The 72,089-nt window shown below is 31.0% G+C and overlaps 4 protein-coding genes and 1 pseudogene across 6 annotated transcripts; 4 read left to right on the plus strand and 1 right to left on the minus strand.

Moving 5' to 3' along the window:
* The first annotated feature begins 17,261 nt into the window (after positions 1–17,261).
* On the plus strand, positions 17,262–17,991 carry LOC108347867 (60S ribosomal protein L27). The gene has a single exon (XM_017587318.2). The coding sequence runs from the start codon at positions 17,360–17,362 to the stop codon at positions 17,765–17,767; it is 408 nt and encodes a 135-aa protein (XP_017442807.1). The 5' UTR covers positions 17,262–17,359; the 3' UTR covers positions 17,768–17,991.
* A 1,445-nt stretch (positions 17,992–19,436) lies between these two features.
* On the minus strand, positions 19,437–25,445 carry LOC108347866 (thioredoxin O1, mitochondrial). Of its 2 annotated transcripts, XM_017587316.2 has the most exons (7): positions 25,167–25,445; positions 24,839–24,904; positions 24,609–24,659; positions 24,071–24,150; positions 23,179–23,223; positions 20,149–20,243; positions 19,437–19,776 (listed from the first exon to the last, which is right to left on the minus strand). In XM_017587316.2, exons 1-7 carry the CDS (start codon positions 25,363–25,365, stop codon positions 19,767–19,769), a joined length of 546 nt encoding a protein of 181 aa, XP_017442805.1. In that variant the 5' UTR covers positions 25,366–25,445; the 3' UTR covers positions 19,437–19,766. The 2 variants fall into 2 exon arrangements, with proteins under 2 accessions (XP_017442805.1, XP_017442806.1); XM_017587317.2 differs by lacking the exon at positions 19,437–19,776 and having other exon boundaries at positions 20,145–20,243.
* Positions 25,446–27,923: 2,478 nt separating this feature from the next.
* LOC108347853 (uncharacterized) lies at positions 27,924–29,667 on the plus strand. Its single transcript, XM_017587296.2, has 2 exons — positions 27,924–28,007; positions 28,795–29,667. The coding sequence occupies exon 2, from the start codon at positions 28,805–28,807 to the stop codon at positions 29,465–29,467; it is 663 nt and encodes a 220-aa protein (XP_017442785.1). The 5' UTR covers positions 27,924–28,007; positions 28,795–28,804; the 3' UTR covers positions 29,468–29,667.
* A 2,960-nt stretch (positions 29,668–32,627) lies between these two features.
* On the plus strand, positions 32,628–33,245 carry LOC128195052 (uncharacterized; annotated as a pseudogene).
* An 8,834-nt stretch (positions 33,246–42,079) lies between these two features.
* Positions 42,080–44,057, plus strand: LOC108347852 (60S ribosomal protein L35a-3). Of its 2 annotated transcripts, none has more exons than XM_017587295.2 (5): positions 42,080–42,235; positions 42,756–42,791; positions 42,879–43,107; positions 43,187–43,237; positions 43,848–44,057. In XM_017587295.2, the coding sequence occupies exons 1-4, from the start codon at positions 42,204–42,206 to the stop codon at positions 43,226–43,228; spliced, it is 339 nt and encodes a 112-aa protein (XP_017442784.1). In that variant the 5' UTR covers positions 42,080–42,203; the 3' UTR covers positions 43,229–43,237; positions 43,848–44,057. The 2 variants fall into 2 exon arrangements, with proteins under 2 accessions (XP_017442784.1, XP_017442783.1); XM_017587294.2 differs by having other exon boundaries at positions 43,187–43,229.
* Positions 44,058–72,089: the final 28,032 nt, after the last annotated feature.

The raw sequence follows: 72,089 nt of genomic DNA on the forward strand, positions 1-72,089 counted from the left end.
AAACTGTATGTTCATCTTCGTCTTCATATTAGCTCAACAAACAAAGCAAATTATAACATAAAGTAATTTTCTAATGTATTCCTTACACCTAAACCTGAGATCAAATTACTCTCTCACCCTCCAACTATTTGAGAATTTGTGTAGTACAATTGTACAGTTCAATGTTGACAAAACCTATCACAAATTTGACTTGTTGAAGCAATCTATTCCGTGGTTTCACATTTTCATACTCTATTCTTTCTCATATTCACATTGATCTTTTTTTTTTTCAGTCATATAATATTTTTGTGATAATTATTTATAAAGATATATTAATTGTTCCAAATTTATCATTATTTAATGTGCTTGAAAGTTTCAACGAAGAAGTATGAAAAAAATGTGAAGCAATTCTATTGACATTACGACACATTAATTGGCTGGTTTTGTGCCATCTGTTTAAGTTGCGCATTTTCTATGAGAAATCAAAATTTCAGAAATGCAAATATCTCAATTTTACTATTTGATGAATAAATGAACGCCGTATCAATTTTTTATTGGAACAGGAAACCCATCCCTTCTATCATTTGCCGTTAAAATTAGCGTAATTAAATGTTTTGAAAATCTTTATTTATTTAAAAATTCATTTTGTTAATCATATTTTAATATATATGTATATATATCAAAATTATATTTGATCTTATAAATATGTTTAAAAATTTTAATTGATTAATTAATATTTAATAAAATAAGTTAAAAAGTTATTACTTTTGTATGTCAATTTTTTTCTATTATAAATAATAATGAAAACTTAATTTATAAGTATTGCTTAATTAAAATTAAAATAATATTACATATTCACATTTTTAAATAAGATAACACCAAAATTTAATATATTAACATATTTTAATTTTAATTTTTGATAGATTACCAAGTCAATCTATTTGTATGTCTTTGATACACTGAATTAACAGATATAATTAGTTCAAAATACCAACTCAATCCATCAAATTATAACGAACTGGTAAATTAGATGTAACCTATTTTATTATCGTTACATTTTTTATATAATAATTTTGATTAGAAATAGACTTTATAGCATTTAACTTCCTATTAAAAGAATTGGTGGACATATTACATTAATTATATAATTTGGATTCCAGTTATAAAATAAAATTAAGTTAAATGTAATTAAAGTAGAAAAAGATTGGTAGTGTTTAGTCATTCACATATTTCTATTCAATGTGAATTTGACTTCCAATTAAATCTAAAAGAGTATCAAACATACCAAAAAAATGAGATGATAATTTAAAATCATTTAAATCCTGCAAGTGGAATTCAAACACATTTATATTTACCAGAACTGTTATTGTGTACTTTATATGGAAGACTTTTTTCTCCTTATCAATTTCTCCATGTTTGACTAAAGACTATTCTTGCTCATACGAACTTCATTAATTCCAGAAGCTTTTTTCGTTCACCGATTTTTCAGTATTTGAATCATTCCTACGACATGTTAATCGATAAGTAAATGTTAATTATACTACTAAATGCCAACACGATGTCAGTTATCTAGATTTATATTATTTTGGATTAACTATTTAAATATTATTTAATCACTATATTATTCGAATTACTCCATATTTATTTAGACAACTAATGAAAATGTTATCAATATGCATTGACATACCAACTATCTATATGTAGTTGTTTGACAAATAATACTTGGTTATTAGCCATGAGTGAATGCTACTCAAAGAAAACTTATATTTAAGTAAGGAGTAATTTGTTAAAAGAATACTTATTTAAATCAAAAGTGACTTGTGAAATAATACTTACTTAAATCAAAAGTGATTTGGTAAAAAAAAAAATACTTTAATGAGGTCAATTAGGAGTGACATATAGTTGAAAGAATACTCAAATTAAGTCTGAAATGACTTGTTTATGAATGCATATTTAGTCTTTAATCTTAATTGGTTTTTTTCCTTTAAAACTTTTTTAACCAAAATTTGTTATAATTGAGTTTATTAAGCATAAGATTCAAAAACATGTTAAAAGTAATTTTTTAGTTGCATAAATATTTTTTTTTGAATATTTTTAGGTGTATTAGGGTAATTTTCAGTTGCATAAATAATTTAAAAAATTTTGTGATAAAAGATAGTTTGAAAGTAAATATATGTTTAGAAATTTTATTTAATATTTTTAAATAATTATTTTGTTTAATTATATTTTCAAATATTATCTTTTATCATGAACAAAATAATGGAAACAGTTGATTATGGTATGATCTTGTTGATGCCCTTTCATAGACAAAATAATGGAAACTACATTTTCTTTGAATGGGAAGGTTGATTGCCTCCGTCCAAAAAGAAAACCTTTACCGATGCAAACTTGAAAGTTATTGACTCATCACAATCATAGATAAGAAGGAAGGAGAGGAAGTTTATTTGGTTTACATAAAAGTAAAATACCTTTATTTACATCCTATTTTATTATATATTTGAAATATTTATATGATTTTGTAACTTTATATGAGTGTTTGTCCTCATTTATGAAATAGCAAAAAAAGAGAAATCATTTGAAACTCTTATTCATTTCTTTCATTTTCTTTTCTAAAGGAAGAATACCGTTGTGTGGATGCAAATGAACATTAATGGTTGAAGCATTAATGTATCTGATATTGGAAAGTGTTTGGCCATTCTAAACATAAAAAGGAAAAAAAGAAAAGAATGGATTAGGTTATGGCATGGAAATAAGAGAGTAAGAAAAAGTTGGTTTTGTGGAAAGCACTTATAGCACACTGTTTTGGGTGGAAGATAAGGTATTGCAGAGTTTCCCTTTAGTAGTTTTGATTTTGGTTTAGGTTAGTGGAACGTGTATCTTCATACTACTATTTTTGTGATAAGAGCTAGTGGAGAAAAATGTCATCATTCCAACAAAATTTGTCACGTACAATGAGAAAAAAAGTGCTTTTTTTTTCTCTTCGTTTTTCACACTCAACCTTTTCGCGGGACCAATGTTTGGATGTTTATTTACCCATTTCGTCATTCTTTACTTTCGAGAGCACTCACAAAAAATGAGACGATGACCATTCACAAAAGATTGAGACAAACTTAGGTATGTTCTTATCTTTTTTTTTAAAATATTATTATTGTATAGGTTTTTGAGATTGAGTCTTACTAATGTAATTGTATTTTTTATACTTTAGACATTATATTTTTATAATTAAATCACAATGATTTCTTTCTTAAATAATGAATTCAATTCCTAAGTTACAAATTGAAATATTAATGATCGATTAAGCTAATGGCGTGTTTTATTATTGACTACATTACTTTTTGCATTTTTTTTATGTCCATTAAGGATGGTTGGTTGATTCCAATAATAAAATTCAAAATTCTTTCATATCATATATAATCTTTTATTCAATGTTTTTCAAGCATAGATAAACTAGCAATCAATTTAAGAAAATAAGTTAACTTTTTTTGAACAAAATGAAAATAAAAATCACACGAGTAAAAAGATGTAAAAATATATATTTACGTGTGGAAAATTTTAATTGTATTATATAAACATTAATTTTAAATTCATAAAAAAATAAATTGATCCAAATTAGACTAATTAAAAGACAGATATAAAACTTTTAAAAAATGATACTAAAAAATAAATATTAGAAATAAGGTTAAAAGACCCAAATTATAATTTGACGCTTTGTTATATTACGTTGTCTTCTATTTAAGAACTAAAATATATAATATAATTTTTTTAAACGAATATATAAGAAAATGTAACCATTTGAAAATTAAATTAATATTGTTACAACCTACTTAAGTGTACAATTTATTTTAATAATTGAATTGACGTTGCTTATTTTGCACAAATTAAATTGATTGTAATATAATACTTAAGTTAATTAGGGTGGTAATGTGTGACAGGTAAGACGGGTTGCCCTGTAATGAAAAATACGAAGTTGGTTGCAGTTCTATATTTGTTGGCCTGCATAAGTTCGACCCACATAATTCGTAACTTGTACAAGTCTTTGGTTTGCTCGCCTGCAAATAATTCAAACCTCTAGTTTTTTTTCTTCCAAAACGTGTCTCACTTACTTATTTTTTATTTTGCGTTTTTTCATTTCTCTTTTACTTTCTTTTTTCTTTCTCATGAAGAACATCACATAGCGCTTCATTCATCGTCTCTTTTCATCTTGCAGCTACGCACTCGCATCGCGGTTTCAGACACTTTAACCATGACTATTAAGTTTGATGGAAATCTAATAGTATATAATTTCAATCACTTTATTTTGCTAAAACTGTTCAACCATTATATACAGGTGAAAAAAATAAATTTCATAAAATATGAAATTTGTCATTAGTTGAGAAAAAAAAATTATTCAAGTCAAGTATGTGGACCAGCCTATGAACCCACTAGCCAATTTCAATGCATGGCAAGCTAGTATTTTCAGCCCACATATTTTACGCAGAGCAAGCCAACCTGACCCATATATTGTGAGCCAAGTGCGGGCTGGGCCTAAATAGGCTAGGTTGACTCGCATTGTCACCCGTAAAGTTAACACTTCTCTATTGTCTTCTCATCGAAGCCAACATCATTCATCCACATAGTATATAAATTATGAAAAATGAGTTTTAGTGACAAAAATATAATAGTTCCAACATCAAACTTTAGACATTATTTAAAATTTAAGAAATTAAATTATGTGGTTCATGAGAGTATAATATGTTGGTCTCAACCCATTTTAATATGTAGCCTCGTTATGACACCAATTGCAATACACATATCTTTTTATTCCTTTAAAACTGGTATCAAAGCTCCCATTAGGCCTGCTACATACGCCATTAACTTACTTATGAGGAAAGAACCTTATGAAGATAAACAACGACAAACTCTCTACAAAAATCCATTTCTTTGACGGTCATCATTATGACCATTTGAGTGAATTGATGGAGAATCTTCTATGTACCAAGGGTATATGGAATTTGATAAAAAAAAATGGTGTTAAGGAGCCTATGGAAGGTATTGTTCTGACTCGTACACAATTCGAGTAGTTGGAGAAATCCAGAACTAAAGATCACAAAGTCAAGAATAACCTTTTCAAGGCCATCGATAGATCATTTTTCGTACACATTTTGGATAGGAACACATCCCAAATTGTTTGGGATTCCCTGAAAAGAAACCTTGGAGGAAATGATCCTGTGAAGAAATTATGTTTAATGCATTAAGAATGGAGTTACAAGTTCTTGAAATGATAGAAACCGAAACCATCATAAAGTATTTTCCTAGAGTCATGGTAGTGACAAAAAAAAAACGAGAAGCAATAGAGAACTTATGCTTAACTCAAAGGTGGTTGAAAAAAATACTTCGAATGTTCATAACACAATTCACGTATGTTGTGGTTTCGATCAAAGAGTCAAAGACACAAAGGAAATGTCTATTGACAAATTTCAAAGATCTTTAGTGGTCCATGAGCAAAAGTTTAAAAAGGTCTCCCGAGATAATGAACAAGTACTCACATCGATTAGTAGTCTAGCTAGAGGTAGAGGAAAAGGAAAAGGAAAATATTGAGGCCGTGGATGGGGAAGAGGAAGACAATTTTCTTCAAAAGCCATTGTGGAATGCTTCAAGTGCCACAACTCGGGACATTTCTAGTATGAATGTCCTCAATGGAAGAAAGAAGAATCAAATTATGCGGAGTTAAATGAAACGAAAGAACGTCTTCTAATGGCTAATTTAGAAAAGGAATCTAAAAGGAATGACTCATGGTTTTTGGATTTAGGGTGTTCTAATCATATGTGTGGAAATAAAGGTATGTTTGTAGAAATGATATCTAGAGATCAACACTTTATCACATGTGAAAACAATCAGTAGTGCAAAAAAGGCTTTAGACGTCTATTCGGGTGACGTTGATGGGATGTCGGACCTAAAAACAGTGCAAAAGTGAGAAAACGAACCTGAAAAACTTAGCCCGTTAGCCCGTGAAGAGAAAACGCGTGGAAGATAATGAATAGCGAGTGCACATAACGGCTGCCTCGAGTTCGTGGTGTTTTAATGCAGATATTTAGAAGTCGGTTCCCCCCATAGCAGACGTCTAAATGGCTTTAGAAGTCGAAGTGGCAGGATCAGACGTCTATATGGAGTCAAAAAGTGACTTTTTAAATTTCTAGGCTGAGTATTTAGAAGTCGGTTCCCCCCATAACAAACGTCTAAATGGCTTTAGAAGTCAGAGTGACGGGATCAGACGCCTAAATGGAGTCCAAAAGTGACTTTTTAAATTTCTAGGCTGAGTATCTAGAAGTCGGTTCCCCTCATAACAGACGTCTAAATGGCTTTAGAGGTCGGAATGGCGGGATCATACGTCTAAATTAGAGGTTGGATGTGGAGACAAGTTCAATTAGTGGGGGCGTCGTGTCAAGTTGGCTTGAAGATAAGAAACCTGACGAAGTCAAGGAAGTAGCAGCTGGTCTGGAGGTAAATAACAAAAGATCTCAAAGGACTAGATTTCCTTCAACGAGGCTTGCAGATCACGAGGTGTTCAAGGATAATGAGATAGCTGAAACTGGTGATTTGGTTCACTCCGCACTCTTGGCTGACGCTGAAACACTGACGTGAGAACAAGCTATCAATATGGAAGATTGGAGAGAAGCAATGATAGAAGAGTTGAGAGCTATAGAGAAAAACAAAACGTGGGAAATTATGGAATTGCCTCGACAAAAACAAGCAATTGAGGTCAAGTGGGTATTCAAAACAAAGTATAAGTTAGATGGTAGCGTAGCTAAGCTGAAAGCTAGATTGGTTGCTAAGGGGTTCCTGCAAAAGCCTGTAGTTGATTTTACTGAGGTGTTTGCGCCAGTTGCAAGGCTGGAGACAGTGAGACTTGTTGTAGCTGTTGCAAATCTAAAAGGATGAGAGATATGCCAAATGGACGTAAAATCTGCTTTCTTGAATGGTCCTCTACAAGAAGAAGTTTACGTAACACAGCCACCTGGATTTGAGAAAGAAGGCGAAGAATGGAAAGTGTATAAACTGAATAAAGCTTTGTACGGGCTAAGACAGGCACCCCGAGCTTGGAACACTCACATCAACTCTTGGCTCATTGAATTTGGATTTCACAAATGCACGGTTGAGTTTGGAATCCATGTGAAACAGGTTGAAAAGCAAGGTGTTTTATTGGTCTGTTTATATGTAGACGACCTACTCTTAACAGGAAGCACAACAAAGGCTATCGAAGATTTTAAAACAAGAATGAAAGGAGACTTTGAGATGACTAACCTTGGTAGTCTGGGTTACTTCCTTGGGCTGGAATTCTTGCGTACATCTGATGGAATGCTTGTGCATCAGAGTTGGTATATTGGTAAAATTTTGAAGCGATTTGGCATGGAATACTGCAACAGCGTGAGCGTACCAGTGATGGCCAATACCAAGCTGTCTCTCCAAGTTGATGACAAGAAGGTTGATGCTACCTTGTTTAAACAGATTGTATGATCACTCAGGTATGTGTGCAATAGTATACCATATATTAGTTATGGTGTTGGGTTGGTTAGTAGATTCATGGGTGATCCTAGACAGTATCACCTCTTCACTGCTAAACATATACTGTGCTACCTAAAGGGGACGATAGATTATGGTCTTTTCTATCCTAAGAAGTTTGACGGAATAACATGGATGTTAGAAGCTTGGAGTGATTCAGATTGGTGTGGAGATCAAATGGATAGAAAGAGCACGTTTAGCTGGTGTTCGAAAAAGCAAAGTGTTGTAGCACTCTTATCTTGCAAAGCTGAATATATTGCTTCATCCGAAACCGCATGTCAGTGTGCCTGGATAGAAACAATGTTGGATGAGTTGATGATTAAATGTTGCAAACCAATCCAACTATTGATAGACAACAAATCGGCTCAATCCCATCTCACATGGTAGAAGCAAACATATAGAAACCAAGTTTCATTATTTGAGAGAGCAAGTTAGCAAAGGAAGACTGGAACTGGTGCATTGCTCCACAGAAGATCAAATAGCCGATATTTTCACCAAGGCTCTACGTCAAAGCAGATTTGTGAAGCTTAGAGACTGTCTTGGAGTTAAATCTAGTAGAAGCTTTGTTTTAAGACGGGTGTGTTGAAGAGTTTAAAACAAAACTACAACTGTCATAATTGTTTTTGCTGTTACAGTTTGACATACTCATTCACTGTTATATACGTTGCATGTACTCTTTTATTGTTGAATGAGAAAATCACTCACTTTCTCCTATTCCTTTTTCTCCGCATTCTTTTCTACACTCTCTCTACATAATCACCACCTTGCCACAACACATATCTCTAATGAAAAATGAGATACTTAAATTTTTTACTTTTATTTGACATTATTTTTTTTTTACTTTTTATTTTTTTCTTTCTTGAAAAAAATACAAAAAATTATATTTTTATAACTATTTTACTCTTATACTATGTGTCAAATGAATGTAAAAATATGTTATGATATCATTACTCATCTTTAATTTGCTTTACTATTCCCCTCATTTCAAGTTTATATGTTTTTATATAACAACATTTTCTTCATTTTTTTTAATATCGTAGGTGTTATGATCCTTCCGTAGGAACACACTCAACCAAAGTTTTCTTTTCCAAACATAGATTCAAATGTTTGTTCCATTTAATCATTTGAACCTTGAATGGAACTTTGAAGTGTAACCTAATATGAAAACACAATGAACTAATAAATTTTAAATTTTAGACATATTTAATAATTATATCATAAAATACTTACAATAGCATTTTGTATTTCTTCACCCATTAATTTTCCTTTACGACCTTGACGAGTTTTATAAACGTTTCAACATTCACTTCTTCCACTTTCTTCTTATTTGCAAGTTGCATTAATTAATGATTAAAATACTTTTTTAAATTAGAACCGAAAAAGCAAGAAATAATCAAACAATACAATATTAATATCAATTCAACACGAATTCTAGCAAAGTTTATTTGTCTCATAATGGTGCATATATACTTTTGTTTAGCTTTATTAACAACACTAATGATATGCACTATAGGGAAAACTATTTAAAGTTAGATTTAAATTTGTAGTAACTTACGATCAATGGAATTTTTCCAATATGTCAACAATGCTTGCAATGATCTTCAGAAATATACAATGGACGATGTTTGAGTTGCTCATTCAACAAAAAGTACTTTAGAAAATTATTTCTCTTGATACAACACTTGCAGTGCCTAAAAGCATCATTTATGCAGAAAATATAATTTTTCCTCCTTTATTAGAAATAATGAATTTCTATTGAAAAGTTATTCCATTAAATTTATTTAAACAAACATTGTTAATTAAAATAAAGTCAAAAGTAAACTAATCATACCAAAACATATTGCCATATTGCAGTCTTGTTACTTCGAGCACAACCTTGAAACTTGTTAAATCAAATGGCATGAGTTTGAATTCATTATTATTATGTCAAGGAAATAACTCAAGTCTGATACAATTTTTGTCAGTTGGACCACTAGGTTTTTCATCATTATCCAATTTTAAGTTGGTCCTCTTATTTATTTTCTTTATACATAATTATTTTCATGTTAAAGTTGTATAAGATGACATATACTTGTAACAAAAACATTTCTTCTAGAGTGACTTATTATCCGATTCTAATTCATTAAATATAAAAAGTGACACAGTAAAAAAATTTATAAATAATATTATTCCCACTATAGAAAATGAAGTGATGACAAAACTGTATCAAATTGTAAGAGTTTTTATACTGGGTAGAACCTTGGATATTCAATTATTTCAAAATCAAAATGCATATTGTATACCTGCACTCACGCTCTCTCCTCACAGCACTCATCATGCTAATACTCATAGCCTTTGTCTCTTCCTCCACCGCGCTCGCCTTCAGCTCCTCCTTTTGTCACGGTGGTGGTCGTCAAACCTGGCAATCTCGACCTTTTGTCTTCAGTTTTTTTGCTCGCTCTTCGCACTCTCGTTGGTTACTCTCTCTCATTTCGTAAGTTGTCATTTTAGATTTTCTTCATTTGGGTATACAACCTTGATAGTGTTTTAATATCATTATTTTTACGACTTGTGATTGTTTATACGAATTTGATTTTTTTTCTTTTGAAAATTTTCTGCTAATGCATTGTCTTCTCTCGTATTCCTTTATTGTACATATCTGTAGTTAGTTTTTTAGGTTGCTTAGTTGGTATAGATATGTAGTGAGGAAAAGTTTGTGTGCTTTCGAAGCTCAAACGCTTATGAAAGGAAGAACCCTTTGGGGACGCCGAGAAGGACTCAAAGTCAAAATCATTGAGCTAGAATGGAAATGAATCCATTGGGTATTGATGAAACAAAGTGGGGTTGTCCATTTGTGATTAGTTTATTTTCCTTCAAATCAAAGGTTATGATGGTTGAGTTGAATGCACATTGTGTTTATAAATTCAGACAAGTAGGCGGTTGATGAGATTTGTGTCATCCTTCACCTAGGAAGAAATATGTACAACAATCAAAGCTTCGAAAAAGGCTTTAGTTTTTAAAATCAAGATTTATGAGGTATAAGATGGAGCTAAGCAGTGTGAAAAATCTGAAAATTTGGCTACTGATGGAGAAATGGGGTACAAGGAGATACTTGTTGGATAAACTTTAAATCATTAGATTTAATTTTTTAATATTTTGTTTGCTATGGTGTGTTTTAACGCAGTCAATCATAATTCTTTGACTCATTTATTTTTATTCGGAAAGTAGTATAGGTAGTGAATTAGATATAGATATTATATTTTTATTTTTATTTAATTTTGTTATTATCATTTTGTAAAAGGTCCAAGGCCTCTGTTACGGCTATTTAAAGCCACCTTTAGATGATTTCGAAAAATAACACTGCAGTTTATAGAGAGAAATACAATTGGTCTTTTTTTTCTAACAAATTCATAGCATAAGCTCAGAGTACCGAGAGAGAAAAAAAGAAGAAGAGAGGGGAGACTCAAACATAGTAAAGAAAATAGTGAGTGTTTGAGTTTTTTTGTGAGAGATATGACAAAGGTTCTCAATGGTATGAGTGTGTCACAATTGACGAAAAAAACAAATTATGATAATTGGTGCATACAAATGAAGGCATTATTAAGATCTCAAGACATTTGGGATATGGTGGAAGCCGGGAACATTGAACCTGATGAGAACGAACATCAAACGGTGGCACAAATAAGTGTGTTAAAGAAAACACGTGCAAGAGATGGGTCAACATTGTATTTTCTCTACAATGCAGTAGATAAGTCGAAATTCGAAAAAATAGTGAATTTCGCATCAATAAAGGAAGCTTGAGAGATATTAGAGGTTGCGTATAAAGATGACAACCGTGTTAGACAAGTTCGAATACAAGCTCTCAGAAGAGAGTTTGAACAGTTGAAGATTGGGCCCAAAAAGCATATAATCGAGTACATAACTCGAGTGGAGAAGGTGGTCAACCAACTCGGCAGGAATGGAGAACAAATGTCACCTAGCCGGGTTGTGAAAAAATCTTGAGATCACTCACAAAATATTTCGAAAGTATCGTGTGCGCCATCGAAGAATCAAAGGTCTTATCAGTTCTTACAGTGGATTAACTTGTTGGGTCATTAGAAGCCCACAAACAAAGGAGAAGAAGTTGGGATTATCAAGTTAAAGCTCTCAATTAAGCACTATAGGCATAGTTTGACTCGAATGAAACTTGGATTACTCAAAACTAAGGTCCTAGATGTAGAGGACGAGGAAGATGAGGACGAGGTGGATGTGGCCGAGGTAATTTTGAGAATGACAATGAAGAGAAAACCGGTCAACAAAATTGGCATGACCGAGGACAAGGAAAAGACCGAGGAGATCGGTCAAGAGTGAAGTGTTTTAAGTGTGACAAATATGGACACTATACAAACGAGTCCAATTGTAGCAGTTCGGTCACATTGCTAAATTTTGTCGAGCTGAAAAGAAAAATGAGAGAAACCTTCTTACTGAAGAAGAAGATGAAGAAGAGATAGGGATTCTGTTGAGTGCCGAGTTGTCAAAGAACTCGGCAATGCTGATGAAGTTCCCAAAATCGAAGTTGGAGAACTCGGATGTTGGACCATGCTTAAAGGCTAGGGAGATTTCTACGAACTCGGCAAGGTATATAGATACTTGAGCAACCAATCACATGTGTGGAGATGAAACTCTCTTTGATGAACTCACCAAGGTGGAGGTCAGATTTGTGTCTTTTAGAGATGACTCCAAGGTGGCCGTGAAGGGACGTGGAACAATTCGGCATATGCAGAAGGATGGAAAAGTTGGAGGGATTAAGGACATTTACTATGTTTCTAAGATGAAGAACAATATTTTAAGTGTGGGTCAGTTGTTGGAAAAATGTAACTCAATTTTAATAAAGGACCAGGTACTATATTTAAAGGATAAAAATGGTCGTCTTGTAGTCAGGGTAAGAATGAAGAGTGGATATATAAACTGGAGTTGCAGATCTTGCAAGAGAGGTGTTTGAAGGTGGACATGAAAGATGAAGCTATGATATGGCACTTCCGGTTTGGACACCTTAACTTTGAAAGCTTGGTCGAGCTCTCAAGGAGAGAATTAGTATCAAATTACCCAGTAAAGAATTTGAGAAGAAATTTTGTGAAGAATGCGTGCTCGAAAAACAGTCAAGAACAAAGTGTCCAAACTCGGCTATGTACAAGGCAAAAGAATAACTCGAATTGGTACACACCAACCTATGTGGACCTATTCCTCCTAGCTCATTCAGTGGTAAAAGGTATTTCATCTCATTCGTAGATGATTTCTCTAGAAAAGCCTGGATGTATTTTTTACAAGAGAACTCGAAAGCATTAGGGGCATTTAAGATTTCCAGACTGATGGTGGAAAAGGAAACTTACAAGAAAATTAAAGCATTAAATCTAACATTGGAGGTGAATTCACATCAAAAAAGTTTAAGGAGTATTGTGAAGAGCAGGGGATAAAGCATTTTCTTACAGCTCCATATTCACCACAACAAAATGGTGTGGCAGAGAGGAAGAATAATACTATTCTTGATATGGTTCGAATCATGCTTAAAGGGAAAAGTATGTCAAAGGAGTTTTGGGCGGAGGTTGTGCAGTGTGTTATATATGTACAAAATAGGTGCCCACATTCGAAGTTGGATGGAATGACACCACAAGAAGCATGCAGTGGAAGAAAGCCAAGTGTCAAACGTTTTAAAGTTTTTGGAAGCATAGCTTATAGACATGTCCTAGGTCAACTCAGAACGAAACTTGGTGACAAAAGCAAGATGTATGTTTTCACGGGCTATGATGAACAGACAAAAGCCTATAAGTTGTACAACCTGATTTCAGACAAAATTCTGGTAAGCCGAGATGTCAGGGTAAATGAAAATAGTGAAAGGAATTGGGTTGACTTGAAGGAAAAGCCTTCAGAAAGCATGATTTCTAGAGAATAGGACTCGAATGACAATATCAGGTGTCCGAAGATCACAGATGAAAGGGTAAATGAACATGATGAAGAAGAAGATGATCTTATAAGGCCCAAATTTCGGAGTTTAAATGACAATTATAACTCCACTAATGATATACATGTAATATGTCTGTTGACATATGCAGAAGATGAAGAATTTAAAGCTGCTAGCACCCTTTTAGAAATTAAAAAGGTTGATGGGAATAAAGAAAAATTGAAAGTTTGTGGGATAGTTTTGTTGAATAAACTTTAAATCATTAGATTTATTTTTTTAATATTTTGTTTACTATTGTGCGTTTTACTTAATAAGGTATATTCGGAAAGCAGTATAGGTAGTGAATTAGATATAGGATATTATATTATATTTTTTATTTAAATTTGTTATTATTATTTCGTAAAAGGCCCAAGGCCTCTATTACGGCTATTTAAAGCACCTTTAGATGAATGAAAAATAACACCGCAGTTAACAACAGAGAGAAATATAATTGACATATGCGCAACGAGAGTTCTTTTCTTTTAACAATACTGACCTATTTGGGAAAGAATACAGAAAATGTTACCTTGATTGAAGAAAAATACAAAAGAAGAATAAGACATAGTGAAGTGTTTGTTGTTTTAGAAGTTGGGAAATGAAAGGAAAGTTCGAAGAAATGGGTGAATTATTAGATAAACATCAAAAGTGCACTACTTATTGGAAGAAATGAGCATAGACAAAACTGCTATTAAAACACACCATTTTTTATATCCACTGTGATAATCAGTATGAAAAATTTTTATATTGGTTTTGAAACTAGTATGAAAAATTAAATACTTGTTATATTTTTATTCTGTACTAGTTTCAAAATCGATATAGAGAATCTTTTTTCATCGATATAAAAAAAATTCTTGTACTTGTGATATCAAATATCGCATAAAAAAAATTAATAAGTACTTATTTTATGGTTTAGTGAAATTGAAATATTTATTTTCTTGTCATGTATTTATATCAATCATCTTGGTCAACATGTTCTTCATCAATATTTCCTTCATCCTCACTTTCATTTTTTTAACTTTATTTCTTCCTTAGATTGACTATTTTTTTTAGAAATTCATCAATCTACCTGACCACATAATGATGTTATGTATGTTTTATATATCTTGTTCTCGCGTAATTGATTCATCATATTACTTTGTTACTCTTTTGTTGATTTCTCTTTTGACCTTGAGTTTTCATCTTCCAATGTTATTATTTTTAAGATTGTCCATTCAAAGAGAGACGAGTCAGGTTGAGAATTTCAACTTGTGAACCTATTTTGGTCCGGTTCGACCAGTTTGTCAATTTGACGAGCTAAAATGCAGGTCAGTCTAGTTTGACTTGTTGGCCCTTTTTTTTAAATTAAAAATAAAATAAAATAATTTAAAAGGTTAACTTTTCTATGTTGTAATTTTTAAAAGTATAAATATATAATAGTATTTTAAGTTCCAATTATTAATTATAATAAAATAATTTAACATGGAAATACAATAATTATTTTAATTTATCTAACTAAAAGCATCAACTAATCCATTAAAAGTTTAGCAAATATTTTATATGATTAAATGTGCTTTTAATATTCATTTGTATGTATATACAAACCAATTTTAAAAATAAAAATTTTAAAAAAAATTGAAAACAAGTTAAAAATTTTAAAAATTAAAAAAAATTAAAAAAAGGAGTAACGGGTCAGCCCAGCCCGTCAATCTGTGCAAGACAGATTGTCATTAGTGACCAATTTTTATTTAACGAAACATCTTGACCCGACTCGTTTTTTAATAACCAATAATGAGTCAAATCAAATCGGGTCAAGCTGCCAATTTTGTTATCTCTACAAATAGTCGACGTTGTTGGTATCGTTTTATTAAAATAATAAAATGATTAAATAATTAATTTAATTTATAAAATAAACAAATTTCAATAACAAACACTTAAATAGAAAAAATAAAATGTAATTATTTTAATTTTTAAAATAAAAATTATTTAAAGAATGAAATTAGAAAGAAAAATATCGTATATGTGAAAAAAACCAATCATCTTTTATATATATATATATATAAGTGTGTGTTACTTATATGTTTATGTTTTTTTTTTTTACGATATGATTTGGCGAATTTCACTAATTTCTGAAGTCTAAACGGCTGAATTCTTTTGGTGGTTACACAATTTTTGAAAAAAGTAAAGTCAAATAATTCTCATAGACAGTGGAATTGTGAATAAGTGTTTTTCATCTTTCTTTTCACATATTCGTTATTGTGTTGAAAAACTAGAGGTTCCTTCCCTCAGAAATCATGCCAAGAATCCTATATAAAATAAAAATTCCATTTTTCCTTTCATTAATGTAATTAGTTAGTAAGTGAGCAATTCAAAATAAATAAATAGAAACATGACTAATTATTTCACTGCACAAGTTATAGTGATGGTTAGTATCGGACAGAAGTGAATTCTCATCACCACTAATTAGAATTTTTTTGCTAACAACATTTTTTTTATTTATTAGGTTAGATCCTAATCTAGTATCATGTTGATATTATATTTTGTTTATGCACATTTCTACTAAATAAATAAAATATCTAATATTTTTTATATCATGTTTTAACTAGGGACATTTTCTTTCAAAGATCATGAAGTACTATCACCACCTATTTTTATATTTTCACTAATTAATTTTTTGATTATTTGTAATATAATTTTTTAGCATACACCACAACCACTTATTTCGTTTTTAAATATAAATTTATATATAAGATCCGGATAAAAACAAAATACATTTTATTTTTATTTTTATAATTTATAATATTAAATATTAAATATTTAATTATAATATTTTATTAGATGATAAAAATATTTATAAATTATATAAAAAATTAATTAATAATTATTTTTATTTTAATTTTTAAAAAGTTGAATAAAGGTTTATATTTTAATATAATCTGGTCAATAATTTTCTTTTCTTTCTTTTATTTCGGATTTGATTATTTATTCTTTATTAAAAAAAATTCAAATTCAGTGTTTTTATTTTAAAAGATATAAGTTGAGATTTTCGTTTTGAACTTTTAAAAGTTATTATATGCTTTCGCATTATGAAAATTATTACACTTTTCACTCTCAAAGCAAAAGTATTTTTTTTCATAGATATAAAAAATAATAAATATGATTAATAACAAATCAAAGTAAAAAATAAAAAATAACAATTATGAATAGTTTCGGATTATAGAAAAAAAACTTATTGAAAACAAGAATGACATATGGTAAGATTATAAAAATACACATATAAATCTACCTATGAAAATTAAATTAAAATTGTATTGATTTGAATTTAATATTAAAATTAAAGATTAAATATATTTTTAGTCGTATGTTCTAAAATTGGAAGATGTTTCAGTCCAAAAATTTTAAAACGAATGAAAATAATCTTTTAAAACATATATTTTTTTAAACGTGTTCAATCAGACTAATATTTATAACATGTCTAGATAATGTAAATAACATAAATATCATCCTAAAACGAATATAACATATTAAAAAATTTAATTAAAAAAATTATATTAACTTATTTTTAAAATTTGAAAACAAAATTATATATTGAAACATAAACGAGTTTTAACTCCGCCTCCAAATCATACCCCTTAAATTAAATAATAAATAATATTTGCGTTATATTATTTGGTTTCACTAACCTTTTAATAAAAATAAAATCTGAACTAAACCCAGTAAGAAACATCTTTAGATAAAAGGCCCATTATCCGGGAAATACGCAAACGGGCCCATCTATAACAGGCCTAAACCCAGAAGACGGAAAAGGGTTTTGGCATTTGGATATAAAAATTGACCTTAGGGTTTGGAAGTGCACTTGTACAGAGGAATCGCGGCAGAGACGAAAGCGGAACCCTAAAGCAGAGGAAGATGGTGAAGTTCCTGAGGCCAAACAAGGCAGTGATCGTCCTGCAGGGCCGTTATGCGGGGCGGAAGGCTGTGATCGTTAGGTCCTTCGACGACGGAACCAGGGAGCGCCCCTATGGCCACTGTCTGGTTGCCGGAATCAAGAAGTACCCTAGCAAGGTCATCAAGAAGGACTCCGCCAAGAAGACGGCGAAGAAATCAAGGGTGAAGGCCTTTGTGAAGCTGGTGAACTATCAGCATCTCATGCCCACGCGCTACACGCTCGACGTAGATCTCAAGGACGCCGTCAACCCCGACGTCCTCTCCTCCAAAGACAAAAAGGTCACCGCTCTCAAGGAGACCAAGAAGCGCTTCGAGGAAAGGTTCAAGACCGGCAAGAACAGGTGGTTCTTTACCAAACTCAGATTCTGATCACCTCCACATTTTTCTTAAGCCTTTCCTGATCTTACTTTTTCCAATGTAATCGAAGATCTTATGAGATAGTTTTGTTATCTTCTTTTACATCCATTGCACCTTTTTATATTAATATTTTGGGTTTTTTTAATCAATTTCTGAACATTTTGGTTTTTTTTTATAGTAAAGAATTTTGATAGACGTCTCCATTTAATTGGAAATTTTATGTTTTTGTTTTATAAGTGCTGCGTTGTGGTTGTGATTGTGGTCTTATGGTTGTAGTTTACATGATTCAGCACATTTTTTCACGGAATTAACGAACGTGTTATAGGCGTGATTGTAACATAAAGTGAAATTACATATTGGATTTATTATGTTCGAGAAATTACATATTGGATTTATTATGTTCGAATATGAAAACCGATTTATCAATGGTGGAGGTTTTACGTTTCTGTGGGCATTATTGATGTAGAATTCGGGAATAAAGATGAATCGTGTAGTTTGGCTCTATTGGGGCATCGTGGTCACAAGTTCCCCACTCTTTGGCCAAATGGCCAACTCAGAACAAAGCATGGTTAATGTTCCATTCTATGTACGTGTCTTGCAAAGTACAGAATCCAATCCCCAATTAGAATCATATTTGTGAACTTGGTGACGCTTGTGGTTAATGTCTCCAACTGATCAACTGCCTTTCTGACACTCAGATAAAATGATCAAGTGCAACCCCCAGTTCTATCATGTTAAAAGAGAAAAATCGTGAAATCATCACATTCCAGTAGTCCGTCTATGTAATGACACTTGCAACTTTGCATGTGATGTACAGAAAATTGTATGCATATAAGAAAGAAACCTCTCTCGACGACACTGGCATGCACCATCGCGGTAGTAAACGCATGACATTTGAAAAAAAACGCATTTCTGTGGGACGTACCACCAAACACACACTACTGGTAACCTTGTTATTACATTTGAGCCCTGGCAGGATTTTCAGGGGTCGATGAGTGGTTGAATATGGGGTTTTGGTTAATCTGTTTCCCAGGTAGTCAATTTGAAAGTAGAGTCTGAAGCAACGAAACAGTACACCCTAACGCGGTGCTGTGCTTGTGGTGAAACGTGCCTACTTTGTTTATGGAAGCGTGAGGGGAGATGAGGAGGTAGGTGCGCCAAATGTAATGTACAATACCTAGTAATCTCATAAAGTTATAAAAAAAAAGGTTAGTATAATCATTTTGTTATTAAAGTTTATATAACTAATTTATATAATTCAAGTATATATATATATATCAATTAAATTCTTACTTTTATCCAGTGTAAATGTCAAGTTATTTTTAGACTAAAACGAAGTTATCTCCATTGGAATCATTCTTTTACTCTGTTTATTTATCTCGCTAATATCAATTTCATATTTATGCAGTTGAGAAATTATCTATATAAGTATCATTGTTCATATAAAAATCTTCCATACAATTTGAAGTTTTTGTTTAATTGAATGAACCCTTGAGGTGTGCAAGCATAAAGAAACTTGGATAGTAAAGTGTACGTAAGCTTTCAACACAAATAGGCCTTGGACGGAATAGTCTAGAACGTTAGAATATTTGGAAGAGACAAGACATTTAGGCTTGATGACTTTGACAATCTAAAGCAGCCTGAGGTGAAACTCATTGTACTTCACAAAAGGCGTACTACGTTGCTCGGAAAGAACAAAGCATGATCTAAAATTATCACTTCTGAAAAAGGGAGCTCAGAAACCATGAAACAACATTCAAACTACGACTCTTACGATACAACAATTAAGTATAATATAGAATGACAAATTTTAAGAATCTCCAACTTCTCAATATTCTCTCTTTTCTGAGATGGAAATTTTAAAAATACAATCAAATGATGAAGGTAGGTTCCACTTCCAATACTATGCCAACCAGACAATAAGGAGGGGGTGCCTTGGTCTTCTAAGCAGCTACAATTAATCATTCTGTACTTCATCGTCCATTAAGCAACATTCTCACCTCAATCAAAGTCAGTTCTTCCTGTGACGAAACAGAAACATCTCAATTTATTCAACCAGAATGTTTCTCTTTAGGGTGGTAGGGGGATATCCCAGGAAATGAGTTATCAAGTGGGAGAAAATACATAAACAAGAATGTTTTTTTCATGCATATATGTATGTAAAAGAGTAGGTTCGAATGTGTTATCTGTCCACACCTAAATGCATAACTACAAAAGGAAAAAAAATACATGTAACATTATACAACAGATCAATAATCACATTCAGAACAGAGCATTACAACTTGAAAAGCCAATGTTACTTAAAAATCCTAGTGGACAGAGGGAGATAACAGCCTCCCAGTGCATGCTCATATTCACAAAGCATAACATAAAGTAAAACTCCGAAGGATTACTTGAAGAGTTTCTCTGTGATATTGGTCAATCGTGCAACATCAGCACCTACAAGAACATCGGCCATTTTTCCATTCTGAAAGAAATGAAGTGTAGGCTGCAGAAGGTAAAAACATTGCTATAAGTTATAACCTTTAGGAGGAGGGATATTACAGTGAAGCGTTTAAGATAAGTTTGCAAGGACAGAGATAAAGCATTTTCTACTGTCTCCACTGAATATTAAAAAAAATGAGAAATGGCGTGTTAATTTATGTACATGTAAAAATCTGAAGAATCGCCTTAGTCAGAGAAGAATTAATGCACCACAAAAAGTTCTTAAGCAAGGGAAGAGCTAAATCTTAGAGTACAAGTAAAGAATTTCATGTTAACAAAAGCCACGCAGAGATTTACAGTCTGAAATTGCCACAATCTTCAGTGACTTCACAATTATATATTGATATTAAAAACAACGCTACTGTAGCACACTTGTTCAATGACAGATAAATCAGTGGAAATTTAAATTGATAAGGCATATTTAAGTCAATTGACAATGATAGCATAGCTTACCTAACTGAGCATGTATACAAATTACAGCTAGGTCTTAGAAAAGAGATATATATAAGTGGCCTAAGTTTTCATTGAATTTAATCTAATTTTCAACCTAACTCAATCCATCCCAACCATAATTGGTTTGGGTATAGATGGGTTATCAGATTAAGTAATTAGAAAACATTATCACCCCTTAAAGAAAAATACCTCAATAGATAATTTTAATATTTCTTAATTCTTAAAATCTAAGGATGATAATTATAAGATATACATAACCAGTAATTCTAAAAATACTGGAAAGTCAAAATAGCAATCATAAAATAATATTCATAGATATGTTTTGCAACTCAGTGAATGGGGTCCCAAGACAAGAAATTATAGATAATATTCTACAATGACATTGATATTTATTTGTTATAGCATATGCGAGATGAAATATTTATCCCTAGTATTCGTACAACAATATTCATATAATAAATCATAAAACTGGTTTTACACAGTAGATTTATTAGAAAATTAGTATTTTTATTAAAAAGTTGTGGTAGGTCGGATTCATTAGGTTTAAAACTCCCTAACCCAATGTTAATTGGAAGCACTAACAAAAAACTAACCCAACTAAAACTGTAAAAATGTAATTCGGCTGAACGGATTTGGAAGCACACAACTCACTTACACTGCTGAACTAGAATAAGCATGATATATTTTTTATATTAAAGCTTGAATTTTAAAGATTTGGTGATTACAAGCTTGAAAATTTGATCCTTCTAACCACAATATGCTATGTTGATGATCACATTAGCTTTGAAGATGTTGATCTTGTGTTTGATCTGGGTTTAGGTTGTAATTTGTGGATTTGATCTCATAAGTGCTTCCTTTAACTTAATCATTTGTTAAGTTGGAAAGCCTTTGAAAGTGTTTTGGTATATCTTGTGGTTTTTAGTTTTATTTTAATAGATTAAAGTGTGCTTTAATCCGTTAAAATGTTCTTAGATTTGTTGGAAAAGAAAGAAAGAACATTTGAATCGCTTCATATAACGATTTAATCAATTATAATCACTTAAAATCCAAAGCTGTCAATTTGGCTGTTTTAATCTATTAAAACGAGCTTTACATAGATTAAAATCACTTATATCTTTTGCTTTTACTGTTCTGCTTTAATCAATTCAACCCACTTAAAACTGATTTTAACATATTAAAATATTGTTTTAACCAATTAAAACCTCGAGAGCTTAGTAAGCTCTATTTTAATCGATTAAAACTATCAACTACCATAATCTTTATATCTCTCTAACTTCAAAACCATATATGATATGCAATTAAAACCATTATTTTTGAAACTAAAACACTTTGCCTACAAAGAGAGACTCTAACCTGAGATTAAAAACACTTCTTGGAGCCTTCTTGCTTTAATCTTTGGTTCAAATCCTTGGTTTAAGAAGTTCACATTGTAATAACCTTTATATTTTTTCTTCTGATAAGACTTTTAAGGTGTATGTTAGGAAAAAGGTTCAAATTAGAAGTTACAAAACAGTTAACAGTAGTTGGACAGTTTATGGGTGGTTAGAAGAAGTTATTTAATCTAGTAAGTGTTATCTTTTAAGGAGGAAACGGTTCCTCCTGGTGGTGGTGTGCATTTTGTTTCAAAACAGGGCTTGTCCTGTGTAGAAGGGAATTTCTTCCCTTGGAAGTTATTTACGTTGTTAAGGAAGATTTGTGTGTTAATTTCTTAAACTGAATTATAAATCTGGTTTCTTCTCTATTGTGTTGTATCTTTGTCCAAGTGATCTTGTTCCTTTTCTGTAATTTCTATGGTGTATTCATCTTAACTAGGGCTGTCAAGTGTGTTGTTTGTGATAGGGTTTCATAAGTGTCGCTAGAGATCTTGTATAGTTCAAGATCTAGTTGTGTGTGTATTGTATTTTCTAGTTTTCTTAAGAGGTTCTTGTGAAATTTGAAAATACAGTAGATTGGTCTAATCAGGGTGATTAGGTAACTAGATGTAGCTCTTGTGATAGAATAAACCACCACAAATCTTGAGTCTCTCTCCTCTCTCTTTTCTTTACCTGTTATACAGCATATTATACTTCTCGTATATCTTGTATCTTCAATCTTGGTTTAAATTGATATGCTGTGATCTTGATCAATCAATTCAATAATAATTTGTTATCCTATTTTGAAAATTGGTGATAGTTCAATTCACCCGTCCCATTAAGGTTTCACCACTTCGTTAATGAAATAATAATCCACTGACAAAGATGTTTACCACCAAATACATTAAAAATTATCAAAGCAATAATAAAAAGAGAGAAACGAACAAAAAGAGGCATGCATTAATAAAAACAGATGAATAAACAGAGGGAGAAGTTTCAAATTGTTGACGAATGCCTGATATGATTCACAATCTACAACCAGATTTTATTGTATACATGTGCAAAAGAAAAAGGTTTTATCACCACAAGCAGTATTTGAACATAAATTTCTAACACCAATGTCAAATAAATTACCACAGATGTAATCTGCAATTTGCCCAATGTGCCTTGAATTGCTTCCTGGGAAAAGTGAAAGTGAATGTTTAAGCTCCTTGATACATGGAAACTTCTTGATGCCATAAATTATTAAAATTATGCAAAACATACTTTTAAGTTTAACACGCAAAAAAGTAATGAAAAAGGTAGAAACCACCAAATGCCCAAACCCAAGTCTCATACTGACTATAAATAGTGTCAAAATACAATATATAAATGAGAGTAATCCTCAACTTGCAAGCCAATTTTATAGGATTGAGTTAAACCTAAACCATGTTATAGGATGGTATCATAGTCTACTCTAGATCCACAAAAAGGGTCACTTACCATGCTATCCACGTTCCAAGCCCCTTAATGTTGGATATGAGGTGTATTGGGAAAAAACCAAGTCTATATAAATGAAGGCAATCCTCACTTTACAAGTTGATTTTGTAAAGTTGTGTTAGACCTAAACTACTTTGTAAAAGTAGCAACAAAATGAAAAGTACAAAGCATGTAAATCTGATCGTGTGATTCCTTGTAAGCATTTACGTCTGTATGTTATCATATCACTTTTCAAGATCTTAGTAAGCATGTCTTAACTTGTGACTTATATTTTTTTTATATATTAACAACAAATGGATAACGAGTCAGTGACTACAAGACATGCATACTTATGTGTCCTACATTCATATTTATAACGCTAAAAATATAATTAGACTCATGCAGAATATGAATTTTAAGCTATTTTCAACTGTGCGGTACATCTTATTGAAAATTCAATCTAAGATAAGAAAAAAGGAAAAAAAGTGGCATTCTGAAATCTATTAAATAAATTGTAGTTTTGCTCATGATTCGAACCCACAGATCACACAATTAATATACTCCATACCTGATCGATGTCAATCTTATATGTTGTCACATGAGGATACTTCTTACTGAGCTCCCCAACTATAGGAGAAATAAACCTGCCTAAACAGAAGTATACACCACGAAAACAGTGAGAATTTTTCTATTGAATACAGACATCAAGAAAAACATATACAAACAACAAAATCATATACACCACCTCTTTGTGGAAAACCAATAATTTATGGCATGCACCATCCACATAATTTTTTCTATCCGCCAAAAGATGAATTACTCAACTCAAACAAGAGCAAAAAACTGGTTTGTAAGTTTAGAGTACATCACAAAACATATTCTCTTTAGCGTTTCTGAAAGAGTTGGCGATCTCACATTCACTGGGAGCATAATTTATTGTTTGGTATCATAGATACACCAAATACTCTCAAATTATGTGATCGCATCCTCATTGTTCTTTTGCAATGGTCACACATATGCATCACCAAGAATAAACAGCACAGTAAAACAATTACAATTCATTGGAAATATCTAAGTCAACATAAGAAAGGGTCACCGCAACTTACAAGGTCCACACCAAACCGCAGTGAAATAGAAGACGGCGTGCAACGAGTTATCTATTGAACAGAATTTCACCAGGTAGAAAAATTCAGCTCTTTATAGATTCATCCACATATAAAAGAATAACAAAACAGAAGAAGAATAAAGTATATTTACAGACCTGTACAAAAACCTATCTGCAAATTCATGGAATAACAAACTTCTATAAGAAAATAGCAACAAAACATAGACATACCTTTGACTTTGGTAAGGATGTTGTTGAACTCTTCCTCTGAATTAACAAGAACAACATCAGACGAACCTGAAAATAATTCACCAATAGACTTAGTTATTCCGACGCAGTAAAATAAAATTAAAACAATTAAATATATAAAGTCGTTTTCATCAAGTGGAAATAGTATCAGTAGGAAGCGAATTCAGATATAGAGGTTAATGCAAAGGTGAACAATGCACACAGCGCAGCAAGTAAAATAACGCGATTCCTTTCGTTTGCATATAAAAATCAAGCAATGCAGAACGTGTGTGTGTGTGTCAGAGAGAGAGAGAGAGAGAGAGAGAGAGACCTGCGGCGGAGGAGAGGGAGCGGGAGTGGTGGAAGGATGGGAGGAGAGAGAGTTGAGAGGAGGCAATTGCGGTGGCAAAGAGAGATGGTTTGGATGGGAGTGAGAGAAAGCGGTGGTGAGCGTTGAAGACGATCGGCCGAACACTATTCTTTATCGCATGTCGAAGAGCCAAAGATCGAAACAACCAGTTTCTCGTCATCGCTGATTCTGCTTCTCTTCCTTCACGCTTCCTGTGCTTTTCTTTCTCACTTCACAACTTCCCCCACAATAAACGATATACTCTCTGGGTTTAGGTTTAACATAATTTTTAATATATTTTTTATTATTTACTTAAATTTTATTAGAAGTAATAAATATTAAAAAAAATGTACTGCAGTAACAACATAAAGTGCTTTAACAAACCACTTTGACAATTTAATAAGCATACCCAGTTTTATTTAGATAATAAAGAATTGAAAAAAAAAAACTCATGAAACTTGTACTTTTACTTAAAAAATCAATTTTAAGATACATGTTTTATATGTTTTTTTATTTACTTATTCTCTAAATAAATTTTATTTAGCTTTATTTTGAGAATTCATATTTTACTTTAAATCAATCCTTTTATATACAATTTTTTTTAAATTAAAGAAATTTCATATAAGACATTTTCAGTAATAGATTTTATAGAAATCTTTTCCAAAATTTGACAATTCTTTCTATGGTCCTGCAACAATTTTTTATGGTTTGTATAATATCATATCAATTTTATAAAATGCCTATGCTCCAATAATAATAAAAAATTAATATTATGAAAACTTCGTATTTTTATTTTTTAATTAATTATGTTTTTAAAAAAAAGGTGCACTTAATAATTTGTTTAAGTCTATTGGAGAATGTGTTTTTATTGTGGAGGAATAGCGTTTTTCTTAAGTTGAAGATGGATTTCTCTAACAATAAATCTCTTCCAAAATTGATTTTTTTTTTCAAATCAAGGAACGCATTCATAAAGTAAATATAAGTTTTAAGTATATTTTAAAAAATAGTTTAATCACATGTAAAAGTTTGAAGCGCGAAAATAATTTAAAATTATGATTCAAGAAATTCACTTGTACTTTTCACCAAATTAAATTAATACAATATAAGCATGGGAAGAGAAGAGTACTTTGAAATAGTATTTTTAAAAATGATTAAATTAATTTTTATCCATTTGTTATTGTTCATCTTTTAAAAATACATTTTTCTGTTCCATTCTCATATTTCTGTCATCACATGACAAAATCATTGTTAAATAAGTGAGAATAAATTTATTTATTTCAAATACGAAATAAAAAAAGTGTTATTAAAATTTCTCCTTCAACTTATTCATTCCTTTGAAATCATCGATTTAAATCTTAAGTTTGGTCACTAGTTCAAGCAAGGTATCTTCTTTTTCTTAATAATACTTTTAAACCTGGAATAGTATCTAGTAAAAGAACTTTTTAATATAAGATTTAAAAGTTAAATAGAAGTAAAAATAATATTTAAAGTATTATATAATTAGTATATAAAATAATATTGAAAATGTAATATCATAATTATAATTTTGTAACTCTAAAAAATAAAATACTATGTAACATCCAAATTTTCATAGTATTCTCATTGAATTTGTCACATCTTCAATAATATAAAACTGTTAACTTAAGAAATGATATAAAATACTATTACAAATATTCATATAATATTTATAATACTACCAACAATTGGTATCTTTTCTCAAATCAAAACACCCATTAATACTAGTTTACTTCAATGTTGACACTAAGCTCACTTGATCTTCTTTATCTCTTGAAAAACTTGTAATTTATGATGTAATTTATCTGAATTTACTTTTTAAAAAAAAAATCAAATTTATTTAAACTAATATTTATTATAAAATTTTATTCAAATTATACTCTAAAATTAATTTTTCCATATTCATAATTACTCATTCTCAATGTATATGAAATAAGAATTACTTTTTTAATCTACATTTTAATAATCATATGATCATTATTTAATCATAATCAGTAATACACATATTTGTATTCCCTCAATTGAATTCAAACTCTTCATAAATATAAATATATTTTCTAGAACTAGAAAATAAATATTATATATAAATATAAATACAATTTTTTTAGTTGTGTCCTTAAAAACAAAATCAAAATTAATATGTGCTAGAAAGGAGTGAGACCCACAAATTCATAATTAGGTCTAGGCTATTGGTTCCTGCACCCCAAACTTACTATTTTTACCTCCACAATAAGGTGAAAACAATCCAATATTATTTATTACTTTACCACGCCACTAAGGCTGTTGTGACAGTTATTGTCACCTCCACCGTCATTGCAGCTGTTGTAGAAGTAGAAGAAGGGTAGAAAAAGAGATAAAATTAAAAACAAATCATTTAAAAAATTTCTTACGTGTTATAAATTTCAAAAAGTTTTTCTGAAAATTTTATTTCAAAATATATTTTATACATTTTTGAAAATTATCATTCATGAATTTTATTTTAAAAGTTTTATTTCAGAAATTTTGTTTCAGAAATACCATTTCAAAGTATTTAGAAAGTTTGTTCTAGAAAGTTTTCTAAATATTAAATCTGAAAATCACCTCATTTTGAAAATTTGAGGGGATGTGTTAAGAAATTGTTGGGTGCAGGAAATAAAAGCCTTATGTTTATCCCAAACATATTGGGCCTATGAAAAGTGGGCTTGGTTACCATTCAAAGCCCGGCCGTGTAGAATGTCTTGAGATATTTTCTTATGAAAACCTTAAACATTGAATTCTGAGAATTCTAGGGTTAGGCCGCAACATCTGTGTGGTACTGTTGTGTTTCAGGTATTCTTTCTTTCAATCTTTCGCTCTATCTTTAACACTTACTCTCATCGTTTTACTGAAACTCCATTCATACTTTTGCTTACGATTTTTTTTCCTTACTCCTTTGAAACGAATCCATTTACTTTAAAAAAAAAATAAAAAATTGGGCGTACCTGTTTTCCTTCATTATCTACACTGGTGAGTTAGAGTTTGTGTCTAGGGTAAATTAGTTGGAAAATTGGGGATGGGGTGGTGGTTAAAGAAATTTTTTTTGGTACATTTTGGATACACAAAATCACTTTGTTGATGAGATGGATCTTTGGGTGTATAAAGGCGGTGCACCATGGATCACCTATTAATGTGCTGCACAATTTGTCTTCTGGTTCACTATTAATTTAACTTAGAAGTGTTTTATTTTTTTCATTTGGTTCACAAATCAACCTCAAATACTCTTTATTTCCTTCAATGAAAAATTAACAAATGTATAGTAATAAAGAAACAAAGCATGTGTTATCTGCTGTTGACATATGTGGCGAAGACTGCTGAAGTGGTTTAATTTCTACATTTTTTTTGTCGTTGTGTATTTCAAAACCAACTTATTTTGGTTTCCTTTGGAAAAGTTGTTGCATGATGGAGTCAAATCAGCCACAATTAACAATCGTATATTTAAGATACTTTTAAGAATTTTTTGTACATTTTTCATGGAATCAGCATAGTGTGGTGTAGACTGCAGAAGTGGTTTAATATGTATTTTCTTTTTTGTTGTGTATATTTCAAAACTAACTTATTTTGAATTCCTTTGGAAAAGGTGTTGCATAATGGAGTCAAATGAGGCACACTCATCCATGGAAGTTGAAAAAGTCCCATCAGAAGGGAAAGTTTTGCCACCAAAGCCAAAGTTTGAGGCTTTGAAACCTCATGAGATGTCTGATGGTCAGGTTCAGTTCCGCAAGGTGAATGTTCCACCTCATCGATATACCCCTCTCAAGAAAGCTTGGATGGATATCTATAATCCCATTTATGAACAAATGAAAATTGATGTGCGTATGAATCTGAAGGCTCGTAGAGTTGAGCTGAAGACAAGGGCTGATACACCTGATATCAGTAACCTGCAAAAGTGTGCTGATTTTGTCCATGCTTTCATGCTGGGTTTTGATGTCATAGATGCCATTGCTCTTCTGCGTCTGGATGAACTCTACGTTGAGTCCTTTGAGATCAAGGATGTTAAAACACTTCGAGGGGATCACTTGTCTCGAGCAATTGGGAGGTTGTCTGGTAAAGGTGGTAAAACAAAGTTTGCAATTGAGAACGCTTCAAAGACTAGAATCGTGATTGCTGACACCAAAATTCACATATTGGGATCTTTTGCCAACATAAAGATTGCCAGGGATTCTCTTTGTAGCCTGATTCTTGGATCACCAGCAGGAAAAGTGTATTCCAAACTAAGAGCAGTTACTGCTAGATTGGCTGAAAGGTTTTGATCTTTTTCTACTTCTGCCATTGATGATTTATTGTGTGTGAAATTCAAATCATTGTTGTGAATGTAGAGCATTAATGTGAAAAGGAAGTTTTGATCGAGACAGTGAAGACATTAGATGTGATAGAGTTCATTTTTGTAGTTTCTTTTCTACTTTCATGACAGAAAGTTAATGAAATGATAAATAGGTTATTTCTTATTCAATCTTTTTTTTTCAGTTTTAAGGAGCAAAGTCGAATTAGACGAGTCCAGTAAAATGAGAGTCTAAAATCTGAATTTAAAAAGTCTGTGATTTTTTTTAACAATCTCTCATATCCTTTTCAATCTTTATATGCTTACTTAAATTTAACTTTAAGAAACTATCAATAATTAGTAATAATTTATGTTTAAAAGTTTATTCACAACTACTTTAATTGTGATAATTTTAATTTATTATAGATTTCATTTGTATAAAAAAAATATCATGTGAATTGCATAAACCAAAATAGTTCTTGATTTGCATCAATTCTATTATAGATCATCTAAATTAAATCACAGGTTAGATTTTAGTCCCTTGATTTGCATACATGAATATTTCACCTTAAAAGCTTTTTATTTTTACCGTGCATAGACAGGAGCATGATCCAAAATTTTCTCCCTTCACTTATAAATGTACACAATCTAGTGTGTGTGTGTGTATAAATATGTTTGTAGGAGTTATCTATGGTTAAAGGTCCAAAATGTTAGAAGATCATTTTCAATAGGGAAAGGGAAAAGGAGAAATTGATTAGCTAGTTGGTTTAAAGAATGTGACACCATAGGCTTTTTTACCCAGATGGTGTAATTCGTATAAGAAATTGCATAAATGAACAACTTTTAAGAAAATATCTATATCAAAAAGTCGTATTTGCTTGGTACAACTTCATCATGAAGAAGTTGTATGACTTGAATGTGACTTTAATAAACTAGAAGAAGTCTTTATTGTCTGATTAGTCTCCGCTGTTATCAAATTTCAACCATGGCGAAAACCCGTAATGGGTTTCAAATGAATATGACTTCAATAAACTGGAAGAAGTCTTTATTGTCTCATACGGTTTCTTTGTTTTTTTACATGTTTTGAAGTTTCTATTGTCTCCAGTGTAATCAAATTCCGGCACAAAAACTTGTAACCAGTTTTCAAACGAGTTTTCAAGACGTCGCCACAGTATGCATGTATAATGCAGACTACACAATAAATATATATATATATATATATATATATATATATATATATATAATACAAAATCAATTATAATAAAAGTATTTAATAATTAGGAATCATTCATTCTAATTTTGTAACGCTTGACTCTTTACAAATATGTAATAGCGAATTACATTCTAACATCCTCAATAAAATTTATTTCAAATAAAAAAAATATTTAAAAAATTCAATGATTGAAACTTATCTAGAATATACCTAAAATAAAAGAAAATACATTCTTAAAGTGTATTCTTAAAGTGTTATCTAAGTTTCTTAACGTTGTACATTTGAATCATTATGTTAAATATTATATGTTCACGTATAACACAAGTCATACTATTATTACATGTAGAAATCACAACCACAAACATGGAAGGATAAGTAAAAAAACATAATAATTAAACTTATAAATATAGAATAATAACACATCTCATTCAATGTTTCATTAATCCATACAATAACATAAAATCAAATAACAAAGTTGTATCATCTAACAATATTGAATCTACGTGTAGACTCAGCCTAAAATGTTCAATTATTAACATAATCATCGCACGTAACTTACCATCCAAAACCAGCTCACCTCTAGAGCTAAAACTACTCTTCCTTTCTACCTGAGAAATCTTTGGACAAAGCCTACTTCCTCTACTCCTCCTTAAGTGGGTGCTACTTCCCACTGCTCGCCTAGAGAGCTTACTCAGCGAAGTTCACTTCCGGTACAATTATGTCGAGTCTACCACTCCCTATTGCTCTCCCAAAGACCACAACTAAAGTCCTCAAGGTCAGCTCCTAAAGACCCCTCAGGGTTAGCTCCTAAAGCCCCTTTAAGGCTAGCTTCTAAAGCCCCTTCATAGTTAGCTCCTAAAGCCCCCTCACCTTTAACCAAGACGTACATTTTTCATTCGCACATCATCACATCACATATGTAGGCATTACGTTCATAATAACACATTCCATTTTATATGATCAAACAACCACAAACTTAAATTCTCATCATTACTACATGCAATATATAATTAAGGCGACGTTTAACACCCATAACTTAACACACAATTGTATTAACAACATTATCATACAAATATAAAATGGAACAATCATGTATGACATAGATATATATTTAACAACAGAAATCCAATCAATGATCCCAACAGTCCAACTAAAGAATTACGTTTCAACCTCCTTCTTAACTCTCCAAAGTTTTTGTCTTAACCTAATTTAATAAAGAGACACGTTTAACCTTAATTCTAAAGTGTGTAGGTTCATCTTCTGTGACTTTACTATCATCACAAACTCTTACCATCTAAGGAGTCACATCTCTTTATCTTATTAACCATTTTATAAAATTTAATATTATTCTCCACATTTGTACATATAACCAAGGAAATAAACACAAATCAAAATATTATAAGTAAAACTAGAATTCAAAACCTCACCCTCCAACAAAGGCTTTTAATTAAACAAGTTAAATGATATTTTATATAATAATATAATAAGGCTTAATATCTTCCTTGGTCCCTATATTAAGTGGACTTTTTCAGTTTAGTACTCAGTTTTCAAAGTGCATACATCAAGTCCCAAAGTTGTCAAAATTGTATAAATCAAGTCTTTGTCATTAAATGGGCAGAAACGAAGTTAACTTCCCACTGATGTGGCGAATGAATCTGCACTTTTTCTTCTCTCTCCTCTACTCTTCGTGCATTTTTTTTATACTTTAATTAATATTTACTTAGTTGTCTCAAGACTCTAGAAAAATAATTTTTAACAATTAAATAATTTTTCACAAAAATCATTTTCATTAACCCACTAGCTATTGTTTATCTTCACTGTTGTTGAGTACACAAAGGAGGAAGAAACGAAATTCAAAATACCAGAAGAATATTTTGTTTTTTAGTTTTCTACTTTCACCCATTACACAGTCTCGTAACTCTACTTCCTTCTTACACCAATGGCCACCATAATTTCACGAAGACTAAGGTCAACGTTAACCTCCCCGCTCCTAAAACCCAATTTTTTTTCTTCATCTTCTTCAATCAATTTGTTTTCCCAAAACCCTAATTTCTCAATTTTCAAACCCTCCCAAAATCCATTCTCTCATTTCATCCACTTCACCTTTCTCTCATCAAACTAGTTTTCCTTGTCTTCTTCATCTTCAAACTCCGATGAAGCCCGCAAGCCAACCCCGGATCAAGCCCAAAGCTTGTACCCAAGCCAAAACCCAAACTTCAAGCACCAGGAGATCGAAGGCCCCACAGTGGAACGAGACCTTTCCTCGCTCGTGACCGAGACACGTGTGGTTCTGGAAATCGAACGCTCACAACATTGGGTTTGGTTCACCTCGCTCTTGGCGCGTGGATCACATACCTGACGAAATCAAACCCCTTAATGAAGGTCTCGATGCAGAGTCTTGCGACGTTTGCATTTCCGTTCTCGTTTCATGTTGCGGCGCGCGCTGAAGTCGGTTTTCTTCTTCAGGAAGATGGAGGAAGACAATGTGAAGGCTTCCAAAGTGCAGAAAGAAAGAGAAAAAGAAAAAGAGATTTCCTACAATTATGAAAACAATTAATTTAAAAAAAAAAGAAAAAGTTGGGTGTTGCAGGAAAAGCAAATGAGAGAGAAAAAAAGGTGCATATATTCCTTTGCCACGTAAGCTGGGAGTTAACTTTGTTTCTACTAATTTAATGGAAGGGACTTGATTCATACAATTTTGACAACTTTGGGACCTAATGTATGCACTTTTAAAGCCGGGTACTAAACTGAAAAAAAATCACTTAACATAGGGACCAAGTGAGCTATTAAGCCTAGTAATAATTTAAATACATATTATTATTTATTATTTATTTTATCTCATGTAAATATTTTTCTTGGATCTTACACAATTCGATCTTCGATCCAAATTGACTTGATTAAGCTTTTTGTTTAAGTCGATTTGACTCGACCTTCGTTAGTATAGTGAGAGGAGTGCAATTTTAAATTTTTTATATTTTCTAGGACATTTGAAATTCTTCTATTTATTCTAAAAAAAATTCAATTTTTTTTAATTTTTTTTATCCAAACAAGTAATTTTAATGTAAAATTTTTTAACAAATAAATGAAATATTTTTCTAACTTACCCAATTCAAACTCAACATAAAAGTCTAAGGTGTTGTTAATGGAGAAATTTTTCTTTATTATTCTTATAAGGCTTAATACAAATATTGGTCCCAATTTTTGTCAGCTTTATTCGAAATGGACCTAATTTTTTTATTTCGTTCAATGTTGTCCTAAATAATGTAATTTATGTTCAATTTAGTCCTTTTTGCAGACGACGTTTAAATTGTTAACGACATATTGTCCAGCTGTGCAATAAGTGAATGTCATGTCATTTAACTGTTGACCTGCCTTGCCACGTGGTAGCCCCTTCCCCACCCAAAAAATTAGGGTTTTTGAATGCAAGGAGGAAAGGCTTCCATATGCTTGCGCCGCCAGAGGAAAACTGAAGCTTGCGATGGTCCAATTGACCATAGTGGGTCTGTCGGAGTTTCGCAGAAACGAGAGCGAACTCCTTTCTCGCAGTGTGGTGAGGGTTGTAGCGGCGACGCCTCCGCGAAGGTTCAACCTCCAACATAGTCACGATGCGAGAAGCCTACCGTTTTCAAACGGTTTTGCGACAATAGGACTCGCGATTAAGGGTTTCAATTTAGGGCTTTTTGTTGTGTTATCTGGTTTTTTGTAAATTAGAATATATGATTTTCGTTTCAAAATTGATTTGGGAAATTCTTGGTTCTTCTCGGTTTTACAAGTGGTTAGGGATTCTGTTCTTCCTTGTAGGTCTGGGTTTTGGGTTTTGCGAAGTGGGGGATGAGGGTTTAGATTGGGAATGTTAAGGTTTCTGAACTTGGAATGAGGGTTCTTCTCTGTTAGGGATGAGGGTTCTTCTCTGTTTTTCCGTGAATTTGTTTTTTCGTTTTGAGGTCATTTGATTCGCGATAATGGGTTCCGTGGTGGTTGTTATTGGATGCATGGGTGGCGCTAATGAAGGTGTTGGTAGGTGGTCATGGATGGTGTTTTTAGGTGGTTGTTGGACAAAGAAGATGATAGAGGTGCGAAGATGGTGGTTGGCCGTGACCGTGGCGGCGGCGGTTAGAGTTAGGTGGTGGCTAGGGTTTATGTGTAGGAGAAATTAGGGCTTCTGGAGGTAGGAGACGATGATGACGTGTCAAGGGTGATGTGTCATTTATTGCACAACTTGACAGTGCGTTATTAACGATTTAAACACCGTCTGCAAAAAGGACTAAATTGAACATAAATTACATTCTTTAGGACAACATTGAACAAAAAAAAAAAATTAAGACCATTTCGAATAAAGCTGACAAAAATTGGGACCAAAATTGGTATTAAGCCTTCTTATAAATTAAGAAACAAACGAAATGCGTTTAGGAAATAAATGAAATGTTTCAGCAAATGCGGAGGGTAACAGACGAAGACCTCTTCTTCTTGCACCCCTATAATTTTGTGGCGCACATCATAATATTTAAAAGGTTTAATACCTATTTTGGTCCCTCGGTTTGTAGGGTCTGTTCAAAGTTGTCCTCCCTTTTTTCAAAAGTTCACTAACATCCTACTTTTCGCAAAAACGGTGCACGTTAGTCCTTTTTCTTACGGGTTAAAAAGACTAACAACAGACCTGCCCCCTGGCAAAAAGTTGATGACTTGTACATTTATTAATGTCGTGGCATGGTGAGGTCATTTGATGACTTGATTTTTTAGAATAAAAGCAAATGATGTGGAAATTTTGTAACAGAGGGTTAAAAGAAATTGTTGATTCGTCCTCTGAGCAAAGTTGTTGTTCCCAAATTTAAAAGCAAAGGATTAGGGGTGTTGGTGATTCGTGCTACAATGAACAAAGTTGTTGTTCCCAAATTTAAAAGCAAAGGGTCAGGGTTGTTAGTGATTCGTGATGTAGTGAGCAAAATTGTTGTTCCCAAATTTAAAACAAAGGGTTAGGGTTAAGAATGACTTCTTCACAAAGTTGTTCTTCTTCTTCGAAGACATGGGGCAAAGGATTTTCGCATTCCTCACATGGTATTGTTTCGAAGGGAGTTGAGATAACCCTATTTGTCACTGTGGTAATATTGTTGTAACGAAATTTGCTAGAACTACAAGGAATGTTGGGAGACAATTTTGGAGATTTTATGTGTTGTTCTTGTAAAGGATGATTATCAATTTCTGCTATAATTAAAATGAACAATCTGGGTTCGTGTAAAAAAGTTCGTTTTAGTCCCCCCAATGGTTTAAAAATGTTAAATGTGGTCTTCCTTTTCTTTAAAAATTGTGCAATATGCTCCCTAACGTATATGACTATCATACATATTAAGGATACCTGACAGAATATACTATCAAATATATGTTTATGTTGAACAGATAAAGAAGATGATAGTTTATGCCATTGAGAAAGTTGTCACAGACCTAAAAGCTTTACTAAAGTTTTCATGACTAGCTGAAGGTTGCTTTCGTACTTCATTTTTCCTTGGTTGCTGATACTCTAGATGATACATGTGAGACTTCTTTATTTAATGGATGTCTTTATTTAATGGAGGAGAATTCCTTTTTCCCCGCAATCTGCAAGTACGAGAAAAACATTCATTCAATCTCAATTTCCTTTTTCCTCAACCTCAATCACACAACCTGTAAAGAAAACCCTAAAATCCCAAATCAGAAAACCCCTAATTTGCAAAAACCCAAATCGCAGCATCACTCCACCATATTCATTTTCTACACCTCGAGACAACCTTGTCATTCATCACGAGAAGCACCTATAAATAGGGGTTATCTCACCTCCCCTCGAAGCACCACCATGTGAGGAAGAACAACTTTGCTCACTTCAGGGACGAATCAACAACAACCCTAACCCTTTGCTTTTAACCAATTAATTCAATTTTAACATTTCTACACACCTTGCCAAGTCATTCCAACTCAGTGTGCCACGTAAACAATAATTGTACAAGTCATCAACTTTTTTCCCGGGGGGGCAAGTCTACTGTTAGCCTTTTCAACGCCGTAAGCAAAAAGGACTAACGTGCACCGTTTTTTGCAAAATATAGGATATTAGTGAACTTTTGAAAAAAAAAGGAGAACAACTTTGAACAGACCCTACAAACCGAGGGACCAAAATAGGTATTAAACCTATTTAAAATGATTTTGGAAATTTTTCCTTACAAACTTTTTAAAATTTGTAGAACTTGATTTATAAACTAGATTTTTGAAATGGGATTTTCTGAAAAAGAATTTTAGAACAATCTTTCTAGAATGAGTACACTATTTTTTGAAACAAGTGTTTTGGAATAAGTTTTTCAAAATATGCAAGATGTGTTCCACAAACAAACAAACCATCAAAAGAAAAATTTTCCCTTTGATTCAGACCGCAACCAATTTTGTTGCTCCTTGATCATTGAATACAAATAAACAAACAGAAGAAGAACTAAAAAAATCCTTAAAATTGAAGAGCATATAAAACTATAAATAAATTATTAAACCACAATTGTTATCTTTTCTTCAACCCACAACCATTTTCTTCATCTTTTATCATCAAATAACAACATCCGCTATTCATTTAATAAATAAAATCCATACAAAAGAAAACAACAACGAAGGCATATAACAAAATCCAACACAAACAAGATATAATCCTGCGGATAAAGTCTTTGCATAAATGTCAGTCATCTACAATGTTCGCACGAAAAAATACCAGGACATTGCATTCGAATAAATGATAAAAGACAACAAAACCATTGAAAATCACAACTGCAAACACACCAACATGGACAATATTGTCTTCTCCGGTTTCTGTCCCCAATGGAAGCAATAGAGAAGCAACAAACTGTTAAATGATAATAAAACCAACAAATGGATGGACATGTGTGCAAATATCAAGAAAGGACATTGTAGGTTTTTCCCTAGTGTATTTTTTCCTCAGTTGTATAGCTGATAAAATTATAATTTAAATTGATGAAATTATTTTAAATCAAAATGTGGTTGTTTAAAAGGGGTCCCAAATAGTAGAAAGGTTAGGGGTATGGAGAGTGAAACAAGTGTAGCGAAAAGCAAAAAGCCCAAAACTGAAACGGAGGGCAATTGTATAACTTCACTGTGTCTGTCCAGTGCATGGTAGGAATCTTTGTCAAAACGGAGGGCAATTATATAATTTCACATTTGTTATATTGTTTCTCGCCTTATATTCTTCTCACTTCAACAAGACGCTCGATTAATTTCCTCCCTCAAATCCGCTCCCAAAATCACTTTACATACATGATGGAAACAAACATAAATAAACCATGTTTTTTCATTCGTAAGTACAATAGATAGGCGGAAGCAAACAATAAAAATATAATGTAATAAGGAGAACATGGAGAAAAAAGAGAGAATAACAAAGAAATAACAAAATTATTATTAAAAAAATGTAATCATAACTTTATTATAATTATTTTAAGAGAGGCAAAAGTTAATAAAATAATTGGTGAAAAAAATTACTTAAAAAGAGTTTGATTAGAAAACTGTTTTAACTATTTTTTTAAATAAATTTTTAATTTGATTTTAAAATTTTAATTTGATTTTTAATTTCTAAAACAATTTTTCTTTTTTTATTCTAGGAAAAAGATACAATGTTAATTTAAATTATTCATATGTGTAAAAAATGACAAACATAATTATATAAATTATATATAAAAGAGATAAAATTAAATGTTAACAATAAATATATTAAGAGAAACATAGTTCTCAACCGTTTTTAGTTCATATAAACATAAAACCATTGATAGCAAGATTTTCATATAAATTATAACATTTTTGTGAAACTAGAGATAGAAGATTTCTCATTAATAAAAATGGTTAAATATGTTTTTTGTCCTTTACGTATCATACGATTTTGGTTTTAGTCCCTACTCGAAACATTGATGGTTTTCAATCCTCATAATTTTGAAACTTTTACTATTAGTCCTTAAAATTGGACGGCGTTAACTTTTAGTAGATGTGGCAAACGGCGAGACCACGTTTTATCCAAGCTGTCCTCTCCCCTATCTGCCACGTTGGTTTTCTTTTTATTTATTGTACTTTTTGATATTTGCAGGATGCGCTTAATGGGTTGGATCCACACTTGCCAGCTTTATTATATTCAATGGCAAGAACGATCATTTCGCAGGAATACTCCCTGCCGCGTCCACAAACATGAAGCCGGAAATCCTTCGCCGAAATCTTCGACTAAAACTACTTTTCCCCAATTGAAAAAAAAAATCTCCCTTATTCAAGATGGTTAGAAATTTCGCTATTCAACGCTTAATCATCTCCCTTAATGTTAGGATTTTCTTTCCTTTTTTTATTTTTTTAAATTTATTTTTATACTTCCTTTCAATTTTCATTGTCGGGTTTGCAAAGGTTGTACAGTTAGGGTTGGGGGTGTGTTTGAAGGAAAGAGTAGATTTTGAATCTGGGTTTTTGTTGGATGATGGAGAATATGGATATAAAAAAGGGTTTCTGATTGTGCTTTTGGTGACGGCCACTATTAGGTTTGGTCTTGGTGAAACAACTACTTCTGCAATTGCCAATGCAGCTGCTGGCTTGGATGAAAATGGAGACTCAGAGAGGGAACAATGGTGCGTGTGAAAAAGATGAGAAACCCCAAACGTGGCACACACTTGACTCACTCTCAGCCACCTCATACAAAAATTTAACGCCGTTTAATTTTAAGGACTAATTATAATAGTTTCAAAACTAAAAGGACTAAAAACCATCAAAGTTTCGAGTAGGGATTAAAACCAAAATCGTGTGATACTTAAGGGACGAAAAACATATTTAACCCTAATAAAAATTAAATTTTGTGAACCATTAAATATAATATTTTTCCTCTTATTAAATTATAAAAAAATGTCTTACATATTTTTTCTTTCTCTCTTTCCTTCCTTTCCTTTCTATATTTTTATCTTAACATTTTTATTCTTAAGGCCTTGCTCTCTTTAGTGGATTTGAGGGAGAGTAATTGAGGAGATTTGAAAGGATTTGAAGATTTATTTTTTTGTCGTTTATAGTGAATTTGAATGTAAATTTTCCAAATCCACTCTCATTTACCTCCAATTTTACTCAAATAAACGACAAAAAAATTTATCTTCAAATTCTTTCAAATCCCCTCAATTACTCTCCCTCAAATCCACTAAGAGAACAAGGCCTAAAATGGATTTAATTTTGTGGTGTACACATTTTACTCTTTAATAAATAATGGTTGGGTATTGCGCCCTTCACCTCTCTTCTTTCACTTTCAAAATTGAAAATATAATCTTCAATTTTTTATTAAATTATTTTTGTACTTTTCTTTACCCTCTTCACCTTTTTTATTTCTTAAATGATTTTCAAAAACTGATTAAGAATTCAACAATTTAAGGTTTGAAATACGTTTTTATATTTATCGGCGTTAGCGAGCTCTTAACCAGCTTCCGGAAGCCGATTAAGAAAAAAATAAAAAAGGTATTTAAAATAAATAAATATAATTAAAAAAAATTAATGAATAAATGTTAATGCTGTCAAAATGGGTTGAAACCGGTGAGTCAACCTGGCTCACCACGGGTTTGAGCCGGGTTGGATTGAAAAAAAAAAATGTGAAAATTTTGATGCGAGCCAATTTTGACCCGGCTCGTTAAGAACCTGACTCACCCGGGTTGGGTTGACTCACTAACCACCTATTTGTTTTATTAAAATCAAATTAATTAAATTAATTATTCAAATCCTATTTTTTTATTGAAATCAAATTAATTAAATTAATTATTCAAAACGCACAACCTTTACTTCGCAATAGAGCTTTTCGTGCTGCATTGTGCGATTGTCTATCCAAAAGTTCCCCTCTACTGTATATTTTTGTTAACGACTATATGTAGTTTCTTGGTTAAACAGTTGTGTATGTCTCATTAAACTAAATTGACAAAATTTTATGCTTGATAGCTTAGAATATATAACAATAGAGTTGTTTTGTTTCATTTTCTTTTATATCAATTAGTCCAATTAATACTGTTTCAATTTGATCGATCAAAGTAACATGTTATAAATCTTAGAAGAAGAGAGTGAAAAAAAGTTAAGTGAGCCAATGAACCAACCCGTTTAACCCACTAACCCGTGGTGGGTCGGGTCGGGTTCAAATTTTTTGGCTCGCTAATAGATGAGCCGGATTGCGTTGACTCACTAAGTGTCCAACCCATGGTGGGTCGGGCCGGATTACCCATTTTGACAGCTCTCATATTTTGAGAAAAATTACTTCAAAATATGTTTATTTACTTTTAAGAAAAAAAAAGTATTAAATTTAAAATAAAAATAAATAATAAATAATAAGTTTTGAAAAATAAAAATAAAACAAAGAAAAAAAACAATTAACAAAGTTTAACAAAAATTTAACTAAAGAAAATTACAACCAAAAACAATTACAATATTTAAAAAAATCAACTAAAATTAAACAATTATAGATAAATTACAAAAATCAATATAATTTCAAGCAAAAAAATATTTTTTATTTGGTTGGTATTTTTAAATTTTTTATTTGATTTTTTTAAATATTGTAATTGTATTTGGTTGTAATTTTTTATTTTAAATTTTTTTTCTGTTGTTTTGTTTGTTTTATTTTGATTTTTCAAAATTTATTATTTGTTATTTTAAATTTAATACGTTTATTTTTTTAAACGTAAATATGTTTATGGAATAAACATATTTGAAGTATGTTTATTCTATTTCTGAACTACGTTTTTTCAAACATATTTTAAAATATGTCTTTTTAATTAGTTTTCGAAAATTGGTTAAGAACTTATAGACTTTCGGAAATGAAAATTGGTTAAGAGTTTACACACTTTCGAAAACTAGACTAGTTAAGAATTTGTAGGCTTTCGAAAATCGGTTAAGAGAAAAAAATATTGCAAACCTTAAATTATTACATTCTTAATCGGCTTTGAGTAAGAGATGCAATGAGTGAAGAGAGAAACAAAAATAATAAAAAAAGAGAGAGGTGCATGGTAAAGCTCCCCTAATTGTTTATAAACTTTTCTTTTTAAGTGATTATTCTTTTAAATATTTAATCATTTTAATAAAAAAGAGTGAATACGTATAATAATGCATGTGTTTTCAGCTGTTGTTATAAAAAAAAAATATTAAATTTTCGTTGATGATATTGAACGTGACCTATTTACCATTTAATCTCCTAAACTTTCCTTTATGTTACTTTAAATAAAATATATTTCATTCAAGTATATTGAAATCTTTTTACGTACTCACGACTTTCCCATATGTTTTGTAGTTCATATGTAAATACTTTTTTTGTCCTTAACAAATCAATCAGTTAATACGGGCCAGAAGCAGCAAGGCCCATAAACATTTCCTATTGGGCCTAATTCAGAACCTGATTCAGCAGAGTTTCTTGAGAACTTCTTATAAAAACCCTAAAAACCCAATTCTGAGAGTTTTAGGGTTACGCCGCAGTATAGCTGTTTGTGTCGTGTGTCAGCTGCAGCTTGGAACGAAGATGGTTAAGGGACGCCAAGGAGAGCGCGTCAGGTATTCCTTCTTTCATTCCCACGAGCTATAGATTTCGCCCATTGCTAAATTTTAAGCTTTGTCTTTTTTTTTTGAAGCTCCAATCATAATTTTTTTTTACATTCGATTCCTTATTCCTTAAAACGGATTCGTTTATTCTGTTTTTAAGACCGGACGTACCCTGTTTTACTTTATTGTCTGCATTGTTGATTTGTTATTTTACCCACTAGGGTTCTTGGAAGTTGAAGAGTTTTGGTTTATTGATGGTTGTTAGAATTGGAATGTAGTCGCTGTTACAGATTTAACTGGTTTTATGGATAGTCACAGAGAAATATGTATGATATGTTAACATTAATTTATTGACCAGTTGGTTATTTTTTTGAGGGAGCAAGATAAAATGATTTGAATACTGGTTTTTGTTCTTGTATTGATTCATATTTTATTCGTTGCTGTATATATTTATTTTCCTATTCAACCATTCCTCAATGACTTCATGAGTTGTTGAAATTAACATAACACCCCCTTTTTCCTTTTATTTTAGACTCTATGTGAGGGGTACAATCCTTGGATACAAAAGGTAAATGTTTCTTGCCTTGTTGGTTTTGTTTTTATGTTGCTTCTCCATTGCCTTGCTAGTTGCCTTACACTGGGAAATATCTTTCAGGTCCAAGTCAAACCAGTATCCCAACACATCCCTGATCCAAATTGAGGGAGTGAACACCAAAGAAGAAGTAGGATGGTATGCTGGCAAGAGAATGGCCTATATTTACAAGGCTAAGGTGAAGAATAATGGAAGCCACTACCGTTGCATTTGGGGTAAGGTTACAAGGCCTCATGGTAACAGTGGTGTTGTTCGTGCTAAATTCAAGTCAAACCTTCCTCCCAGATCAATGGTAAATATTTGAAAGCACTGCTTTTATCAATTTGGTTTTTTAATGGTTTGTGATGTTCTTGAGTTTTGATGCATTACAGGGAGCACGGGTTAGAGTGTTCATGTACCCAAGTAACATCTGAGGTAATTAGGTTGTCATTTGTCTTTTTGGCTTCATATTTGGAAAAATTCCTGTTATATTCCCTAGCTTATGTCATTGTGTGGACTTCACCTTTAAATCTCAGATGTGGTTCTTGACATATATATTATTTATGGATTTGTTGTACATCGATGCTTGACTTGTTCTGTTGTTTTTCCTTTTAGTTTTACTCTCTTATAAGTTGCTTGTATAATATAAAAAGTTATATACCAATATTTATATTCACATGATAGATAAAAGAATAACCTATATTGCAATACAAAATGGTAAGTGTAATATACAATTGTGGTTTTGTATATCTGCCCATTTTATGGTGCATTAATCTACAAGGATTCGCGTGAGACAGGGTCTGTTGTTTGGAATGCTATGAAAGGTTATGACATGCATTGTTTATAGTGATGTTTTATGTAATTTAAGAGAGTTGTCTGGCTTATGGTATTAATTTTCTGATATTATTATTTGATGATGAAAATTGAATATGCTTGTGGATATCTGGTTTCCTATTTGTTCATGAAATTGATGTAATTACTACTACTTACCTGCTTGTATTTTATTAATTTATATTACATTCCCCTTATTGTACATTGATTTCTTTATTGCAGATACAGGTGAGAAGTTCCTCAGTAGAATTCACAGCTTATTTGTAGGCACAAGGATTTTTGTTTCATCTTTCGATAATTTTGTTATCTATCAACTTCTGAGAATTTTCTTTACGGTTTAGATTTCATGGGACCGAATGGTTTTGCCCATTGTCTTGGCTACTGTCTATGAAGATTATATATTCGTTGCTATGAAGTGTGTGGATTTAGTTACCTCCAAAGTTTACATTTTTGAGTCTGATTATTTAAGTATTTGCAAAGTGTAGCTTAATTTTTACTGGGTATTTTTGCTTAGAGCTTTTCGCTTCTGCATTGTTTTTGATAGTGTTTTGATTAGTATAAGGGGAGATAAATATGATTGATGGAAATAAACGTTACAGGTGGAAGTGGATAAATTATAAGGTGAAGTTAAAGATGTTTGACTACAATGAAGAGAAGTTTTAAAGAATTGAGAAATAAATATATATATTTTCTTATTTTATTTTCACATATCCCAATTATTTAGGTCTGTTAACTATTTAGGTAGAACCTCTTAGCATTGTCGAACAACCGGTTAGCGGATATGCTGCAACGAATCCCGTTTTGAATGAAAAGTAAAAGTAATAAAAATGGTTTAGTTCTGACTGTAGCTGGTGTTCTTCATAGATAGCAATGCAGTTTTTTATTATGTTTATGAATATTGGTTCTTAAATTTTAGTCGGTTGAGATTATACCTCTTCTCACGGAACAACTTCTTGTGGTTACAACTTGGACTAAAATTATAGCACGAATAGAAATGTGGTTTGAGTTTTCCAAAATTTACGCATGATGTCAACTAGTTTCAAGTTTATTTGGGCCTTTAAGAAGTTTTGTTCTAAAGCTTCCGTATCGTTTAGAAGAATTTGTATGATTTCAAATATATTGACAACAAATTCGTCATCCTTCTTAAAAGAAACATTGATATATGAGGGCAACAACTTTTCTCGGTTATCCATCTTCATTTCTCTCAGTTGAATTGTGTATTAAAATTTTTATGATTGATTGAAGCACTTGATTACAAGGAATGTGTTTATCATATGATTGCTAACTAAAAGAGATGAGTTCTAAGATGAATACGAACGTATGAGATTGATGAACTATACAGAGGTAAGAGATTACCCTTTCAGAATTGTTGGTTGAATTAACTTTGATAACGTAATCAGCTCGACTTGTGCTTCCAGACAGAACTCTTAAGTCAGCTCTTTTAATAATATTTGACTATAGTTCATATGGATTGGGATAAAAAAAGTTTATAAAACCAAAAAAAATTCTTTATTAAAAAAGTTTATAGAATAAAAACCTCCAGAGCTCTATGGATTAGGTCAGTTCATGGCCTTTTATTTTTATTAAATTTTATGTTCAGAAACATAAAATCATCTTACAAGTAACTTTTGTTAGTATAAAGCTAAATTCCATAAATTTTTGATGATGTCTCAAAGTCAAGTCTCAAGTGTTCTTATTGGAGGAAGATCATGAAGACTTGTTTTTATATTAAAGCTTTTATAATAATTTAGTAGATTTATGTATAGCTTTTATAATAATTTAGTAGATTTATGTATAGGATGTGGTTTATATTTGATTTTATGCATTGTTTGTCTTAGATTGCGTTAAAATTTATTTTGAATCAGAAAACCTCATTTTATACTCAAGATAATTGATTATTAATTTATAATAATCGATTATCAGTAATCAATTATGACTTGCCATAATTGATTATAATAAGCAATTATGAGAATTTTTAAGCAAGTTTTTTTTACCGTTGTGCATTCATTAAATGCATAAGACAACGAATTTTTGGAGGAGGTATCAGATTGGATTGGGACTCTTATTCTAAAATACAAAATACGAAAATATGAAATAAGTGTATTTCAGAAAATCTTATTTGCAGTGTGCGGTGATAAGTGTTCTAGGGTTTGTTGAACCCTTGTGCTATGGCTTTGAGAACTTGGTGTGTTGGCATAGAGCGAGAACTTTCACAAGGAGTGTGATTGAGTGTTGTTGCTGTTGCTGAGTTAAAGACCTATCATCCTTCGTGAAGCATTTAGAGGAGATGTTCATCCTTTGTGAAGATTCATAGGAGGTATTCATCCCTTGTGGGTTACAGGGGAAGTGACTTTCATCTCTTGGGATAACAAGAGATGTAGTTTCTAAACTTTTACAAATTGTTTCTTTGTGATTGTAATTTGTAATTGTTTTGTGAGTAGTGAACTGTTTATCTTGTTTTTGAGATAAGCGACTAGATGTAGGATTGGTAAGATCTGAACCAGGATAAAATCATTTGTGCAAATTTCTCTCAACCTTACCCTCTTTATTTGTCTTTATTATTTTCTTGGTAAATTTAATTGAGTAGAAATTAAAAGACACACGTTCATATTAAAAACCCTCTTGGTTTGTTATTCCATGCTAATCATTCCGCTGCAGCCGCTCTGACAACTTTGTGGGTAAACCCCTTTAGTTGTCTCTGTTTTCGTGGTTTTTTTTAATTGGGCTAACAAAGTTAAGTTTTTGAGGAACTGGGAAGTGGACGTGGCATGTTTTTTAAGTTTAATGTGCAAAATGTTTGATTAAAAAGATAAAAAAAAATCATCCTCCATTACAAGCAACACCCAAAAATCTTCTTCCCAGCCTGAGAGACAATAGAGAGAGAGACACAACAGAGAGAGAAGAAGGAAGCAATGGGTAAAGAAGAGTGGAAATGATGGTTGGAGCGCCAGTGGTAGAGATGCATGGTTCGGCGTTTCTCGCCATTTGGTGAATCTGTTTTGGAATAGGAAGGGAACGAGCCGACGACGCTTCTGACCTGTGGTGCCTCCGGTTGCAGGTCGAAAGCTCATCTTTCTCAACCAAGGTAGTTTCTCCTGACTGAACCACGGGTGAAGAAGGCACGTGCACTATTGATTTATGAACTATTTTTGTGCTCTCTTGAGCCGCTCTTAATTCCACCAAACTAATCGATATATGCAAGCAACAACCAAAAGCTACCATTATGAACACAAAAACAACAAACACAAAGGCGCAATGTTGATTAAGAAAACAACCACCAGTCTCTCGATATAATAAACTAAAACATCGTGGATGATAGACATACACTAAGTAAAGGAGAGGACTCCGCAGCACCACTAGAAACTGTAATAGGAATGTTTAAATCAAAATCCTTTTGATCAACCACAAATGCAAATTCAGCCAGATTCAAAGATGCAATTCCGACCACAGGAACCTTAGTCTTTGACCTTTGATTCAAACCCTGCAACACAGAACCAACCAATTAAAATCAAATTTAAAGGAACAACAACAACAATTATTATTATAATTATATAATAATTCACAAAAACAAGAAAAGGAAAAAGAAAAACACCCCTTTTCCAATCAACCCCAAAATCACTTCTTTAAAATAAAATAAAAAATCAATTTATGAGATATGAAAAAAAAACCCCAAGACAAAATTAATCTAAAATCCTAAAATTGTAGCCGAGAAAAAAACATGAAATAGAGAGGGAGGGAGAGAAAGAGAGACAAACATTGAAGAGAGAGAAAGCGATTTCCTAAGGGTGAAAGACATTGTCTTTGTAGGCAAAGAGGGTGCAAAGCGTGTGAAACTCCTCGTCCCAGAAAACGACGTCGTCAGGTTGAGGTTGTGCCTCTCTGGTAAAGTTCCTGACTATGGCGTTTCTACGCAACGAGCTAAGCGTGAGTTTGTGACCCTTCCACTTAATCTGGAGTACTAAACCCATTATCTACGCCTGGCTGCACCAGATCACATCCTTGGAGAGTGAGGGTCTTCACCAGATCGCACCAGGCCGCAATGTGATTGACACGTGGAGGATCCGTTGGAAGTGGTGATTCATCGAAAAAGAAGCACCGACGAGGGCAAAATCGACTTACCGAAAATTCTATTATTAAATTCCATTTCAGAAGCCCTATTATTAAAATATAATCTTTGAAGAAATGCCACATATAAAGGTTTCAGCATGCCACGTTTAAAAAACTTGCCACGTCAATCTCTCACCTCATCAAAAACTTAACCCCGTTAACCCAATTTAACGGTAGAGTCCAATTGATTCAAATTAACATTTTTAGGACTAAATTGGAAATTTTAATAAAACGGGGATTGAACTGGGAAAAATTCACGAAAATAGGAACAACCAAAGGGATTTAACCTAACTTTGTCTAAATCTTCTAAAAAAACCTCACCTACTTGAACCTATTTTAACATTAGATATTGTGAAAGAATCCATTGAAAAGTAACTCCTATTTTGAACCTCCTTGACACCATTGACAGGAAAAAGAATCACCAACCCAACAATGAGAAAAACCCTAATGCTACAAATACAAAAATAATAGTAAATATAAACATAAGAATAAAATAGTAATTAAGCAAAATACAATAATGGCAGCGTTATTATTAAAGTGCAGCAGCATGAATGTTAAACATTTGGATAAAACTCCTTTCAGAAAATTAAGGTAATAATTAGTTATTCCATAAAATAAACCTTTGCCCGATGTTTGTTCCACTCCATTACAGTTTTGCATGTATAGAAATGAAGCAAATCAAATCTATAGTAAAACATAGCCGTTTGGCCCCTTTCTAAACTCTCATAAATAAACATGTTCATCCACTAATCTGTGTAATTGAACTTGATCCCTCGAGGTATTCTAACAACCATACCAAATCAACATAATCATAAAAAGTTAGCATATCTACATATTCTTCACAGTTGGATCGATTATTTAACATGACACAGAGCAGAAGCATCAAATAACTTCCAAAGTCAAAAGGCAGAAAAAAGGAAGCAGGAGTCCTATCAAACCTTGAACACAGATCTTCTGAGAGACAAATTGCTGCCAATAGGAACAATTATAGCCACCTATCCCATAAAAGTCTTAGTACTCGTTAATTAAATTTCACCCACCAACTGATAAAATGAATTCTCATTTAAAACTCCACTCACGTTAAATTTCTTAGCTTCGGCTTTCTACAAACACATCTCCACACACCAAAAAGAAAAACCCAAACGAAAAATAGAGAAAAGAGAAAGTAAAAATGAAAAGTTGGAATTTTGATTTCAATTAGAATGACAGTGATTCTGGAAAACCCGAAACAATTACAATATGGAGAAAAGAAAACGAGTGAAAGGGAAGTACCTGAGACAAGTCAAATGAAACATCCTTTATTCAATGTTGAAGACTTTCAATATCTTCTAAACGCATTAATTCTCTCATAATCAAAAATATCTTCAACAATTTCATCTATCACAAACAATTGAAATACAGTTAAATAACTAGTCTATAATTAATAATTTAAAAATAATAACATATACACTCACATCTAGGATTTTCAGAAAATCCATATAGTCAATTTTAAGTACAAATCAACATTTGCACATGTTTAGGAAGAATGAAACTTCTATATTTTAAAAGTACACACCCAATTTTGCTAAAAGCTCCGATGCCATTGTAGTAATGGGAATACTAAACACATATCGAGCCATTATAAACAATATAACAATTTTTTTCTCATTAGTCTTTCAATATTTGAGCACATCAAAATCTTCACTGTCTTCATCATCATCTATTGGTGATTCATCTAAATAAACATCTATCTCGTTCTTTCCAATTATAGATTTTGATTCATTATGATACACTTTAAAATCCTACAATGCATTACATATAAATTATCAAAACAAAATTAGAAAAACTAAACAAAAAATGAATACTAGGTATAAAATGCTTATCGAAATAGTCCTTGATCTCTTAAACTTTTTCCCTTAAGTATTGGATTGAGACATTAAGATGAATTTAGTAGGTGATTGGGAAAGAAAAATACTAGGGATAGAAAAGTTCTTTACATATTCTTTAAATAACCTCTTGAACTTCTCTAACACTTTCTTTGTTTTCTCTGCCTAGGTTAGATGATCCAATTTTTTATAACAATATGTTATAAAATCAACCTTTAGTCCTGGGTCAAGAATAGCTCCAAAAGCTAACCCAATATTATACTCCTTCCAATACTTTTGAAACTGTTCTTTCATATTTCAAGCCATATCCTTTAAGGTGACATTTTCATTCAACAAATTCTTTTTAATGATAATCTGAATTTTCCAAATTTGCATAAAATATAAGTTTGAAGTGGGATAAGATGAAACAAACATCATGATTGTAATCTCATAAAATGGTTCTAAGAATTGACATATTTTCTCTCCCCTATTCCATTCTTTAATCTCATAAAATGGTTCTAAGAATTGACATATTTTCTCTCCCCTATTCCATTCTTTAGAAGATGGACAATTTTTATAATTTCTATCAACAACTTTGAGAATTTCAAAAGCTTCCTTATATTTGATTGAATTTCAAGCACTAAATAGGTTGAATTACATCTTGTAGTCACATTTAATCTCAAACTCATGCTTATATTTATGCCAACATTACTAACCCACTCTTTGAATTTGAGAGTTATTCCATCTAATGATTTAACATACTTCATAATCTCTCTAATACTCTCTGCATTTTACCAATGTTTTAATAATGTATATCCTATATATACAAAAAATAAAATGACAATTATATACACACCCAAGAAAATTTGCTAATATTTTAATTAAATTTTATAAGTATTTAAAATATTAAAAACTTATAAATTTATGTTGTGTTCAAAGGTAATCTTACACGTACAAATTATAATTCTCGTAGAAAGGACAACTTTTCAATACGAATAAATCTGACTACTTGTAATAAACTTATTTTTTCAAAGATAGTGCTAGACGATGAAAGCTTGAAAGAGAATGATAGCGTAAACTTCAGAGCATATTCTTCTCCTATTCTCTTCATGCAATCCTCTTTATATAACCTTCTTAAAAAAAGATCTGTTACTCATAAGCATTGACTTTTTCGTAGGAAGGTATCCTTTTGATACGAAGTCAGATGCTATATGCTTATGCAAAGATAGCTTGTACGAATGAGCAGAGCGTAAAGCACTTGAAGAAACATTCTTAGAATGTCTTTATATCTCTTAACGTTCTTCTGATCCATTACAGAATATTTGAGAAAACTTTGTACTTTTTGTGATCTACACAGATAAAGAGAAACACAAAAGACAAAAAGAGTACTATATGTACATGCATTTAATATGTTAGACGCTAAACGTTTAGATAAGGTACGTGAACTTAATGTTTAAACAATTTCTATTTTTAGAGTAACATTAAGCATTTAGGATAATGTTACTATGATTACAACGTTTAACAATCTTATCCTAAACGGTTCATTTTATTAGATGTTATTTTGTCAAACATTGTTTGTTAAACTTCAAAATACGAATTGTTAGACAATCTTGTCTTGTTAAACAATATTGTCTTAACATAAATTAATTAATTTGTATAGAGGTTATATGTGATATTAATTTTTCCATTTGTTATTTTAGTGTAATAGGCATAATAACTCTTTCGAATGTGGGTATTATGTTATGCATGGGATGAAAACTATCATTAGGATTGAAATCATTGAAGATTGGATAGAGACATGTAAACACTTATAACTTGTTCTTGAATTGTATGGTTTGAAAATTTTTACACATGCTAACATTGTATCATTGATTTAGGACTTTGGTGATGCCTCCCCAATATCAATGAACAACATGTTGGAAAATAAGAAGAAAATGAACAACTTATCTCTTCAAACATTTACAAGAACAAAAAAATTAAGTTTTAAGTAGTTTTTTCTCTCTTTAAGTTAGTTATCTTTTTTTATACACATTATATGTGTACTTTGACTTTGTTAAATGTAATGTAAATGTTATATGAAAAATATATATGTTGTTGTGAAAGTTTTTTTTGGCTTTCAAGGTTTGGTTTCATGCCAAACCAACATAATTTTTAAAAGAATTTTAATATTTTACGTTTGTTAGTACATTAACAAACATAAATACATAAATTCATGTATGTTAATGTCATAATAGATATAGATTTTGGTACTAAAACAAAGGTAATATAGGCTAAAATTTGCGTCTGACCCCTTTATGTTAGATATAAATTTATGTCTGTATACGAGCACCAAACATAAATTTACGTTTACTAAATCTATGTTTGACCTAACCCAGACATGAAAAAAAAAACTAAAAGTATCATACGTATAAAGTCTTTTCTTTGTTAATGATATTTTTCTTATACTAAAAACATGATATTTAGCATGCATTCTTAGAAAAGAAAAGTTTGGTATTATTTGTCGAATCTTAACTACTATTCGTGAGTCAACTCTAGTACTCTTTAAACGTCTAATAAATTAAAAAAGGGAATTTGTATCTCGTATAAAGCAACACATTGTTTGTTTCAACTTCACTTAATGAGATTTCTTATGTTCCGTGGTGAGATGTTCTCGTAATGATTAGACATTCTGATGCTTGATATACTAATGATGATAGGATTGTTTTATGTTATCTTTATCACACTTAAATGAAACCATTAATATTGATGTTATTTGTTATGATCTAAATATAAAAGTGAGACTTTTGATAGAAAACTAAAATTAACCCATTACCAGTAGAAATTAGATTTTATAGAACTAAGAAATCATTTAAGTGAGACTTTACTCGAATTTGACTTAATGTTAAACATGTAAAAATAAATCAAGTTGTTTTTACTATTTTTCTATTTTTATATAACTTTATTTTTATTTTTACAAAAGTTAAATATGTTTTTATCTGCTTAACTTTAATTGGAAATTAAAATTTTGTTTCTATCTTAAACTTTGGTACATTTTAGTTTTTAAACTTTAAAAATGAATAGATATAATTCTTTTAACCCCAATTACATTAAATTTTTTTGATATATTAAACATGTTTTCCAACTTAAATTTAAGGTAAAATGTGTCAAATAATGTAAACAATTTAAATGCTAAATTGAAAAACGTTTGACACGGTCAAACAAATTAAGTTTGTTCTCTAAACATAATTTAATTAAGATAAATAAGCAACTATATGTTATGAATTAATGTTACCCCTTTATTTGGTACAATTACAATCAATTACTCATATGATTGATTTCTTACAATTAGCCATTTGATTGATTGTACACTTTATGAGATTTAACTATTTGTAACCTTTGAATTGTATTGTTTGGGTTGTATTTTGTATCTATAAATAAGAATTTTCCTTATAGTAAATAAGATAAAAAAATGAGTTTTCATTATCTTTTATTTTCTCTTATTCTCTCTTCCTTCTATTCTTCTTCTCTCTATTATCAGCTTTATATTTTATAACAAGTTATCAGCATGAGGACTCTAACCAACTAAGCTATGTAATTATTTATTTTATAGAGAAATACATGTTTATACATTATAAACCATATATATATATATATATATATATATATATATATATATATATATATATATATATATAAACTATTATTTTCTTTCTTTTGTATTCTTCATAAGCAAACTTATATTTAGTTCACATTTTATGGTTACAATGTTTACATCAAATTAATACTATGTTATTAATTTTATAGTTTCATACATGAAATAAGATTATTATTATTATTATAATTTTTTACATACTAGTTCAAAACATGTTAAATCTTGCACAATTTGAATTTGTGACCCTTGATATTATGAGGAACAATTACTTATCTTGGTATTAGATGTTGAAATACATTTAAGCAATAGATCTTGGTCAGACCATTAAAGAAAAAAACAATAATGAGATTTTGAATTAATTTCACAAATATTTTGAATTAATTTCATGTCTTCTTGTGACTGAACTAAATAATGAGATTTTGATGAAAAATCATGAAACATGCCGAACTGATTCTGCTCCATTCCCAAAAGTGAATGCAACAATATCTAATTCATATTTCATGGTCATGGTTATGACCTTGGTTGTGGTCACAATCATGCTAGTGATCATGGTTATGAACATGGTCATAAAGAAAATTTCAAAGAGACATTTTATCATCAAAAGTGGAACAATAATGTTTAAAAGGAAAAAGAAAAAGTTGAAAATAATGGCAAATAAGATAAAATATAAGTTATCATTGTGGTGGGTAAAGGCTATTTGAGTTGTACACCAAATAAGGAGTTAAAAAATAAGGAAAAGAACATAGAAACACATTTTGTTTATGAAGATGATGATTTTGATTATGGCCACATGGATGCCACTCATCTTGATATTGTTTTTTTCTTTCCTAAACCAGATGAAAACATTGTGTTAGAAATACGCAAAGGAATGTTTAAACGTATGAACAAAACAAAAAAGGGGTGAACTAGTTTATTGATTAAAATTTATGCCTTTTAAAATTTTTCCCTTTTTTAAATATGATTTCATAATAAAAACGATTCCTTTAAATATTAATAGTAAATAAATAATAGAGGGAAAGAGAAAGCTTGCACAAGGAATTTTATACTAGATCGGATCAAAAAACCCTACGTCAAGTTGTTAATCTCTCTTAAAAATGGATTAACCAATCACTAAAAATAACCAAGAAATTACAATCACAGAGAATAAAGTTAAGGATAGAAAGCACCTCCTTCAACACATAAAGGATGAACAACACCTCCTTTGACACACAAAGGATTAACAACTTTCCTAGCAACAATAACAACAATACTCAATCTCAAGACACACTTAGTTAAAGTTCTCGCTCTACCCACACTAAGTTTTTCAAAGCCCCTTTTTCACAAACATGGAGAGTTTCCTTTATGCACATAACTCTAACACTCTTAGTGAAAAAGTTCTCTTAATTGGTTTAAGATAAGTATTTATAGACTCTCACATTTGAAAATTAGGTCAAAAAACTAAGAGTCAGGTTTGCAACTGCCATTGATAATCGATTATCATAAGTGGTAATCAATTATTCCAAAAAGGATTTTAAATAACAATTTCTTACTATGATAATCGATTATCCTCAGTGGTAATCGATTATCCTCAGTGATAATCAATTATCATAGAGACATTTTTGAAATTCTTGATTTTAATTGAATAATAGATTATCATTAGTGATAGTCGATTATCACAAAGGATTTTATGAAAATAAAACTTTTTCTTAATGCTCTGCTACTTGGGTTCTACCTATTGACTCTTGAACTACTAAATTAAATACAATACTTATATTACAAGACTTTAACAACTAAATTCTTAGGACTTTAATGTATCTCTTGAATCGGATCATCATTTAAATCTTCAACACTTCTCCATGAAACATCATCATCAAAATCCTTTATTTAAATAATATGTCAATCTTATTCTGTTTTTTCTAACACATTGATCACCTCATTAGTGATGGAAGTGTTAAGAAATCGATTATATATATATATATATATATATATATATATATATATATATATATATATATATATATATATATATATATATATATATAAAAGAAGTCGTGATGAAGTTTCTGATTCATTATTATTATAATTTAATTTAAATTGAATTTTCTATAGTATTTTTATTATATATGTATAGGTATAAAAATCAATTTTCTTTTGTATTATAGAATGTATATTTGAATTGAGTGTATGATGAAAATTTATTATTATATAGATATTATATATAGTAATTGTAATGGAAATGTGAACGGAGATATTCAAATATCAATATTATACATTATACATATATTACAAATGTATATCTTTTAAGTTAATGATATATTAAAATATACATATTATGGGTAAGAATGTGAAATTGGGGCTTTGATATGGACTTGTGGTTTTGATTTTGTTATACTGTACATGTATAAAGGTTTAAAGATTTTCAGAGATAATGTTTTATGCTTAATTTTATTTGATATTATGTGATAATATATGACTTGCAAGAGTTGACTAATTTTTGGTGGTAGTTACAACGAGTTGAGACTATTAAGTCCATTAAAATTTAATTATATATATATATATATATATATATATATATATATATATATATATATATATATATATATGATTATATTGTATGTAGTAGTGTTGTAAAGATTAATAAAAAGTATTGTCTTGTTGATAGCGTTACAATTCATTCAATTCTCAAGAGTAATAAATATTTCTCTTGTTTGACTATGCGAGAAGTCAATATTAGCATTATTTTGTGTACTACAAATATAATTGAAGGCTTTGGAAGAGCTTCTATACTTTTACCAAGAAGTCTAATAAAAAATTATTAAGTTCCAAGGATATTTGTCTAAATGATATCATATTAAGAAAAACAATGAAAGTGATTTGGAAATATTTATATAACTAGACTTGGGTTGAATAAAAATGTGTATTGGAGAAATTATCAACCATCTCTTATGGCTTGTACTACATATATATTAGTATAATTGTCTTTGTAAACTAGAAGTTTACAAATTAAAATCAATTCCTTATTTGACATGATCATTTGGGTCATCCTGGATATATCATGATGCAAAAAATAGTTGAAAACTCATGTGGGCACCCACATAACATATTTGTTTATTATTAACTCTCAATCAGGAATTTGCAAGGTTATTAGCACAATTAATTAAGTTAAGAGTCACTTGCCAAATTATCATATTAAGAAAATTTGTCTTGATAATGCTAGTGAATTTACATCTCATGCTTTTCATGAGTATGTCAATTGGAATTAAAGTTGAACATCTAGTATCACATGTTAATACCCAAAATGGACTTGCATAATCATTAATAAAACGTATAAAACTGATTGCAAGACTATTACTTGTTAGGACAAGGTCGTCTAAGAATCCTTTATTTTGAAGTTTAACAAAAGCATTTAACGAAATAATGTCTATCATAATGACCGTCTAGGATAATGCATTAAACAATATCTATATCTAGACAATATCCTAAATGTAAACAATATAGACTACTCTAAACGAATTAATAAATAGACGAGCATATACACTATAGTACACGAACCATACTAAACGATATAATGAGCATATAACGTTTTAAATCCAAATGTACGAATAATAATCTTTGTCTGTCATGTTGTTTCTCTTTATTTGTGTAGATCCAAAAATTACAAATGATTTACTCAAAAGTTTTGTGTTGTTTCAAAAGAACGTTAGAGATATGAAGACATTCTGAAAATGTTTCTTCAATACTTTATGTCTGCCCAATCTATACAAGAACTACCTGCATATATTATGATACTACCAAAATTCTCTTTCTCTTGCATCGTCTAGCTCTTTGAAAAAGAAAATTCTTTGTAAGAAGTTTTCTAGATATACTTTGTATTGATCTAAATCATCTCTAAGAGAACTTCTTAATTTGTACTTGGTTTTTTGAAACACTTTAAATTTTTGGATAATCAGAATTTAAAACACAGGGTTGTTTAACTCAAGGGGAATTAAACGTTTATAGTCAGTTGGACTATCTTATACCAGAAGTGATTATACTCATTGTAAACCAAGAGTGGTAAAACTCGTTTTTATCTTTTCAAAGATAGTGAAATCCTTTAAGTCTTAAAGAAGAACTGAATGTAGCTTAGTTGGAGTGAACCAATAAAAAAACAAGTCTTCTCTCTATTATCCTTTTATTGGCTTTCTAAATGCTTTCTAAAAGTCCTTAAGTGTCATATCTTCCAATGGCTACTTGAGGATATGCAATTTTGTATGTTGTAGTATTGATTCACATTAGGCTAACAAGTTATCACAAATACTCTATTATGTAGTTGGTTTATGGTCAACAACCTAATATTTCTCATTTTAAATTAGTTGGGTCTATTGTATATGTTTCAATCTCCCTATCAAAAAGTACTATGATGGGTCCTAAGAGACCATTGCAAATATATGTTGGATGCGGTTCTCCATCAATAATAAAATATCTTGAACCATAATAGGAGACTTATTTACGGTTCAATTTGCCGACTTTCATTTTGATGAATCAGTTCTTTCAACATTATGGAGAGAAATAAAACAACTGGAAAAATATATTGGTTGGAATGAATTATCATTATCTCATCTTGATCCCTATACAAAAGAATCTGAACTAAAAATTTAAAGGATAATTCATTTACAAAAAAAATTAGTTAATCAATTACCAGATATTTTTACTAACACAAAAAGGATAACTAAATCACATATACCAATTAAGGTTGGGCACAGTTCACTTAAAAACCATAATCTATAGTTTATCTGTACTGTTTTGTACTTAAAAAAACTTAAACTATTTTTACTAAATCCAATTATACTGTTTAATAGTTCAGTTTAAAAATACTGAACTTATTATACAGTTAACTGTTAACTGGGGTTAACTGGAGTTTAGGTCATTCACTGTAACAATTTTCTGCCCATCCCCTTACATTCCATTACGTCCCTTTTTTCAACTCGCCCATTGGAAGCTTGTCGCTGTTGAAGGCTTGTTGCCGTCGAAGGTTCGCCGCCGCCGTTGAAGACTTTTTCGTACTTTGTCATCGCCGAACTGTCGAAGGCTTTACACGGTTCGCCACCGTCGAAGACTCGTCGCCGTTGAAGGCTCACCGCCATCGAAGGTTTTTCCGCTCTCTGTCGTCACCTCCTAACTGTTGAAGGCTCTACCACCATTTCACTCTAAGGTACTAATGTTTTTTCATTTCTTTTTCAAAAGGGATAAATAAAATTGGAAAGCGATGCACTCATGAGGGTGTATTCATTTGGGATGATCCTAGTGGTGGTAACACTTGATTTTCTTCTGGATTTTGTGGGAGCTTTAATTATTTAGAAAATTTTGATTTTATTTGCTTTTTTTGGATAAGGATAGATTCTGTGAATGAATGATGTATTTGGTTGAGATGCATGACATACCTTTGTACAGTTAACTAGAGAAAATTATTAAAAGATGTAGTTCCTCGTATATTTCGAGAATCTGGATTTGTGAATGATGAGTCGTATTCATCTGACAAGGATGAGTAATAATTTGCTGTGAGATGCAATTTGGTTCATTGTAAAGGAAGAGCAGAGTGGTATGCTACAGTTAAGTGGTAATACACAAAGAGGAAGAAAGATGGAATGGAATGGGAGTGAGTAGAAGTGATATTAAATAGCCAAAGGGAGAGCAAAATTATTTGTTTTTTGGTAAAGGGAGAGTAGCATTGGCAACATATTTTGTTCAATGGAGAGCAGTATACACAATATTTTTTATTTATAGAAGAGAGGCAGTCATGACTCAGTAGTTTTTAGGCTTAGATTTGTATGGGGTTACTTGATGGGTTTTAGGCAATGGAGTGAGCTGGGTTAAGTAATTAGGATTTGAAGGAAAAAATGGGCTTAAATTATGGGATTATATTGTGACTGCCAAGCTTTTAAATTGGTATAAAACAAGTTGAAATAAATCTTATAGGAGAAAAGTTTCTTAAAGCACTAAGATTTGAATGTGCATTTGGTTTGGATTTTGTTGAAAGTTGAATTGAATAATGAAGGTAGGAGAGTTTGTTGAGCGTTATCTCATATATAATAGAGCAGATTATAATTAGCACAGCTCTCTGCAGAATTAAATGAAGTTGCAGAATTAAATGAAGTTGCAGAATTAAATGAAGTCAAAGGGGAGTAATGAGATGGAACAATGATAATATGAAAATGGTGTGGGCTACATAGGATATAGAGAGATGTAGTGTAACAGATTGGAAGGTATATATAGTGTTAATGTGTATGTTTTCTCACCGTGATCCCAGGAAAAGCGGATATGCATATGTGTTCATTAAGAATCTTGATGTATCAGTAGATAACAAGACATTGTATGACACTTTTGCTGCCTTTGAAACTGTGCTATCTAGTAAGGTAGCGGTTGATGAGAATGGTCAATCAAAAGGGTATGGATTTGTGCACTTTGACAATGACGAGTCTGCTCAGAATGCTATCAAAAAATTTAACGGCATGTTAATAAATGATAATAAATGTTGCAGTAGCTCGGCGAAAGGAAGAAAGGAAGTCTAATTTACAGGTGATTGTGTGCTTGTTTTTAAATTTTGAATTAATCTTGTTTTAAATTTGTATGAATCTTGTTTTAGCCTTTTATAATATATATTCTTTTACTGTATTCAGGCCCAGTTTTCTGATATGCAAATTGCACCTTTCTCTGCTGGCATTACTGGATACCATCCAACTTATTTTGGTCCAGGAACACATGGGTTTGTCTCACCTCAGGCAACAGGCTATGGTTTTCAACCTCATGTCTTGCCACAAAGCATGTGTGGGGTTGCTCCAAATTTCTTGCCACAAAGCATGTCTTGCCACAAAGCATGTGTGGTTTAGAGTGGTTTTAATTGTCAGTGATAACTGTTAGAGTGATTTGTATTGTAGAAGTGTCCAATACTTTAATAGCAGTACCAAAACTGTTTTCACAAAATAGTTTACTGAACTGTATTGGAGTTAACTGAACTAAAAAATAGTTCAGTTCAGTTTTTTTGAACTATTTTTTAGTTCAGTTCAATTTTTTTGAACTATTTTATAGTTAATTGTAATGGGTTTATAGTGCAGTGCAAATAGTGCAGTTTGCCCACCCCTAATACCAATTACTAATACTCCAAATAGAATTAATATAAACTCTTTAACATGCTTAAAGTGTGGTAGGCCTGTTCATTCCAAAGACACACTTGAAGCATGATAGGCTTATTGGTTCCAAATATAAAAATCCTTGAATGAGAAAAGGAACTAAAAGGCAAGATGACGTAATCGAAAAGATGGAAATCCCAAAAGATTTATGTGAAATAATTAATGATTTGGTTCCAAAAGAACTTTAGGTATTTGAAATTGTTGAAAATGATGAGATTTGAATACTTTACATCATCAACTAGATAATATGTAATCGCAATAAATTGAACATTAACAAGAAATTTTCATATAATATAACGATGAATGTTATGAATGAAAATAAGGATTAAGAACCAATCAACATTGAAGATTGTCGATAAAAAAATGGTAAGCCAAAATGGAAAGATGTCATAGAAGAAAATTTAAATTTGCCTGCTAAACAAAAGTATTTTGAACCTGTAGGTCGCACTTGTGTTTTTGTTTTTCCTGTTTAAAACGTCTTTTTCCTAAACGCTTTACTTAAGAGCACACGTCAACCAACTATCGTAAACCGTCTAACCCTTACAATATTTATTGAATGTTGACTTGCAAAAAGTTTTGAAACACTATTCAACACTATCATAGCTGACATAAACATAATTGGAACTCTTGATGAACTCACAAAGGCAATTGATTGCTTAGGAAAATAATTTGAGATGGATGATCTTGGAAGTACAAAGTTTTGTTTGGGATTAAAAATTGAGTATTTAAATAAAAGGTGTTTATTTATACATCAAGAGACTTATATAATGAAGGTGCTTAAAATATTCTATATGAACAAGTCACATCCATTATGCACTCCAATGGTAGTGAGGTCGTTAGATGTTAAAAAAAGACCATTTTAGACCTCAAGAAAAGGATGAAGAACTTCTTGGTCTAGAAGTCCATATCTTAGTTCTATAAGAGCACTTATGTGTCTTGCTAAATATACTCGACCTAATATAGCAATTGTTGTAAATTTGTTGAGCAAGATATAATTCTTCGCCTATAAGAAGACATTAGATTAAAGTAAAACATATACTTCGTTACCTTAAAGGTACTATGAATATGTGCTTATTTTATCCAAATTATTCAAAAGCATAATTAATGGGATACACATATGTAGGTTATTTCTCAGATCCTCACAATGATTGATCATAAACAGAATATTTGTTCACATGTGAGAACACAACGATTCCATGGTAGTATGTGAAATAATCCATAAAAGCAACATCGTCAAGTCATGCAAAAATTTTAGCATTACATGAGGTTAGTCGTGAATGTGCTTGGTTAAGGTCCATAATTCAACAATGTGCGACAAACTTATGGTTTATCCTTAGGAAAAATGAAATCAACAATCATTTGTGAAGATAATAGTGCATGTATTATTTATTTGAAATAATGATATAGAGTTTCAAAAGATTCGTTCATGTGAAAATCTGACAAATCCATTTACAAAGTCTTTACCAAGGAAAAATTTTGAGCAATTGGTTCACAAGATTTGACTTCGTCATCTTCATCATGTGAGTTTACATGAGGGTGAGAAATAGAATATGTGAAGAACAATATTGTATTGGAGTATAAAGAATGTGGTACTCTTTTTTTCTTCACTAGGTTTCTAGTAAGGTTTTAATGAGACACATTTTCTTATCATTGGAAACTTAAGGGGGAGTGTTATGAATTAATGGTTGTCCATTTATTTGCTACGGTTACTCATGATTGATTTATTTGCTACAATTACATCTCTTCTTCTTCTTGTCTCTGATATAACTTTATATATTTTACGTTTAATCATTTCAGACGTCTTTATTTGTGCAGAATCGTCTGAAATAGGTCATCGTAATTTAATTAATCTCAATTAGACCCCTTTTTTTGTGAAAAATTGACTCAATTTGGACCTTGATGTTAAGTGGGTTGGACGAAATTAAAAATTGTCATGGCTTGCTGAGTGAGCAATGTTTAATTACATGGCAGAGTTTGGTCACCTTAGGTGGATTTTTTATTACTTTTCATTTTAAAAGTTGGCTTACGTTATATTTATTTCCTTTTGATTATTTTTCATTTTAAAAGTTGATCTACGTTGTATTTCTTTCCTTTTATTTACTTTTATATTCAATCAAAACAAAAAACAGAAAGCAAGAACAAAACGCAGGTCTTCTTCCTCGGACTCAACCCAAAACACAAAATTTGAAACCCCAAAATCCCCAAAACGAAACCCTAATGCAACGCCATGTGCCACCACGAGAATGCCAACTAACAGAGACCTTCGCCACTGTAGAGACACCAGAGAGCGAACCCAGATGTCGCAGAAATGCCGCGCCTATCTGACCCATTATCTCCTTCCCTGCAAAGACCGCGCCATAACCAGAAAAAAGAGGAGAAGATCGACATTCTCCCGATGCGAAACAAAACCCGAAAGAGGGGAGAAGAAATCGGTTCTCTACAGACATGAACTAGAACCAAAAGGGGAAGGAGAAGGGTGCCTCCCTCTTTTGCCAAGCCTCTTTAAAACAGGAAAGGAGAGAAAACCCTTTAATGCTAAGGTTTGTACGAGGAGTAAAAAGCAATGGGAGAATTTCTGATAAGGGTTCGACAGACTAAAAAAAATGCCCCCTTGTGAAATAGGATTAAGAAAAAGTGGATTTAATTAGGGCTAGGTCACCTAAAGCCCCCTTTTTGTTTTGATTAAATTGAAAAGTAAATAAAAGGAAAGAAATATAACGTAGATCAACTTTTAAAATGAAAAGTAATCAAAAGGAAATAAATATAATGTAAGACATCTTTTAAAATCCACCTAAGGTAACCAAACTCTGCCACCTAATTAAAAATTGCTCTGTCAGTAAGTCATGACACAAAATTTCTAATGCTGTCTAGTCCCACATAATGACAAAGTTCAAATTGAGTTAATTTTTCACTAAAAAAAAACCTAATTGAAATAAATTAAAATACGATGACCTATTTCAGACGATTCTGTACAAATAAAAATGTCTGAAATGATTAAACATATATTTTATAACATTATATTATATATAAAATTATATTTTTTTTAGAAACATAGGACACTGCATAACTAAAAATTCTATGCATACTTATAAATATTTTGTATAACATTCGATGCATCTATTTCTATTATTATTTTGTTCTTAATATTACTACAATTTGATTTCTTAATATAAATGAAGAATTAAAAAATATATTATTTTTTTAAAAATTAAAAAATAACTCCACTCTCGATATATTGGTTATTTTTATTTACTATAACAAGTTAATATATCTAAAGTTAATATATGTAATTTGGAATCAAATTAAGAGAATATGTTTTATAATTCATCGAAAAGAGTCGATTCTTTCTTCCTGAAGTTTAAAATTACCTTTAGATTATAACTAGTATATAATTATTTTACTAAAATAAATTTAGTAAACATAATATGCAATATTATTGATTAGATAAATATAAAATGCAACATGCTCCTCCTCTTATTCTCTTTTTCATCTTCATCCTCTTTTTTCTCTAGTTGTCACTATCTCTACTGTTATCTTCTTCTTTCTTTGTCTCCTTCTCTTCATTTTTCTTTTTTCTTTTCTTCTCTTTTTATTTTAATTTAATTTATAACAAATATTTCATCGGATTTGATAGGAACATTAATACCAATTTTATCAACCATGAGAGAATTATTAGTGAATTTAAAAAAATACAATTGTCTGACAAATTTTTAAAAATACAATTATTGATAATTTTATCAAACAATTTTTAATATTTATCAATGAATTTGTCTACAAGTTTTATCACAATATGGTTAAAGTTAAAAGAGAAACTTTGACACCTTTTTTTATCAATGGAATTTATCAACAAAAATATCCATAACTTTTTTTATTTATCAGCATATTTAACTAATGAATTTTACCAAATTATTCACTTTTTATTGATATTTATATTCATAATTAAAACCTTAAAATTTATTACTAAAATTTGTTACTAAATCAGAATTTACAACAATTGTTTTTACATCAATAAAATTCATATGTAAATATTACTTTCAGATTTGATTAGAAAACATTGAAAAGTTAGTAAAAAGACATAAAGAAAGAGGTGTAATAACTTCCTATTGATACATTTTTTTTCCATGAGTAAAATTTCAATGAGAACGAATAACTATGTATGCTTTAAGAGAAACGAATACTTAGTGTATGCTCTTATAATTTATTGTTATGCCAACTTTCACTATAAAATCATGACATTTATTATAGTTATATTAAATTAATAATTGCGTTTTTTTGATGGAAAACATTTATAACAATTATTTTCTTCAAATATATTTTTACTAACGTTTTGATACCTTACATGTAATTGTAAATATTTTGTATAAAATGGGATGCGTGTATAGATATTACTATTTGAGTCTCAAAGTAACTATAAGTTTAGAACAATCATATAAATTAAGAACAAAAATAAATATGTTATTTATTAAAACAATATTTTCAAAAACAACTTCACTTTGATGCATTACTTTTATTTACTGTAAGAAAGTAATATAATTTATCCGGAACCAAATTAAGAAACGGAATCCAAGTTATATTGTAAAAATAATAATTATATTATTTTATAATAAAAGTAGTGGATAATTTTAATTTTTCTAAAATGAATTTAGTAAAAAGGAAAAAAAAATGCAATCATTCAAAAAAGGGTATGCTTGCATGATTGTTGTAACATTCTATTAAGTACTAATACTAATCATCATAAGATATAAATATATAGACAATATTTACATTACAGTTTTTCAAAATAAATTTCCTTTTTTATACAAGGAATTATAGTATAAAAACACTTTTTAAGCACATATATACCTATAATTATTCCTCTCCTCAACATATCTTTCCTAATAATTTTATGCACTATTAGTTATTATACTTTATAACAGTTATCACAGATAAAAATAAAAGGAATCAAACACACAAAATACACGGTAAACTAGTATTTTAAAATTTGACACATATTATATTAAATCATATATTTAAAATTTCATAAGTTTTGTATATCCTTTAAATTTCATATATAAATTCTCAAATATACACATTTCATAAATTCATTAAACATATATAAAAAGTAAAAGTCTAATTCTAAGTGATTACATGTCATAAATCACATACATTAGTATAACCAATATTTTACTTTATATACTCTGATACTACCTTCACTATGTTATTATCACTAGCTAGAACCTAGATAATAAAATCACACTCCACTCATGCGATAAAAAAAATTTATATGACGTACCAAATATAATTCTTTTTCACATCATAAACTAACCACAAACTAAAACTAACCACAAACTAAGTCATAAAAACTTTTATCAACTCTCACTTAATACTTTTTTATATGTGAATTTAATATCAATAAAATCAGGATATCCCATATAAAATATTAAATTCAATATACAACATAAACTTCTTAACGTAATACTCCTTTATTGAAAATAACTGTTTATAATTAATCAAATTAAACTCATCACATAAATAGATATAATCAATATTCCACTTATATCACTACAAGAAATAATGAAATTACATACGGAGAATTATATACGGATTTAAATCCGTATATAAATCAGACATTATATACGAAAACTATGTACGGATATCAGAAAAGGTTTTATATACGGATATTATATAGGATTTTATATACGGAAAAATCCGTATATAAATTTCGTATATAAAGTTTGCGCGTGATGACAGAAAAATTATCCAAGGATATATTCGTATATAACTCGTATTATCCGCATGCAGTTAGAACCAAGTTGTTAACTACAGATATTATATACGAATGTGGGAAATAATTTTGTTTAAAGAATGTTTTTCTGATTAATTGGATGCTCGAGCTGCGTATCACTCTCTGAAGCATTTTCCCCTCTTTCTCGAACCCTAGAACTCTCTTCTCTCTCTCTTCTCTCTTGCTCTAGAACCCTCTTCTCTGTCGAGTCCTCTTCATCAATCCTTCATCAACCACGGTCACCTCTCCTCTCCAACCTTCAGTCAGCTCTCGTCTCGAACCTTGAGTCACCTCTTCTCTCGAACCTCTGTTCTCTGCAGCTGTCGGTGGACTCCACTCCTCTTCTGTCGAACCCTATCGTGCTGTAAATCATTCTTCTCTCGAGCCCTAAATCATTCTTCTATCGAGCCCTAAATCTAGTAAGTGATTCTTCTCTTCCTTGATGTTTATGGTAATCTGTAATGCCTAGAAATCTTTAAAATTGAACCCTAATTTGTGTTAATTTTATTTTCATTGCCCCATTTTTGGTTCGTCTGGCAAGACGTAGTTGGATTTTGACAAGGCATCGATTGAGGCTGCTGTGTTGCGGTTTAAGCTAAGACATATAACTTGGTGCTGCGAAGGCCGAAGGAACCAGAAAAATGTGTTTTTAATTTCCTCTCTTGCTCAGTTTGGTATGCAATGTACTTCGGTGTATATATATATATATATATATATATATATATATATATATATATATATATATATATATATATGAACTATATATAATGTTAATTTTTAAGTATTGTTGACTGTATTAAGTATGTAAAGTCGTGAATGTTATGATACATGTTAGTGTAATGCATGGACATGAATTTGTGGCTATTCTGCATTGCTAGAGTTGGCTGCCTTGTATTATAGCCTTTTTGAATCTTAACCTGGTGTAATATGTTATTTTTATTTGGTTTAAAATTTTCTGGTGTAAAGTCAAAGAAGTCCTCTGGTTCAGAGGACTCTAGCTTCCTTCCTTCAAATCTTCCTTCCTTTGTTCCTTCATTATAAGGAACTTTTTCTTGTAGAGTAGTGCTAACAAATTAAGTATGCTCTCAATAGGTGTCCTGATGGCTATTGTTATTGTTGTTGAGGTACTGGTGTTGGATTTTACTAAGTTTTTTTATGGTGGTGTTAGTTGCTATGGTTGTGGTTGCTCTTCTACCACTATGACTACACTAGATTCCCCCATTTGAAAGGGTCTGTCTCCAGGCCAAGCCATTAGGTTCAGAACATGAAACTTTGAAAATCTCCTCAGTTATGACATCTGTTATGTCCAATAAGTATCCTCTTTTGATGTGGTATATGAATTGGTCTTAGAGTGCAGTACATGTCATTCCAAGTCCAAGACAAACACAAAAATATAATACAGAGACAAATAAATTTAAAAAGATGTGGAGCATTCCGAAAATCATACCACAAGACCAAATGCCCTTACTAAAAGTTAATGATCAAGGCAAATATATGTCAAGTTTTCTATTAAAGTCGTTCAATAGTATTGAATTACTTATAAATGAGCGGATACGATTAAATGGATAGAGAATTAATAATAAAAGTACTCATCCTTCTAACTAAGATATCAAAGAGTTTACAAATTTACCCCTCTAGTTTTATATTTAAAGGTCAAATATGACTTCAGATAGATTATTTATTCTATCCCATTCTCGGTAGCAAAATGTTACCTGTTACAGAAAAATCCACGCTGAACAATTTTCGTATCACCTTATTCATCCCAAGGCAATCAAGTTTGTTACTATTTAAACAAACAAACTATCAAGAAAAGCTTGTCAACTTCCAAATTCAAAACGATAGAATTTATAAACAAACCATAATGCCTATTATTTGGAAATTATAAAAAACTAATCAATGAGGAAATTAGTTTAAGGTAGATTCAGATGTTAAAACGTTTTTAACTTCTACATCTGACTTTTCCTGCATGACATCACTAAAATGATAGCATTCTCTTTTTCAAGAGTTGAAATATTACTTGTACTTTTAATGTTTTTTCATTTCACAATTTAAGGGGGCTAAAATCCATTGGTTTGGAGAAGTTTCTTGCTTGTTAATATAACAAAAGAACTCCATCGGTACAGCTGTTGATTGGGTTATACATTTTAGTTTTAAATAATAAAAATCAGGGTGGGTTATCACTTCTATAAGTTTTGCCACATATACTTGTTTGTATGCTGAATTGGAGACTGATGGAAGCTGATTGAAATTGGAAGTAATTTAACATGCTGTTATTTATACTAATTGTTGTTTTCTTTTTCAAACAGGATTACATAATATCAACTAGACAACCTAGACCCTACTGTTACACATTTTTACAATATTAAATGAAAACTACTTTATAATTTTATTTTATTTAAAGAACAAAAATGTCATAAATATTATACAATTATAATTATTTTATAAAAAATTTAAAAAGTAATTAAATAATAAAATAATTTTACCGTTGTAATCAAATTTTTCTTTCTTTTAAACCATTTGTCTTTGTTTCAATGTTAATAAAAATTAAAATATAATTAAATTTAAAAAATTAAATTAACAGATAATTTTATGTACACTCATTCCAAATCTATGTTTTAAATCAAGATTTCATATTCCACGTCTGCATTGAATTTTTTTCATTCCTTGAAAAGATAAAAAGTGAAAAATAAAACACAACAAATTCCTATTTTTTTTCTCCTCTTCTTTTGTTGTGTGACAGAAACATGTATGGCTATAAAATAAAAGGGATGAGAAAAGTTACTAATAGTTATTGCAATGATGATGACTTAGGATTATATGAAAAGCTATTGTGCAAATCCAAACGGAATAATGGTCTCTGTGACTTAATTAATCCAGGGTCAAATAACTAGTAGGTTTAAATTTTTATGATTAAAAAAATATAATAAATTTTTAAAATACTCGATTCAGTAAAAGAATATGAATATATTGTAGTTTTAGGGTAATAAAATATCTTAGGTTATTGGTACCCTCAATACCCAACACTGATAACAACTGTTGCCACATAAATACTCATTGTCCCTACCACCACTCCTATAGTTAAAATATGTTCCAACTTCAACACTGTAAAATATGTTCCAACTTCAACACTCTAAATTTTCTTCTTCATTCCAAACTGTATAACCTAAGTAGAACTTGATAAATGTTTGATCTGCTTAGTTATTGATTTGCATCTGTTAGTTAGTGTAGGAATTGTTGTTAATATGTTTCCTATTGATATAAAAGGATTTGAAATTGACTACCCCTCTATTACTTTATTATAAATTGATATGTTATGTTTCTTTTGTAGTTGCACTTGGTACTTGCAATCCACTATACAACAAGCTTATTTTGACAATCAACCAAAGCTCCTAGTAAGACCTTAACCAATAAATAATTGTACTTTTGCAAATGTATGCTTATGCAACTGTACGTAACATATTATGAGGGTTATTTAGTTCTTTAAATGTTGATTTTTTGAATTAAAATTATTTAGCTAAACAATTAAACACATCAACCACTATCTACCCTAATTTGTTTTTTCTTTAACTATGTTTGGTTGTAGTGAAAGTTTTAACTCAACGTTGTAGGTTGGCCAATATCCTTCTATATTCAAAGCTTAAAACAATATTGTACATAGTGATTAATATAAAACAATAATATTGTACATAGTGATTTACATGTACAAAAAAAGTAGTAAGATAGAGACATGTTCAAAAACATTGTAAGATAGAGAGAAGAGGACCTAAATTAATTTAGGTTATTCTTTAGGAAGCCATTTGATAGGGCACGTGTCATAATATAGAGACGTGTATTAAGCATTGACTAATTGTTTTGTAATCGATTTATGTACAGAACATGGATCGTGCTCCACCAAATCGTGCATGGATGTACGATAGGTGTCATAGAGGAAGAAGTGCTTTGAAAGAGTCTTTTGTATTAGGTGTTGAAGAGTTTATAACTAAAGCTTGTGAACAAGAATGTTATCGCAGAGATGGGGGTCTTCGATGACCATGTTTAAAGTGCGATTGTACAAAGATTATGAACGAAAGAGTTGTCAAGGTTCACCTCTACAAGGTGCGTTTCAAGCCTAATTATTTCATTTGGGAGGATCATGGGGAAAGAATGCCAGAAGATGATGTAGAGAATCATGAAAGTTGGATGGGTGTAGAGACGGAAGGTGGTCCAATTAACCAATTTATGACAATGGAAGACATGGTGCATGATGCTCTTAGGCAAAATGAGCCGTGCCAAGCAACTACTTCAGATAACATTGAAGAGGCTCCGAATGAAGATGCAAACCAACCGTTGTAAGAAGGAGCATCATACTCAAAATTATCAATATGTGTCAGGCTATTAGCTTGCAAGTCAAATTGGAATATCCCTAACCAATGCTTAGATTTTATTGCAAAAATGGTTATGGATGGAACACCCATCAAATCAGGTTTTCCTAAAACATACTACGATGCAAAAAAGTGTGTATCAAAGTTGGGATTACAATCGCAGAGGATTGATTGTTGCGTGGATGGTTGCATGCTCTTCTATGATAATCAATATGGTAAGAATGATGGCGCGTTGCTTGAATGCAAATTTTGTGGAAAGCCAAGATATCAACCACGAAACACGGGAGCAACAACTACAAAAGAAGTTCCTGTGAAATCAATGTTCTATTTGCCATTAATTCCTAGACTACAAAGAATGTATGCCTCAACACAAACTGTAGGACATATGACATGGCACTATCAGAACAGGTCGACGAATGGTGTTTTGCGTCATCCATGTGATGGAGAGGCTTGGAAGCACTTTGATAGTGTATATCCTAACTTTGGTATCGAGCCATGCAATGTACGACTCGGTTTATGCTCTGACAGTTTTAACCCATATGTACAGGCCTCAAATATACCATATTCATGTTGGCTAGTTATTGTCACCCCTTACAATCTTCCTCCAGAAATCTGCATGTCTAAACCTTACATGTTCTTGACATGTCTCATTCCTGGGCCATTCAATCCAAAGGTTGGCATAGATGTTTACTTAGAGCCCTTGATAGACGAATTGAAGAAGTTGTGGACAGGTGTGATAACATATGATATTTCAAGGAAACAAAACTTTATTTTGAGGGCCATGCTGATGTGGATAATTAATGATTTTCCTGCTTATGGTATGTTGTCCACCTGGAGCACTCATGGTAAACTGGCATGTCCACATTGCATGGAGCACACAAAGGCTTTTAGATTATATCATGGGGCAAAAAATTTGTGGTTTGATTCCTATCAGAGGTTTTTACCGAATGACCATGCCTTTTGGAGGAATAGGAATGCTTTCAAGAAGGGGGAAGTGGAGATGGATGATGCACCACCATATCTGACAGGAGCAGAAGTTTGGAATAGAATCAATGGTTATCCTAAAATAACTGAAAATGGTGCACGAAGAATTGATGGATACAGTGAGTGGCATAATTGGACGAAAAGAAGCATCTTTTGGGATTTGCCCTATTGGAAGGATAATTTGTTAAGGCATAATCTTGATTTCATGCACATTGAAAAAAATTTCTTTGACAACATCTTCCATACTGTGATGAATGTTGTGGGAAAGACAAAAGATAATGAAAAGGCATGAATGGATATAGCGTTGTACTGTAGACGAAAAGATTTGGAGCTAAAAAGTCATAGTAATGGAAACTTGTACAAGCCAAAAGCAAATTATACACTTTCAGCAGATCAAACAAAACAAGTCTGTCATTGGGTGAAAGATCTTAGGATGCCTGACGGATATTCTTCTAACTTGTCAAGGTGTGTTGATTTGAATAGGGGAAAGCTCATTGGGATGAAAATCCATGACTGCCATGTGTTTATGGAATGCTTACTTCCTATAGCGTTTATTTCTTTACCGTCTCATGTTCTCAATCCTATTACAGAGATAAGTTATTTCTTCAGAGATTTGTGTTCTACAACA

The sequence above is a fragment of the Vigna angularis genome, chromosome 1 (genome assembly GCF_016808095.1).
Source record: "Vigna angularis cultivar LongXiaoDou No.4 chromosome 1, ASM1680809v1, whole genome shotgun sequence".
NCBI classification, from domain to species: domain Eukaryota; kingdom Viridiplantae; phylum Streptophyta; class Magnoliopsida; order Fabales; family Fabaceae; genus Vigna; species Vigna angularis.

What these genes read in the sequence shown, in the direction of transcription:
- LOC108347852 (XM_017587295.2), top strand. Translation starts at nt 42,204, where the DNA reads ATGGTTAAGGGACGCCAAGGAGAGCGCGTCAG. An exon ending in ACAATCCTTGGATACAAAAG is followed by an intron (nt 42,792 to 42,878) that starts GTAAATGTTTCT and finishes AATATCTTTCAG; the next exon opens with GTCCAAGTCAAACCAGTATC. An exon ending in ACCTTCCTCCCAGATCAATG is followed by an intron (nt 43,108 to 43,186) that starts GTAAATATTTGA and finishes GATGCATTACAG; the next exon opens with GGAGCACGGGTTAGAGTGTT.
- LOC108347867 (XM_017587318.2), top strand. Translation starts at nt 17,360, where the DNA reads ATGGTGAAGTTCCTGAGGCCAAACAAGGCAGTGATCGTCCTGCAGGGC.
- LOC108347853 (XM_017587296.2), top strand. Translation starts at nt 28,805, where the DNA reads ATGGAGTCAAATGAGGCACACTCATCCATGGAAGTTGAAAAAGTCCCA.
- LOC108347866 (XM_017587316.2), bottom strand. Translation starts at nt 25,365, where the DNA reads ATGACGAGAAACTGGTTGTTTCGATCTTTGGCTCTTCGACATGCGATA. An exon ending in CTCCCTCTCCTCCGCCGCAG is followed by an intron (nt 24,905 to 25,166) that starts GTCTCTCTCTCT and finishes AATTATTTTCAG; the next exon opens with GTTCGTCTGATGTTGTTCTT. An exon ending in AATTGCAGATTACATCTGTG is followed by an intron (nt 20,244 to 23,178) that starts GTAATTTATTTG and finishes TACCTTCTGCAG; the next exon opens with CCTACACTTCATTTCTTTCA.